This window comes from Saimiri boliviensis, chromosome 2 (assembly GCF_048565385.1).
Source record: "Saimiri boliviensis isolate mSaiBol1 chromosome 2, mSaiBol1.pri, whole genome shotgun sequence".
NCBI classification, from domain to species: Eukaryota; Metazoa; Chordata; class Mammalia; order Primates; family Cebidae; genus Saimiri; species Saimiri boliviensis.
Genome location: NC_133450.1, coordinates 28226002 through 28296639, shown reverse-complemented (window position 1 = coordinate 28296639; position 70638 = coordinate 28226002). Strand labels below are relative to the sequence as shown.

General features: G+C 48.9%; 1 protein-coding gene and 1 non-coding gene across 8 annotated transcripts; one reads left to right on the top strand and one right to left on the bottom strand.

The window, feature by feature from the left end:
- Positions 1-21891: 21891 nt before the first annotated feature.
- JDP2 (Jun dimerization protein 2) lies at positions 21892-67609 on the top strand. Of its 7 annotated transcripts, none has more exons than XM_074392962.1 (5): positions 22868-23193; positions 32225-32413; positions 32792-33015; positions 58106-58210; positions 66449-67609. In XM_074392962.1, exons 2-5 carry the CDS (start codon positions 32362-32364, stop codon positions 66632-66634), a joined length of 567 nt encoding a protein of 188 aa, XP_074249063.1. In that variant the 5' UTR covers positions 22868-23193; positions 32225-32361; the 3' UTR covers positions 66635-67609. The 7 variants fall into 7 exon arrangements, with proteins under 7 accessions (XP_074249064.1, XP_039325157.1, XP_074249063.1 ...); XM_039469224.2 differs by lacking the exon at positions 22868-23193 and adding an exon at positions 58895-58962 and having other exon boundaries at positions 27860-32413; positions 66449-66558; XM_074392963.1 differs by lacking the exons at positions 22868-23193; positions 32225-32413 and adding an exon at positions 21892-21939.
- On the bottom strand, positions 37405-37570 carry LOC120364169 (small Cajal body-specific RNA 1). Its single transcript, XR_005579511.1, has one exon.
- Positions 67610-70638: the final 3029 nt, after the last annotated feature.

The following is a 70638-nucleotide window of genomic DNA, read 5'->3' as shown; positions in this document are numbered from 1 at the left end:
TGAAAAGTCAAAGGTCAAGGGTGAGGGTCTTCTTGCTGTTTGAACTCTCTCCAGAGTCCTGAGGTGGCACATGCATCACATGGCTGAGTGTGCTACTCAGGCCTCTCTTTCTTTTCTCTCTCTCTCCTTTTTAAGATAGGGTCTCACTATGTTGCCCAGGCTGGTCTTGAAATCCTCACCGGAAGCAGTTCTCCTGCCTCAGCTTCCCAAGTAGCTGGGTTTACAGGTGCTTGCCACTGTGCCTGGCTTTTTCCTTCCCTTATAAAGCCACCAGTCCCATTCCCATGATAACCTACCGACCTATTAACCCGTTAATCCATTAAGCCATGAATAAATTAATCCATTCAAGAGGGCAGACCCCTCATTACCCAATCACCTCTTAAAGGCCCCACCTTGCCAGTGCAGTGACTCATGCCTATATTCCCAGCACTTTGGGAGGCCGAGGCAGGTGGATCACGAGATCAGGAGTTCAAGACCAGCCTGACCAATATGGTGAAACCCTGTCTCTACTGAAAATACAAAAATTACCCAGGCATGGTGGCGTGCATCTGTAGTCCCAGCTACTTGGGAGACTGAGGCAGGAGAATCACTTGAACCTGGGAGGCGAAGGTTGCAGTGAGCCAAGACTGAACCATTGCACTCCAGCCTGGGCAACAGAGTAAGACTCCATCTCAAAATAAATTAAAAAAAAAAAAAAAAGAAAAGAAAAGAAAAGGCCCCACTTCTCAATACTGCCACATTGGGGAGTTTTGAAGGAGGCAGACATGCAAACCATAGCATGCTCTGAATGCACAATTGAAGTATGAGAAGCGTTGCTTAAGTCTAGACTGTGACTAGGGACCAGATACTCAGTTCTTTTTCCTTTTAAAATAGATTTAGGAAGTACGAGTGCAGTTTTATTACACTGATATATTGCACAGTGGTGAAGTCTGGGTTTTTGGTGTAATCATCACCCAAACAGTGTACGTTGTACCCATTAGGTAATTGCTCATCTCTCACCCTCCTTCCACCCTCCCATCTTGCCAAGTCTCTCCAGTGTCTATTATTTTACTTTCTGTATCAATTTGTACACATTATTTAGCTCCCACATACACCTGAGAACATGTGGTATTTAACTTTGGTTTCTGGGTTATTTCACTTAAGATAATGGCCTCTAGTTTCATCCATGTTGCTGCAAAAGACGTGATTTTATTCTTTTTTATGGTTGAGTAGTACTCCATAGAATACCATGTAGAGATACATTTTCTTTGTCCACTCATCCATTGATGGACACTTAGGGTGATTCCATGTCTTGGCTATTGTGAATAGTGCTGTAGTGAACATCTGAGTGCAGGTGTCTTTTTAATACAATGGTTTTTTTTTCCCCTTTGTGTAGATACCCACACACAGTAGTGGGATTGCTGAACCAAACGGCAGTTCTATTTCTAGTTCTTTGAGAAATCTCCATACTGTTTTCCACAGAGGTGGTACTAATTCACACTACCACCAACAGTGTAAAAGCATCCCCCTTTCTCTGCATCTTTGCCAACATCTGTTCATTTTTCTTTTTTTTTTTTTTTTGACTTTTTAAAATAATGAATAATGTCCATTCTGATTGGTGTGAGATGGTGTCTCATTGTATGTTTAATTTGCATTTTTCTGATGATTAGTGATGAGCATTTCTTCGTATGTTGTTGGCTGCTTGCAGATACTCAGTTTTTTATAATTTCAGGAAAACTGCCCATTTGAACAGGCCCAAAGTGGACCCTTCTCGTACTGAGATCCATGCTGCAGCAGATGGTGCTCAGGAAAAATCGAATGGATAGACTGATTCACTCATTCGATTAACGTTAGGATGAACCCTAGGAAATGGCCATTTTGTAGGTCAAAAACAGCTGAATATTGTCAGTTTGACATGGTCCAGCTCTTTCTATTTGTTAGGCTCCCAATATGTGTCAGGCACAAAGCTAGGTACTGGGGGTACAGCAAGGGGCAAAACCAGCCTAGGCTCCCGCTCTCAAAGAGCTCACAGTTTGCCATGAGAGACAGTCAATAATTTTTTTTTTTTTAAAGCTACACAAAAAATTCCTAACTGTGGTTAACAGCCGCAGAGTGGAGATCCCTGGTGTATGGAGTGTCCATGAGTTGACAAATGTCAGGACAGGCAGTGGTCAGAAAAGGTCTCCTTGAGGAAGTGCCTCCAGAACAGAAATCTGAAGAGTGAGGAGTTAATCAGCCTAAAGAGGGTAGGGGTGAAGAGTGAGGACTCAGAGGAAGAGAAATCTAGGCAGAGGGTGCAAAGGCCTCCCACAAACAGTTAAGGAAGGCAGGGACCCCATCTGGCTGCAGGGCCTGGCCTGTGGGATCTGGGGTCTCTTCTCTCCTTTCTTGGAGGTAGCTGAGTTTGTCCGCGGCAGCGACCCCATGACTCTGCAGGCCCTTTTACTTCTCCTGCAACCTCTGCATTTGAAGAGGCTGCTGGTGCCTTGACTTCTCCCTGGGTAGGGATTAGCAGACCATGGTTTATTTATTTATTTGTTTGCGAGAGGGGGTTTCATTCTGTCTCCAGGCTGGAATGCAGTGGTGCAATCTCCGCTCACTGCAACCGCCGCCTCCTGGGTTATAGCAATTATCCTAGCAGACCATGATTTAACGGCCCTACCAAGTGGTGGGGTTGGGTCCCGGGGGCGGGGGGGGGGGTGGGTCTCAAATCTAGATCTCCCCCAAATTGACTGGGATTCTTCTAGCTCAACATCCCCTGTGACCGGCAGCTACACTGGTTTTATAAGAGCCAACCCACTTTAGCTAGAGCAGCAGTCAATAGCTTTGCGGTACAGGAGGCCATACATCATTCATATTCCAACTGGCCACGGCCATGCCTGAGACATCCTGCTGAGAAAGCAAGTCCTTTGTCAGCTACCTTCTCTTCCCTTGACCCATTTTCCTCGGCAGTGCTTCTGTCTTGGGAGTCCTGGATCAGGGAGTGACTGACTGGGCAGGGTCCTCCCTTTGCCCGTCTCTGCCCTCTTTGGGGCCTCCTCTCGTTCTTTCTACTCTGAGTGTTCGGTGCTCTCAACTTTTCTCAGCCTCCTCCACTGGGAAAAAGAAACACCAACAACTTATAATTGCATCCCAGCATTGGCTATTTAATCTGCTCCTCTTTCAGGCCCCTCTCTCCACCGTTGTCTACTTCTGTGGCGGGACATAGCTCTACTGATGAACACCCCGGCCCAGGTCCCGACTGTCAGAACAAACGCTGGTCCTTGGCTGGGCGTCCACAATAGTCTTCTTGGCTGGTCCTACCTTGACGCCTTGGGATACTGTATCAGACTCCTTGTACTAACAGCCGTACAAGTTACGTGTTATGGCCCCATTTTATAGACATGAGAACTGAGTCTCCTAGTCAGTGTTACACAGGAAGGACTCAAACCCAGACCTGCTGGACTTTAAACCTGAACTGTAGTCTTCTGGGTAAAGGGGTTTCACTCCATGTCCCTGGATCATTCCCCACCTGCTTCCTACTCCCACCCCTGTCTATCATCCCTCCAGGGAGTCTGAAGTTCCCCTATTAAGAGATTTCTTCCTTGAGGCTGAAAGTATTTTAATTTTCAAGAGTCTCCATTAGAATGCAAAAGCCCCCGGGCAATAGAATCCCCTAAACTTTCATTTTCTAACACCAGAGTGGGGAGAGTTTAGTAGGCCAGTTCTGTGGGAGGAGATTGATGGGACAGGACAGACTGGGGCAGAATGAAGGTGTTTGATTCACTGAGGACCCCTTCTCCCTGGTGCTTTGATGAGCCCAAGTTTAGCCTCCTACCTGATTCCCCAGGGCCCCACGGCTGATCATTCCAGCGAGCTATTTTGAGAGAGCAATTATCCTGAGAGTGCCTTCAGCTCCGTCAAGTACAGTTTAATAAGGCTCCCTGGGAGCTCTGAGCTTCAAGTGCTGTGCGAAGTGGCTAAATGGGCAGGGCCACGTGCTTCTTATACCTGCAGGACCCCAGCTTCTGTGGCTCTGAGAGGCAGGCATTTGGCAAGATAGGCCCAAGTAGTGGGGTGTGTGTGTGTGTGGCAGGGAGGCGCGGTTCAGATTCTACCAGCAGAACTGACCCCTGGTTGTCATGGCAACCCCTCCTTGTGCCAATCTCATGTTGATCTGAGTGTTTCTGAAGACAAGCTGTAACTTCCTGGCTGACAGTATTGATTTAGATTGGGTTGAGAGACCCTCTAAATTAAGGGAGCACCCCATTTCTGGCTTTGACACTGTAGGCTTCCAGGATGCAAACCCAGGAATCAATATTTTTATTTCTGACTCAACGCAAAAGTCTCTTTGCTGACCTGCAGTAATAAACTTGCCCCTTCAATATTTCCCCAGCATCAGTGATACCTGACTCAGGGCCAGAAGGCAAGTGACAAAATTCCCCCGTAGGTAGGAATTTATTCCATGGATTTCCCTTCACTGTGTCTCTTCCACCTGCCTTGATGCTGAATGCACATGGATGACTCTCTTTTCCTGCATAATTTCCATGATCTAGGATGCAGGAATCCTAAAAACAACCCACCAGGCATTGTAATAAACACTCGACACGCCTCATCTGTCCTCACTACAGTCACAGAAGGTACACACAAAGACTCATTTCACACACGAGGGCACTGATGTTCATGGAAATGAAGTGGCTTGCCCAGGGTCACTGAGCTGGGCTGTGGTAGAATCTGGACTTGAGCCCAGCTTGTCTATTGTTGAGCCTGGGTTGGAACCATTAGCATCCTGCCCTTCTGGCTGACCTCTGCAAGCAGAGCCACTCATACGTGGTGAGATGGATACACTTAGCCAGAGGAAATTTAAACAAGTCTCCAGGTAGTGGGGTCTTCCCCTACACTGCCACTTCTGCATTGAATGACCTGGCAAGAAAACCAATTTGATTAAATGTGAAGAGGCACCCCTTCCATAATTTAAGTATTTGGAATATATTTTTACATTTTAACCAATTAATTAATTTGGATGCAGGGTCTTGCTCTGTTGCTCAGGCTGGAGTGCAGTTGCGTGACTGTGGTTCACTACAGCCTCAACCTACCTGACTCAAGTGATCCTCCTGACTCAGCCTCCTAACTATATGGGACTACAGGCACATGCTACCACACCCAGATAATTTTTAAAAAGTTATTTGTAGAGATGAGGTCTCCCTGTGTTTCTCAAGCTGGTCTTGATCTCCTCGGCTCAAGTGCTTCTCCCGCCTTGGCCTCCCGAAGTACTGGGATTTTAGGTGTGGGCCACCACACCTGGTCTAAGTATGGGAATGAATACCAACATGACACCTAAAAAGTTCAAAATAAGGTAGTGATTTCCAGTCTTTTTAGACTTGCAATGCTCTGTTGCTTTTGCTGTTATTGCTGCTTGCTTTTTCTTCTGTTTTTGTAACATCTTTTCTGTAAAAGGACAGTTATCTATAATAGGAAATTCAATTTAAAAAGTGTTTGCTTTAAAGTTGTCAATGAAACCCCTTAAGATAACTGGAGATGCCTAAAGATGACTCCCAATCACAGAGATAACATCACTGCCAAAAATAAGTGGAGTGGGTTACCAGGTGCTATAGACTGAATGTTTGTGTTCCCCCAAATTCACGTGTTGAAATCCTAACCCACAGTGTGATGGTATCAGGAAGTGGGGCCTTTGGCAGGTGATTGGCTCATGAGGGCTCTGTTCTCATGAATGGTATTAATGCCCTTTTAAAAGAGACTCTGGCCACGGGCACGGTGGCTCACACCTGTAATCCTAACACTTTGGGAGGCTGAGGTGGGCAGATCACTTGAGGTCAGAAGTTTGATACCAGCCTGGCCAATATGGTGAAACCCTGCCTCTACTAAAAATACAAAAATTAGCCAGGTGTGGTGGTGGGCACAGGTGGTGGGCCTGTAATCCCAGATACTTGGAGGCTGAGGCATGAGAATCACTTGAACCCAGAGGTGGAGGTTGCAGTAAGCCAAGACTGTGCCACTGCATTCCAGCCTGGACAACAGAGCGAGACTCAGTCTTTTTTTAAAAAAAAAAAAAAAAAGAACGACACTGACCTGGCCTCTGCCCCCACCGTTGCACCATGGAACATCTAGAATATTAATTCTTGTCTCTCTTCTTATTGATTAGAGCAGAGATAAGAGGGCCAGACGTTTGGAAAGGGAACACAGATGGCATTCCTTCCTTCCTTCCTCCCAACACACTCACTGAACATGTGCCAGGCACTGTGTAGGGGAGATGGCCAAGTGTGACTCCTGTACCCAGGCGCTAACTGCTCACCAAGGAAAAGGCAGCATATGCACTTTGCTGAAGGGGCACAGAACTCGTGGGCATTGGTATCAGCTTTGCCTCTGTGTTTCTGAGGCTTATTTTTTACATATGTAAAATGAGGAATGGACTGGATGGTTCTGGAGTCCTCTCATCCATGACATTCTATAACTTCCATGACTGTGCCCCTGAAAACATTGTACTATAAAACTCAATGATCAGAAAATGGACAACTCAGTTAAAAAAATGGGCAAAAGGCCTGAACAGACACCTCACCAAAGAAGGTATACAGATGGCAAATAAGCATATAAAAAGATGATCAACATCCTATGTCATCAGGGAAATGAAAATTTAAAAAACAACAATAAGATACCGTTATACACCTATTAGAATGGTCAAAATACATTACACTGACAGCACCAAATACTGGTGAGGACCCGGAGCAACAGGAACTCACCATTCATTGCTGGTGGGAATGCAAGATGATACAGCCACTTACTTTGGAAGACAATTTGGCAAGTTTTTGCAAAACTAAACCTATGATACAGCAGTTGTGCTGCTTGATATTTACCCAAAAGAATTGGAAACTTAGACCCACACAAAATCCTGCACATGGATGCTTACAGCAGCTTTCTTTACAATTACTGAAAACTCACAAGCAATGAAGATGTCCTATAGTAGGTGAGTAAATCAATAAACTGTGGTACTTCCAGACAATGAATTCTGATTTAGTGCTAAGAAATAAATGAGGTATCAAGCCATGAAAAGACATAGAGGACCTGTAGATGCATATTACTACGTAACAGAAGCCAGTCTGAAAAGGCTACAAACCGTAGGATTCCAACTGTGTGACATTCTAGAAAAGGCAGTAAAAGGAGAAATAAAAGGATCAGTGGTTGCCACGGTTAGGAGAAAGAAAGAGATGAACTGGCAGAGAACAGAGGATTGTCTTTTGGCAATGAAACTATTCTGTATGAGGCTACAATGGTGGCTACATGTCATTATACATTTGCTCAAACTCATAGAAGGTAATACAAAGAATGAACCCTAATGGAAGCTGTGAGCTCTGAGTGATGATGATGTGTTCATGTAGATTCATCTGCTGTACAATTGTACCACTGAGGAGGAGGATGTTGGTAATGGGGGAGACAGGGGTATGTGGGAAATCTCTATTTTATACTCAATTTTGCTTTAAAATTGCTCTAAGAAACAATGTCGATTTAAAATAAAACAAACAGGCAACAAAAAACGTTGTATCGTGTACTATCAAGAGCACAGGCTCTGGGGCCAGACTCTCTGGGTTTGAGTCCTGGCTCTGACTTCTAACTAGCTGTCAACAAGTTAACAAAACATTCTGGGCCTCAATTTCCTCATCTGTAAAATAGGGTTAATAAATAGTGCCTGCTTTGCAAGTTTCTGTGAGGATGAAGTGAATTAATACATCTAAAGGATATAGAACAGTGCTAAGTGGTCAACCAGTATTAGCTACTATTTAAAAAGTGAAAATTTTTTAAAGAGGTGATTCTAATTGGTTGGCTATCCCTACCTTTTAGAAAGAGCAATCCCTTGCACTCAGGATGGACAGTCAGACGTCAGGCAGACTAATTCTCTTCATTGTGTTTTGGGATGGAAGACGTTTTTCAGAGCCAGAGCAGTCAAGTCTAACCATGTTCTGAGGCTCAGAGAAAATACCTCTTGATGGGCCCATGCCAACAGACCAGGCAGGAAAAGCAGTGATATACTCATGTCTTATTTGACAGAGTGCCTTGGTAGAGACCCTAATTCCCCTTCTTCCCTTAACCAGTCAGGCATTGTGCTGCTTCTGATGTCACTCTGGGGAAGAAAGTTCAGTGCTAGATTAGGCCAAGATGGGCTTTCAGTTTTCAGGGGATTGTATCATCTGGGAGTCACCTTCCCACGGGCATCACTGCCTCTGAGAGATTCGTTGAGAACCCTTGATGAACTCTGATCTGTTGCTTACTTTAAATGCATCCAATATTGATGGAATATTTTCTGAAATAGCTCTAATGCCATAATTGTGGTTGGAATGTATACACATGCATAGCAATACAAGTAGTTTGCACTGTGATTTAGGATTTCTTTTTAAAGGACACATACTTTCCAGGCCCCAAGAACCTAAATTGAGATATACTGTTTTCAGATAAAGAATGAACCAGGTATTAATATAATTAAGAGCAGGTATCACAGTCGACCTTGACCCAAAAGACCAAGAAGTCATCCTTGAACTAAGATTCATCCGACCACAGCCTGTAAAAACTCAAGGAGTGGCTGGGCACAGCAGCTCGCACTTGTAATCCCAACACTTTGGGAGGTCAAGGCGGGCGGATCACCTGAGGTCAGGTGTTCACGACCAGCCTGGTCAACATGGTGAAACACATCTCTACCAAGAAGTACAAAAATTAGCTGGGCGTGGTGGTGTGCGCCTGTAGTCCCAGCAACTCAGGAGACTGAGGTGGGAGAATCCCTTGAACCTGGGAGGTGGATGTTGCTGTGAGCCAAGATCACATTACTGCACTCCAGCCTGGGGAACAGAGTGAGACCCTGTCTCAAAAAAATAAAACAAAATGAAACAAAAAACTCCCAAGGAATGGCTGCCCACAAAAAGCACCTGCAAAGACTTCCTCTGAGAGAAAGTCTAGTGGTATCTCACTTTCCAGTGATAATGGTAGCTATGACAGACAACGTCCTACGAACATTAAATGACCTCATTTGAACCTCGCAAAAGTCCTGTTACATAGATCTGAGGTTTTCAGAGGCTAAGAGTCCTGTTTTAGTCCATTTTGTGCTGCCATGGCAGAATACCACAGACTGGGTAATTTATAAAGAACGGAAATTTATTCTCTCACAGTTCTGGAGTCTGGAAGTCTCAGCTCAAGGCATTGGCATCTGATGAGGGTTTTCTTGCCGCGTGCCCACATGGCAGAAGAGAGAGAACCCACTTCCCGTGTCCTTTCTGCAGTAGAATAAAGGAGAGGGCAGAGTTCTGATGACCTAAACAGCTCCCAAAAGATCCCACTTTCTAACACTGCTGCATTGGGGATTACGTTTACAACGCATAAATTTTGGAGGGCACACATTCAAACCATCACAGTCCCACCCAAGTTTTTCAGTTGGCAAGAGGCACAATTTAGACCCAGCTCTTTGGCTTTAAAGCCTGTTTGATTTATTGGTCTTAATGCTTTCTCCCGGTTTTGGATGTGAATGGGTTGCTGGAGCAGCTCTCACTGGTTTCCATCCTGATTTCTCCCTTCCCCACTAGCAAAGCCTAGATTTACTTAGTCTGTGAACCCATACCTTCTCCCAGTGACTCAACTCTACACCGGTCACCATGATCCCACCCCTGACCAGGGATTGGTCTAGAAGTGGGCATGTAACTCAGTTCTGGTAATGAGATGTGAGGAGAAGACTGAAAAAGAGGTTTCCCTGATCTTAAAAACGGAGTAAAAAAATCACAGTCTGTGTTCTTCCACCAAAGGGCAGAGCTTTGAATTTCCACCAGGCTTGTCTTATTTACTTTACTGCTCACAGCAATCTTTCAAAGAGCACCTGGCCGACTTCCTTTGACACTGGGTCTATGGATCTTGCTCATCTCTGGACAGCACCGAGGCTGGATCTGTGGTTTGATGGCACTTGGCTGCAGGCCCACACTGGCCCAAGGCAGAGCCTCCTCCTAGGGAGAAGGTGCAACTCCCTGGCTGGAGGTGCCTGAGCTGCTGATCTAGGGGTAGCACTTGTGGACTCGCCCCCAGTTGCTCTCAGAGAAAGCTGACAGCCAAACCCCCAGGCCACTCAGGTACTTTAATACTTCAGTAACACAATGAGGGGAGAAAGGCAACGGGCATAGGAAACCCTTCTTAAGAGAGCTTTCTCCTTGAGACCATGCTTGGCTTAGTCCCAAAGGAGAAACTTCCAAGAACCAGAAACTAAGTTTTTGTACATGGATCTCAAAGAAGAAGTCCTTCTTTTTGGCTTGGCTTTATTCTTTTGGAAACCCTGTGAAAAACGTAAGGAAGAGATCACCAATCAGTCAAACTACACCAGGAAATGCCTTTATTCAGTCCCTACACTCACATGCAGCCCTGGGGTTAGGCGCCTCCATGTTTGATCTCATTTTAGTCCTTACGGTGACCCTACACAGTAGGAATCACTATCTTCCCTTTACCAAAGTGGGTAATGAGTCTCAGAGAAGAAGCTGTGACCCTAGGATTTAAATCTAGCACTCTTTCCACCACCTCAGGCTGCCTATGTCATATGACTTTTATGAGTCTCAGTTTCCTAGATGAAAATTAAGGGTCCTGGTCAACAGGGTGAAAGGAAAAAAAAAAAAAGAATATTAGGGTGTTGTAATTGGCCAATGTTCATTCAAACTCCATGATTCTACAAATATTATTCTCTGCCATTAAAAAATGGAATCGAAGCATAGAAATAATCTTTGTTTAGAGTCACAGAAGAAGTCAGGGGTAGGCGAGCCCTGCTTGCCCCATTTTTGCCTAGTGTTCCATTATTGGAACACTAAGCTTATGGGAGTTATTTATATCCTACTGCTCAAGGTCATTGCCAAGCTCTGATTTTTCACACACGAAAAATTGCAACGGCCAGCATAAATGGGTTAAAACCGGGTCTCTGGGCTCTCTTCTCATCATTTGAGCAGTGGACAGTTGGAGAGGCTCCTGGTATTAGAGAATTACGGATTCATACAACACATCCTTCAGTGCCTTTGTTTATTTAGCATCCAGGCAGTCTTACTGCCAGCAGCTTGTCCCTTGAAAAATGTTTCAGCCTCGCCTCCTGGGCAAGCAGCAGCCTGAGACTGCAAGCCAGGCTGGGATTTAGAAGCCACAGCTGGACATCTTGCTGGGGGAGGGCCAAGCCATAGCATCCAAGAGCTGCCTTCCTGAGTCCTTACTATGTGGTAAGCACTGTTCCAATGGGCAGCAACTCATTATGCCTTCATGACACTCCTGTGGATTGGGTATTATCATACACACTCCATTTTAATGATGACGGAATTGAGCATGGAGAGGTTAAGTAACTTGCCCAAGGCCACACAGCTAGTAAGCATTGGAGACAGGACGCACTCAGAGATACGACGCACGCAGAGGCAGTCGAGTTCCAGAGTCCACATTCCTTACCACTGTGTTCTACTGCCTTGCATGATATATTAATCTTTTTTGTTTATTTGTTTTTGTTGTTTTGAGACAGAATTTCACTCTTGTTGCCCAGGCTGGAGTGCAATAGCACAATCTCGTCTCACCACAACCTCCGCCTCCCAGGTTTAAGCGATTCTCCTGCCTCAGCCTCCTGAGTAGCTGGGATTACAGGCATGTGCCACCACGTTCGGTTAATTTTGTATTTTTAGTAGAGACGGGGTTTCTCCATGTTGGTCAGGCTGGTCTCGAACTCCTGACCTCAGGTGATCCACCCACCTCGGCCTCCCAAAGTGTTGGAATTACAGGCGTGAACCACTGCGCCCAGCCAATACATTAATCTTAAAAGGCCAGACATATAAAAACCGTGTAAATGGTCCATCTGAGACACCAACAGGGCCAGCGGGTCTGGAAGAATTATGGCTGGGCAGTGAAGTCTGAAGAGATCCTCTCTAGCTCGGAAACTCTGACCTGTGGGAAGAAGGAAAGGTACAAGGAATTTCTTTGCCCCAAAACAAGTTACTAGGAAGATTTTTTATTCTCTTTTTTTCCCCCTAACTTTTTAAAGTTTATTTTTTATAGAGACAGCGTCTTGCTGTGTTCCCTAGGTTGGTCTCCCGACTCCTGGCCTCAAATGATTCTCCCACCTTGACTTCCAAAGTGCTGGGATTACAGGTGTGAGCCACTTTGCCAGGCCATGTAGGAAGGCTTTTTAAAGGGTTACCTGCCCCTGTGCCAGTGGAGTGGGATAGTCCCAGGGCACCAAGCTGATTTGATTAAGAGTTTCTGACACGCCGGGCGCAGTGGCTCAAGCCTGTCATCCCAGCACTTTGGGAGGCCGAGGCGGGTGGTTCACGAGGTCGAGAGATCGAGACCATCCTGGTCAACATGGTGAAACCCCGTCTCTACTAAAAATACAAAAAATTAGCTGGGCATGGTGGCGCGTGCCTGTAATCCCAGCTACTCAGGAGGCTGAGGCAGGAGAATTGCCTGAGCCCAGGAGGCGGAGGTTGCGGTGAGCCGAGATCGCGCCATTGCACTCCAGCCTGGGTAGCAAGAGCGAAACTCCGTCTCAAAAAAAAAAAAAAAAAAGAGTTTCTGACAAATAGAGGAAGGCTGGTTCCAGTGGTTTTTATTTATTTTATTATAATGTTTTATTATAATGTTTTATTTATCTTATTATAATGTTTTAGTTTTTCTTTTCAAGTTTCCAGCGATCACACGGTTTTTCTGCCTGACTCTTAACACCCCTCAATACTCCTTTTTATGCTCATAATTATTTAGTTAATTAGCTAATTATTCATCCACCTAAGGACCAGGCCAGTCTGCCTCATCATTTCAGTATGCTGTGAGCCCTGCATATAGAAATAATCAAATATTTGTTAATGAATGAATGACTGAATGAAGGAATGAATAAAAATCCAACTCTGGTGTGAAATACACTCTCAGTCAGAGCTCTTGGGGAAGGAACGTACAGGGGAGGGCGCAAACATAACAAGCTGGCATTTGAGGAAGTATTTGAAAGGAAAGGCAGGCTTTAAAAAGGAGGAAGGAGAGGATTAGGGAGGTGTATTTAAGAGATAGAGAAATGCTGGCAGGAGGAGGAGGGTGGGGGAATTGTGGGCACAAAACCTGAAAGGGAGCCTGTGAACCCGGCCAGGGCTACCAAAGAAGCCCTTGTCCCCAGGTCTCCTTCCAGAGGCCTTCTGACCCCCTCTGTGCCTACCTCCCACTCCAGCTCACCCCTGAGGCCAGCGCAGAGATGTCTCCTCTTACAGGAGGGCATTCTAATTGCAAACATCCTATCCTTGTTTTTCAGGGACAGCCGATTCCTCCAGTTCCGAGTGGGGATGCCTTTTCTGGTCTATGGGGACCTATTCTGGTCTCTAGGGGTGAGTTTCCAGGAGCCCCAGGGACTGAGCAGGGAGAGCTGCTCTCTGGAAGGTACACTTTAGCTGACTTAGGGTGGTATGCTCAGACCTGCCGGTGTCAAACCCTGGCCCGGATTGCCTGGAGCTGGAAGAGTCTTCCAAGAAGTGAAAATCTCACCCCTCCCCCGCCAAGGCCTACACAACAGACCAGTCATAGGAACCCCGTCGGCTCCTTCCCACACCTCTCTCTACCACACCACCAAATTGTTGAGTGTAAGAGGAAACACCATCTCCCGCAGAAAACCTAAGGGGACTTTTTTTTCCCCGTCAATGAACATTTGCTGAAATAACTGTTTATTGGTGGGTTTTTTTTGTTTTTTTTTTTTTGTTTTGTTTTGTTTTTTTTTTTTGAGGCAGAGTTTCGCTCTTGTTACCCAGGCTGGAGTGCAATGGCGCGATCTCGGCTCACCGCAACCTCCGCCTCCTGGGCTCAGGCAATTCTCCTGCCTCAGCCTCCTGAGTAGCTGGGATTATAGGCACGCGCCACCACGCCCAGCTAGTTTTTTGTATTTTTAGTAGAGACGGGGTTTCACTATGTTGACCAGGATGGTCTCGATCTCTTGACCTCGTGATCCACCCGCCTCAGCCGCCCAAAGTGCTGGGATTACAGGCTTGAGCCACCGCGCCCAGCCTTGGTGGTTGTTTTAAATCACATAACAGAAAAAGAGTCCTGAGAATTATTTCCACCGGAACTTTTGTTCAGTGAGATCTATGTCATCAACGGGGACCTCAATTTCCTCAGTAAAATATGGCCTCTTCCTCGCTTTCTTATTCTACAAGTTCGTGCTGCGTAAGGTGTGATTGATAACTACATCTCTGCTCAACAAGCACCTGGTCAACAAGTATTCTTTGAGTGCCAAGAGCCCAGACTACTTTCAATATTATCAGGGATACAAAAGAAATTATTTCCTTACTTTTTTATTTAAGTAAATGCAATCATATATTTAAGCATCCCATTGAGTGCCAAACATAAGCTCAGCATGTGGTAGGTGCTATAGGAGTTAAAAAAAAATGTTAAGATACTGTCCTTACTGGTAACTTTAAGCATGTTGGAATGATAATGCATATGTGAAATAAGGAGAAAAATCTTAAATGGTATATGATTAGATGTTAGAAGGGAAATGCCACTTAAGGTCAGAAGAGGGAGAAATCACTGTGGGTTTGACTGATCTGAGAAGGTGACATAGCAGGGGGATTTGAGTTGACTGAACCAAAATATTGATGATGATGGTGGTGGTGGTGGTGATGAATATAGCCAAATGTATTGGGCTCATAGCATGTAGCATGGGCTCTAATATAGGCATCATTGTTGTCCTCATTTAACTGTTGAGGAAACTGAGGCCAAAACTTTTTTTTTTTTTTTTGAGATAGCTGCCCAGGTTGGAGTGTAATGGCGCGATCTCGTCTCACTGCAACCTTCGTTTCCTGGGTTCAAGCTATTCTTCTGCCTCAGCCTCACTAGTAGGTGGGATTACAGACACCTGCCACCATGCCCAGGCTTTTTTTTTTTTTTTTTTTTTTTTTGTATTTTTATTTATTTATTTATTTATTTGTATTTTTAGTAGAGACAGGGTTTACCCATGTTGGTCAGGCTGGTCTCAAACTCCTGACCTCAAGTGATCCACACGCCTTGGCTTCCCAAAGTGCTGGGATTACAGGTGTGAGCCACTGCACCCTTATGGAAGAATCTGACCAACCTGTATAGCAACACCTTCTGGGAGTGGGAGGCAGGGACGGAGAAGAAAGAAATAAGTGAAGAAGGGTCTTCGATTTTCCTAGAAGCAGCGTTGTGTGAGTGCTAAGTGAAAACATCTTTGTAGTATAATATCTAATGCCTATATTTTCAGATTAAACCTTCTCTTAAAAACAACTTGAGGCCTCTCTAGATTGTACATTTTTATAGCTATAATGTACTCTTTTAGATCTGAGCAAATACCACAAACTCATCTCGGATCTTATCTCTGACAACCTGGTTTGACTTTCATGATAGTTGGGAAGCCTGTGGTAAAGGAGAGGGGATTGGAGGAGACTTGCGATTTTGTGACTGTGCCTTTCTTTCTTTGATCTTCTGGGATACTTCTTGTCTCCTAACTTCTTTATCTCTCAAGACTGAGGTCTAGACTAGCTTTGTTTATTTATTTAAAGGACAGGGTCTTACTCTGTAGCCCAGGCTGGAGTGCAGTGGTGCAATTATAGCTCACTTCAGCCTCAAACTCCTGGGCTCAGATGATCCTCCTGTCTCAGCTTCCCAAGTAGTTGCAACTATAGGTGTGTGCCACCACATCTGGCTTTATTATTATTATTATTATTATTATTTTTTTTTTGAGACGGAGTTTCACTCTTGTTACCCAGGCTGGAGTGCAATGGCGCGATCTCGGCTCACCGCAACCTCCACCTCCTGGGTTCAAGCAATTCTCCTGCCTCAGCCTCCTGAGTAGCTGGGATTACAGGTATGTGCCACCATGCCCAGCTGATTTTTTGTATTTTTAGTAGAGACGGGGTTTCACCATGTTGACCAGGATGGTCTCGATCTCTTGACCTCGTGATCCACCCGCCTCGGCCTCCCAAAGTGCTGGGATTACAGGCGTGAGCCACCGCGCCCGGCTATTATTATTTTTTTTTTGAGACAGGGTCTCACTCTGTCATCCAGGCTGGAGTGCCACAATCTTGGTTGATTCCACCTCCTGGGTTCAAGTGATTCACCTACCTTAGCCTCCCCAGAAGCTGGGATTACAGGCATGCACCACCACATCCAGCTAATTTTTGTATTTTTTTGGTAGGGCTGAGGTTTCACCATGTTGGCCAGGCTGGTCTCAAATTCCTGACCTCAGGTGATCCACCTGCCTAGGCCTCCCAAAGTGCTGGGATTACAAGCGTGAGCCACTGTTCCCAGCCATGCTGGGCTATTTTTATTTTTGTAAAAATGGAATCTCGCTATTATGCCCAGGCTTGCCTTAATATCCTGGCCTCATTGATTCTTCCACCTTCCACTTCTCTCGAAGTGCTAGGGTTACAGGCATGACTCACCGTGCCTGGCCTTGCTCATTCATTCATTTATTAACTCAACACTTATTTGTTAATCACCTATGATTTAAAATTTAATATGACTAAAACATCATCTTTCATCTAAAAAGTCTGAACAGGATTTATGATCCTGGTGTCCACTTCAGGAACCCCCTATATAAGGATGATCTACACAATGACATCCTCAACCTGGGCCTTTTATCCTCTCGCCATGTGTCTTCAGGACATATTTTAAAACATAATATTCTGGAAGCAGAATGCATGTGCCTCAGGTTTTCCCTAAATCACTGATGTCCTCATCTGCCCATTTTTTGATGAATATTATTCATCTTCTTGGGCCTCTAGTCTGTCATCCTTTATGGGCAGGGATGATCTCTTCCTTTGTGCTTGGCCTCCTCAAATAGTGTGGCACGTGGTGCATGGCTCATAGCAAACTTCAAACAAGATTGTCTGACTGAGTCATTTAAATGACTAACTGAATCCTGAGCGGTGAGAAGTCAGCTCAGTACAGTTCTGTATTTAGTCTCACAGAGGTTGAGTGGCATATGATAGATGAGGCAAGAATAGTAACCCGATAATGTTCCATGGTGTCAGTTCAGCACTCCTTTATAAGCTTGACTTTGGGTCATTTTATTCATGTATTCTTCAGCATTCTTTTAGTGGCCATGGTCAGAAAACCTGACTCAAACCACCTTAGCCAGAAAGAGAAAGGCGCTATATTAACTCCAACACTGTGAAGTTCAAAGACCAATTCAGCGTGTTTTCATGGCATATTAGAGCTTCAGGGACTCAAATGATAATCTCATGTCTATATTTTTTTCCATGTCTTGGCTCTCTTCTCCTCTCTGTGATGGCTTCCTTCTCAGGCTTTTGTCACATGACAGAAAAAAAATGGCCATTAACAGCCACAAACGACCTTCATACACTGGTGTTTTAAAGGAAAGGAACCCCTCTCTTCCTTGGCATTTAGATGTCAAATCTCAAATAACACTCTGATTGGCCCTGTTTGAGTCATGTGCTCATCCCTGAACCAATCACTGTGGCTTTGGATACGGACTAGTCTAATTGGCCAATTCAGGTAACACACCTCACTTCTGGGTGGGGGCAATAAGCCCCTTCCAGGGCCACAGGGAGGAGGGAGAGAAGTGAAGTGGTTCTTCAAAGAAAGGAATGCTGACATACATCCACTACATTCCCCCTCTCCTTAACTCCACCTGCCCCAGCATTTTTTTTTTTTTAATTGCGTTTTAGGTTTTGGGGTAGATGTGAAGAACATGCAAGACTGTTGCATAGGTACACACGTGGCAGTGTGATTTGCTGCCTTCCTCCCCTTCACCTATATCTGGCATTTCTCCCCATGCTATCTCTCCCCAACTCCCCACCCCCCACTGTCCCTCCCCTATTTCCCCACAACGGACCCCAGTGTGTGGTGCTCCCCTCCCTGTGTTCATCTGTTCTCATTGTTCAACACCCCACCTATGAGTGAGAACATGCACTGTTTGATTTTCTGCTCTTGTGTCAGTTTGCTGAGAATGATGGTTTCCAGGTTCATCCACGTCCCTACAAAGGACACGAACTCATCGTTTTTGATGGTTGCATAATATTCCATGGTGTATATGTGCCACATTTTCCCTCTCCAATCTATCATCGATGGGCATTTGGGTTGGTTCCAGGTCTTTGCCATTGTAAACTGTGCTGCAATGAACATTCGTGTGCATGTGTCCTTATAGCAGAATGATTTATAATCCTTTGGATATATACCCAGTAATGGGATTGCTGCCCCAGCATTTTTTTTTTTTTAAGAGATGGGGTCTCACTATGTTGCCCAGGCTGCTCTTAAACTCCTGAGCTCCAGCAATCTTCCTGTCCTCCTGCTTCAGCTTCCCAAAGAGCTGAGATTACAGGCATAAGCCACCACCACACCTGGCTTTTTTTTTTTTTTTTTTTTCTTTTTTTTTTTGAGACAGGATCTCACTCTGTTGCCTAGGCTGGAGTGCTGTGGAGTGGTCACAGCCCACTGTAACTTCAGACTCCTGGGCTCAAGTCGTCTTCCTGCCTTAGCTTCCCAAATAGCTGGGACTATGGGCACATGTCACCATGCTCCCCACCTTTCTTTTTTAATAAGTTTTTTTTTTGTAGAGATGGGGTGTTGCTATGTTTCCTAGGCTGGCTTTCTACTTTGGCCAGCCAAAGTGCTAGATACAAGTGTGAGCCACTGCACCCAGCTTGCCCCAGCATTTTAACCAGAGAAGTTACCATTTCTTCATCCTCCAAAAACCTTATCGTGTTAGGAGATTGAGGAGAAGATGCTAGGCTTTTCCAAGAGATGGCTACATTTCTACAGATGCTGATTTATTCTTCAACCTTTAGACGTATCACATTCTCATTGGTGGTTATGGGAAGAGAAGCCTTCACATTCCTAGCTCACAAGTTTTCTTCTCAAATGTTTTACTCTTGAATATTTATATAGACACACACACATCTATATGTATGTATATTCACATATATATTTTTCAAAATGTTAAATCAGACAGCCCCTTGCCTCCCTTCCCAAGTCACTACCACTCCAGGGAAGAGCTTGTTTCTCCTGGTGGGTGTTTGATTGATCAAGGGAAGAACAACAGGAAGAAATCACCATAAACAGGTTTATGTAATTTGCAGACTACAATAACAGCTAGTTTCAACTTCTTGTTTGATTTCATGATACCAGCCTGCCTTTCATCTGAAGAATTCTGCATGGCATAAGTTTTTGTTTTAAGCAGAGCAAAACGTTTGTTTTTGAAAACGCTTCGATAACTCCATGGATCACCATGGTCACCTGAAAGACAGATGTTGAGATTGGTTTTATCGATACTAGGACTTGCAAAGTCAAATGCCCCCAAGGGCCAGGCAGGCTGGGTGGAGACTGTGTCAAACTGGATGTTTAAGTCCCATTTCAAAGGGCAGCTTGTAGTGGGCTTTGGCCTATTGCTGCCATAAGGAAATGCATGTGGTGGCAGAGACTGTGTACTATTTTCTGGTTCCTTTCTCCTCCGTGGTCCATGGGAGGACTGAGCTTCCTTGCATCTTTGAAATTAAGAATGGCCATGGGACCTGCTTTGGCCAATGAAACATAAAGTGATGTATGTCACTCCAGGAGGAAGGATTTCACTGCTAGTACTCGGCCTCTCTACTTCTTTTTCTCTGCCATGGTGACCATGAAGGCACTTGGTGATATGAAGATATCAATACTGAGGCATCACCTATAAGACAGCTGCCCTGGAGAATCACCTCAATTTACAGTTGTCTTGTGTGGGTGAGAAGTAGCCTTTCTTTTGTAAAGCCAATGAGTTTGGGGGTACAGCAAAACCTAGCTTATCCTATTACATATGCCCAATGTTGCCTGACTGATACTTTTAAAAGAAAGTTTGAAATCTAGATTTTTTTTGTATGAAATCTTTGATATATTTAAAAAAAAGAATTCTTTTCTACAGTTATTTTTTGAGATGGGGATCTTGTTATGTTGCCTGAGCTAGACTTGAACTCCTGGGCTCAAATGATCCTTCTGCTTAGCTGGGACTACAGGTGAGCACCACCATGCCTGTCTTTTTTTAAAAAATGAATTTAAAGTGGAAGCCAGAAAGGCCGGATTTTCAGCCTGCCAGCTACTCGTTTGCGATGTTGATCTACACAATTTGAGTAGGGAATGGAGAAGCAATCCTGTGTGAACTCCGACAGTGCTTCCAGCCTGTGTGACATCACTAGCTCTTACTCTTGGTCCTGCTATTCATTAGTTTGTAAATTATTTTTCCTAATTAGATGGGAAGTAGGAACAGGTGAGATCATGTCTTAAACTTTGTGTACTTTGAAGGTGCACAATAGATTTTCAGTAAATACTAGGATAAAGACTAGTTGATTGGCTGATTACTCAGAACTATCACTTTCTCCTTTGATTTTGGAGGACCAGGTGTGGGGAATTCATTATTTTACTTCACCATTTCACTTTTCCCCTCTTTGCAAAGAGCATGGGATTCATCAATGTCCGTTAAACTTTAAAATGAAATAGTCCAAATAAGTTAGAGATGCAAAACCTGCTGTATTAATTAGGACTTTTCTAATTGCAAGTAACAGGAAACCCAAACTCTGCCTTGGGTAAGACATAATTTACTGATTCCTATAGCTAAAACCTGCAGAGGTCAGGATGATGTCAGGCGTGACTGCATTCAGGAACTCAGGCAATGCCATTGGAACTTGATCTGTCTTTCTCTCCATGGCTTGGCTCTACTCTTGTTCCCATTAGCTTCACTCTCCGTAGATCCCTTTCATGTGGTGGCTTCTGGCAGTTTCAGGTCCAGCTTCGGGCAGCTTCTCTTTCCAGCAGATGCACAACATTCCCAGTCTCATGAGATTCACCTGGGATACCTGATGATCGCTCAATCTGCCCATTGGCCAGGGCTGGGTGTGTTCATCAGGACTTTCCTAGTTGTGACAGGAAACTTAAATTCAAACTGCCTTAGGCTGAGTCACTTGTCCGTCCCTGTCTAGCCAGGGTTAGATCAGCTCCATGAAGCCCCCAATGTCTGCATAAAGGACCCAGTTTATGGCTTCTCCCTCTAGCCACTCCTAGAGGCAGTGATTAAGTATAGAGGTTTAGTAGGGAGTATGTGGCTGGAAGGGAGGCCTTGAGTCTGTGGTCTTACAGCATCCTATATGAAACTGAAAAACATCCATATCATACAAATAACAGAGAAGACCCACTGAATATAATAGGGAGGTAGAGGGGACTAAAGACCTCCCAAGTCACCCTTGGTGCCACCCCTGTAACATATTTAATTCGCGGGGGAAGCAAAGGCCCAGTAGGACCTTTGCCACCGTCCAAAACAGGCCCTAGGGAGGGCCGAACCACACACCCTAATTATTAGTCCCTGCCCAGAGATCAGTTTAGTTTATCCAAAGCCCCAGCCGAAGACACACAAGTAGCATTGCCTCTGTTCCATGTTTTGTCCCATGTAAATGTCCAGATGCAAGTCTTGTGGGAGAAACATGATGAGTCAGTTTCACAGTCCCTGGCTTTGATGTCTATGCTGTAGTAAAGGTGTCGCTGGCCTTTCTGGGGTGGAGAATGATGTTCTTTCACAGACTATCAAATTACTGCTCATTTTCCAATGTATATTCTCTCAGGGCCTTGCTTGCTTCTTACCTGCCCACACCAGTGTTGCCAGGGAGATTGCTGGTGGCAAAGGTGAAAATGGTCAGGCAATGTCATTGGAACTTGGTCTGTCTCTCCTTCCATTAGCCCAGTTCTTTTACCCAGAAAAATTTCAGTGCACTGGAGAAATAAGGAGAATAAGATCTCATGCACTCACTCACATAGAAGAGACATGCATGCTTGAGTTTGCTCATTTGCACCCATCTGTCTCCAGTCTTGTTTCCTTCATTCTGAGCATCTGCACTCCAAGAAGGCATGAACTTTTTCTTTCACTTCCTTTCTTCTATGGGTGATGATCTGACATCACTCTGAGGAGGCTGAAAGTCGCTGAGTATAAAAATCGTCACTCCTATCCGGCTTAGGCAGAAGGTAGGGGGCTCGATGGGTACCCAGGAGCTCTGGAGGTGGGAGATGCCACCTAGGGAACCCCGTTCTACCTGAGGGCTCTGTGTCGCTGCCTTTGGAAGGCACCATGGATATCACTTTTCCTAAGGAGTCTCCACCATTTCCTCTCTAGGAGGATGGGAGGTGGGAGTGGGGTTGGCTATGGAAGTTGTAATGGGGAAGAAGGTCACCTGGGGTCTACTGAGGGCTAGGTCTGCTCACTGCTGTGTCCAGAGGGCACAGGAGAAGCCCGCTGGAGCAGGGCAGAAGGGTCCAACTGTGCCAAGGGTCTAACTGTGCTAGCCGCAGAGCAAGCTGCGGTCTCAGGCTGCAGCCCTAGCGGAGGGCAGGCTGGTGCGGCGAGCCGCCTAGGGGCCTAAGGGCGCTGGCGGGGGCCGGCGAGTAGGAGTAGGGGTCCTCAAATGCCTTCATCTCAGCCCATCCTTCTCCACCGAAACATAAAGCAGGTTGACGAGATCGCCTCCTCGCCCTCTCAGTCCTGAAGTGTCCAAGGATGAAATTATGCCGAAATGCTCCCTGTCTCTCTGCCGGGAAGCGCCGGGACTGAGGAACAGGGTCCACAAAGGCTGTGCGTGAAGGGGCTTCTGACTTGTCCCTCGGCCCCTGCGTCGCTTCGCTCTCCCAGGGCTGCGGCTGCTGCCTGGCGGGCGCACGCCGGGCGGCGGTGCGCGGGGGGTGCGCTTACATAACCGCTCGCCGCGTCCTGCTTTCTCGCGCGCTCCTGCACCGTGGGGTGGCGGAGCCGGGGGACTGGATGGAACCCCGGCCGCCCCCGCGGGGAGAGGAGCGCGAGCGGCCGCGGGAGGAGGGCGCCCGAGGCGGCGGGGGAGGTTAAGGTCAGTGGGTGTGAAGCGCCGGCTCCACACCCCCTCCTCCCCGGTCCCCTCCTTCCCTTCCTCTCCGTCCCCCTCTGACGTCTGGAGCTGGCAGCTCGGCCGGTTCCGCATTCCCGACCCCTCCCCGCCGCCCAGGGGCCGCTATATAGCCGGGGCTGATGCAACCCGTCCCGCCGCCCGCCACAGCCTGCGGGAGGGACGCTCGGCGGCCGCGACGGGGGGCGCTGGCGGCGGGGCTGGCGCCGCGGCGGCTCCCGGGCCGGGACGGGCCTGGGCACCGGGCGGAGCTCCGCGGCCGGGCGGTAGCGGCGCGGAGCGGGCACGGCGCCTGCAGCCGGGCCCCGGCCCCGGGGGCGCCGCCTCCGCCGGCAGCTTCTGCACGGTGGGTGCGAGGGCGCGCGTTGGGGCGCCGGGAGGGGCGGGGCGGGGCGCGGCGCGGGCACCTGGGACGGCCGCCCCCGCGCGGGCGGAGCGCGAGGAGCCCCAGCCCAGCCCCGCCGGGAGGCTCCCGCACGCAGCCCTGGGACCCCGAGCTTTCCCCGCGCGGGGCGCTGCAGCCGGGCCCCTCCCGCGAGGCGCCCGGTAGCCGGAGGCTTCCTTTTGGTTCCCGCCCCGGGACGGGAGGCTCCGTCCGCTCCCCGGGCAGCCGGGCGCTCCCTCCTTCTCCCTCCCGCGCTCTCCTCCCCCGTCCGTTTGCAAGGAGGTGCTCTCCTCGGGCGGCGGGGAAGGCGGGGTGAGTGGGGAGAAAACTGCCGGCGAAGACGGGCCGTGCGGGTGGAGATGGAGGGTGTAGGGCTAGGGAGGTGCGGGGCTGGGGTGGGGGTTCGATTGTGGAGGGATGACAAGGACCGGCTGGCAGGGAGGAAGCGCGACTCCCGGAGGACCAGGTCCCGGAGGCGGGTATTGAGAAGGGCTCGGGATTTCCATCCAATGAAGGCAGCTTCTCTCATGGCCATTGCTCTGGGGCTCTGGGCTGGGAGGGAATCTAAGGGTGACTGGGGTCCCCTTTGGGCTCTCCTAGCTCCCATGCCAGGTTATATAAGGAGGCAAGCAGGCTCCTGTAGGTAACCAGCCTCTCCCTTGCCCAGCCCAGCTTAAAAGGCTCTCCTCTGCTCCTCCCCTCAAAGGAGGTTGTCGAGAGGTAGGGGGGCAGTGGGTGGCTGGGAGGGAGGTGTGGGGGTGGGCTTTCTACCTGGATCCCTGGACCCTGGGGTGGCAGAGCCAGGCTTTGCCTGGGTCACTGGGAGGAGCAGGGAAGATGGAGAGGTTGGGGAAGATGGGAGGTCCTGGCTCTTTTGCAGGGATGGAGAGGCTAGCGGAAGGAGAAATCAACTGACCCCTTAGGTCATCTCCAGTTGCAAGATTGCTTGGCCTTTGCCCAGGGTGCTCCCCTCCCTATTGGCATCCAGGGCTTGGGGCTGTGGCCTGACCACATGTGCTGAGGGCAAATGTGCTCGGGTCTGTATCTCAGAAAGGGCTTGCAGCCTGCTTAGGCGTGTGTATCCAGACTTAAACCTTGGCGAACTCTCCCCAGGGTCTTAATTTGAGGAGCATCAGGAACTGGGAAGCTTTGAACCGTGTTTGGGTACCTTTGAGTCCAAATGTCCTTTAAGTCCTTGCTAGGAACTGCATTCACGTATCATCTCCCTTCCCCCCAACCTCCCTTCCCTGAGGGTTTTTAAAAAACACTTCCCATTGCTTTTACCTTTCCAGCAAATCTAGCTGCAGCTTGGATGGATGGCTTATCTTCCTTTGCAGGTTTCTAGGGGAGCGTTTAACCAGGTATCAGGTGTGAGCCTGGCTCTGATTTTATATAAACCTGAGGATCGAGGAAGAGAAGCAAGATCTAGTCTCATGCCTCTGGGTGGTTAAGGTTTTTGCCTTGTTTAGAGCAGGGAGGATGGATTTCTCAAAGATTCTTCTGTTCCCTACTACTTTGGCTTTGGTTCAGAGCTGCAGGCAGCTCCAGAATCTTCCTGAAGAGCTGGGTGCTGTGTGATCTGAAGGGCTGCAGGAAGTCCTCCGTGTGTAGCCCTCAGGCTTTTCTCCTAGGTTGGCTGCAGCCACCTCCAAGGAGATGTGTTGCAAAGTGGTGACAATGCCCCCCAGGAAGGGTTTGGATAAGGGTCTCCCCACTCACCTACTGCCTAACTTCTGCAGCTACCAGGGAATGCTCCTCATGACTCCCTGGGTCTGTTGTCATCTCCCTACCTGTTTGCAGGGTGTATGGGCATCTTTTCCAACCTGCAGAATCCTTGGCAGGAATAGGCTCTCCGGGCCTCGTTTGTCGTGGGCTACTGGTGTTGCAATGGCCTGTCTCTCTCCAGTGTGTTTCCAGCTCCACTCTGGAAAGAAAGGGGCCAAGGCTGACTCTAGGCCGGCCTGCTCTGTATTCATTCAGCCCCAGCTCAACTTGAGCAATCAGAGCCAGGGTTGAGGGCAAGCTACATTCTTTTCTGCCTTTCTGCTGCAGGATGCAGTTTGCTTTTTTTCCATACGAATGAATTATGTTTGAAACCGAAATGGGAGGAAGAGAAAAATGGAGTGAGTGTGTATGGGTATGTGTGTGTGCATGCCTATATAGGCAGGGGGAGAGCAGCAGGCACATTATTTTTCCATTTTCCTTTAATTAAGGCTCTGTGGAGGTGTGTTTGAAAACAGAGGGTCTCCTATGCCTTTGAGGAGGGTGAGAACACTGTTTTGGCTGCGTCCTGGGCCATATGCAGCATATGGTGGCCAATGAAACCGGGTCTGGCTCATTCTGTTGCTTGTCTTGGCAGTCGGTTCCGTGGCTTGTATTACCAGCTCTGGAACTTAGGGGCTGCCAAGCTCCATGTGCCTCTGTGTGTGTGTGTGTGTGTGTGTGTGCATTTATGTGCACACATGTTCGTGTGTGTGTGCGCGTGTGTGTGTGTGGTTTGGCCTCTCGGAACTCAGCAGAGACAAATGCCTTACCGACCCAGTCTTGGAATTTTCAGCCTGTGTTCCTTTACTTCTTGCTGGCTGTGGGAGGCCTGGCCAGAGCCCACCATTCTTTGTTGTTGTTTTTTAGTCCATTTTCTTGCTGTAGCCCACGGGATTTAGTTGGGGAGCTCCAATTGCAAAGCTTCAGCCGGCCAATGGCATTTGTTTTTAAAAGACCAGGGTGGTTATCACAACTTATGCGTGTGTCTGTGTTAGGTGTTATACTCTTAACCCCTGCCAGCCACCAAGGACCAGAGCTGGCATGAAGCAGGAAGGGGAAATAGAAAGCTTGTCCAGTGGCTGAATGTTCCCAGCTGCTTCTTGCTGCCTGGGCTAAGGATTCCTGGCAGAGATAATTTCATGTGTATTTATTGAGCACCTACATTAGGCAGAGGACAAAGCTCTGTTTATAGGCAAGGCCTTGGAAGCATTTCTCTGGTCTCTAGGGAAGAGAAGGAGTTCCCTGGGGGATGGTTCCAGGTTCCTCTATGGCTGGGATGGCTATGTAGGATCATGGCTACCAGAGTTCAGTGGCTTCTCCTGAACCCAGCTACCCCTCATTGTCTTCTTCTGAAGCAGTGCAGGGATGGACAGATTGAAGGATACAGAAGATGCTAGCTCTCTGCCTCGGAACAGGAATGGAAATCTAGCTCTTGATGGCACCTGGTTGCCAGTGTCTATGCAGCCATGATCTGGCCTGCAAGGTGAAGGAGACCGAGGAAACTGAGCCCAAGGGCAGGTGCTGGGCCCCGTTTCTACACCTTTGTACCCAACCCTGACCTGGCACACTTTGTTTCTATTCTTCAGTTAACTGCCAGGATGCAAGATGGCCCTGCCCCCTTGGGGTTTAGAGCTGGGAAGTGGGAGAGCAGAGAGTCCTCTGGGGAGAATCGTTTCATGGCTGCAGGAAAGAGAGACTAGTCCAGAAGAGACCTTGAGGGGTCATCTGGCACTAGTGCCCCTCCAGGAAGGAAGGCCCTGGTGGCCACGCTGATTTCACACTCACTGCGTGCAGGCACTGCTCCAGGTACTTTCCAAGTATTAACTAATTTAATCCTCTTGACAGCCATACAGGGCAAATAACATTGTTATTCTTACTTTACAGCTGAGGAAAGGGAGGCACGGAGAGATTAGGGAACTTGCCCAAGGGTACACAGCTAGGAAGGGGCAGAACTAGGATTCACACTCAGATCGTCTGGCTCCCGAACCGCCACTCTTACCCCACCTTCCTCGTGGTCTGCAGAGCTGGGACCATCTGAAGAGGGCCTTTTGCTGCTTGACTTCACTCTCAGTCTTGGGGCCTTCCCCATTGTCTTGCCTCTCGCCTTCTGGATCCCTCAACTTTTGGAAGCTGCTTGACCTACATCATTGGGATTCCAAGAGAGAGGTTATCCTGGGTGACTCCTTAGCTCCAAGAAGAGGCTGGGTGGTTGATTCTCCAAGATTCATGGTAACAGGCGCTATGCGCCATGATCACTGGCCTGCCACCTTTCTGCCCTTCTCTGTGGACTCCTGGCCTCGGCATCCTGTTCTCTCCTGGGAATGCAAGAGCCCACTTCTCTTGTTGAGTCTCAGTTGCCATTGCCCATGCCCTGCCCTCGACTTCCAACCCCTCCTTTCTCATGGGGCTTGCCCCTGTAAACTCCCCTCTTCCTTGACTTGTCACTGTCACCTCCACGTTCTCTTGGTGCCAAGCCTTGGCCCTTAGGCCGTCTGCACCCATGTGCATACCCATTCCTATTCCTGATGGCGGCCCAAGCCAGCTGCTGGCCTGGAGGGGAGCTGACCTTCTCGAAGAGGCCCAGGGCTTTTATAGCCTCCTTTACAGTTTTGTTTCTACGGACAGGAAGTTCATGGTGCAGACGCTAAGTTTCCCTTAACCTGTCTCTTTTTATCTACCTGTCTTTGCCATTCTGGATGAAAATGCTGAATATTGGGCACTTTCTAACAAGAACAGCCCTAGTAAATTTGACGCATAAAACAAGACTGTTATTTGTTTATAGACACTCCCCTTAAAAAAGATTTAAGGTATTAGGTTGGTGCAAAAGTAATCTCAGTGTTTGCCATTGACCAGAATGGCAAAAACCACGATTACTTTTGCACCAACCTAATCTCTTACAGATTTATAAACAAAAAATGAGAGAAGAAAACAAGAGGAGAAGCTTAATAAGTTACCTTTAGCTTTTCTTTTGGCTGAAATGTCTCTTCATGTTAATATCTCCCAGGAGGGTCTATTTTCTAGACTTGAAATGTTTTATGGCTTTTCTTCTTCGGCTTGAATAACGCAGTGCCCTAACTGTGTGCCCGCAGGCCACTGAGGAAGAGTAGAGAGTACAGCTACCAGACTTTTTTTTTTTTCAAGTTCTTTCCTCTTGGATACATCTGGTCCCCATTTTCTTCTAGCTGGCTTTCAGGGAGCTGCCTCATAATCTTAGGATCAGCAACAGCTTAGGGTTCACTGCGACCTTCTGAACCTCACCTGTCTGATTCATGCCTTGCTAGTCAATCTGCATCTTGGATTTGTGCTGCACCCAGCTTTCCTTCATTGGCTGGCTTCCAACTTATTCCTGGTCAGTGTCCCGCATTGCCAAAGTCTTCCTGGATGCCAGGCCTGTATATTGAGGCACAGGCCCCATTTCCCAATGTTGGTGTTCTGCTACCAAATAGAGCTTGCTCCTTACTTACGCCTCCTAGTTACTCCTGGAGACACCGAGGGTGTTTATGTGCCTTTCAGACCTCCTGGGCCCTCAAGGGAAAAAAACTGGTTTGTTCTCCTGAAGCTTTTAGTGCTTACTTCTTCTTTTCCTACTAAATTGTTTCCGTCTGGAACAACAAGTGTGGGAGATGATTTCACCTCTTGTCATCTTTCCTAGTCTTCCTTGAAGTGGGTAAGTTCCTTCTGGCTGTTACTTGTTCCTTGCTGCTGCCACCTCCACTGCCCCCTTCCCCCCTTTTATAGATCCCTAAATCACATCAATTTGTTTTATTTTTCAAATCACTAAAGTTGCCTTTCCACCCTAGATCGTCAGCCAGCTCTTTGCAGTTAATGAGAATCCAATTATGAAAGGCAGCTGCTCAGTTCCTCCATCTCTGCCCCCCCCCCACCAACCCCCAGAGATGTTTAGGATGACTTCTCGCTGGTGAATGTCAGCTGCTGTGGTTGTCTCCTAGGAATGGCATGGCTGAGGGCTTTGTGGTTTGTATCTGAGCAGTTAGGGGCTCTTTTGCAGGGAGAGGAAAGAGAAGGGATCTTTGCTTCTACAAAGGAAAGACTAGTGCCTTGTCTCCCGGGTGAGGCTTGTCATTGGGATGGATTCACAGGGGAGCAGGAATGGCAAATTTATAGGGCCACTGCTCCCAGGGGGTGGCCACCCCTTCAGGGGGGTTCCACAGTAGCAGAAAATTCATTAGATTTTGGGATCATTTGTTAGTGTCTCATTTATACCATCTGTATGAGAATAAACAGAAGCTGCAGGCAGAGCCTATCATTCCTGGAACAGAACGGGGTCTGGCTTCCATCTCCCAGAGATGGAAGGCTTAGGCAGGGAAATACACAGAAGCCTCTGGAGTGTTCTTCTTGGGGTCTACTGTGGGAATGAATGACTTGGAGGTGAAATCACCAACCTGATAATGAGCATCTAAGCTTCCAGAGATGGATTCCTACTGCATTTGCCGAATTTTGCTCTGCCGTGAATTTGCTGTCATTTGTTCATTCTTTATTCACTTATTTCTTACTTCAACAAGTATTATTGATGACCTTTTCTGCACCAGAAATGCTAAGCACTGGGGTCACCAGGGCAACAACCAGCCATGACTGCTGCTTACCACCTGGAATCACGACACTGCTGGCCACGTGGCCACGCGGTTTGTTCCAGGCACAGTTGTGCTTCGAGGAATAGGTCTTCCTGCTGGCGCCTTCCCTGTTCTCCCTAGAGGAGGGGCGGGGGAGACATGCAGCTCATCCACAGGGCCCTGAAGCAGCCTCCCAGCATGGCAGGCTGCAGCTCTCTCTGCATTGCAGATTCCATTCCAGAGGGTGGAGAGAGGGCTCTCTTGCTGCCACTGGGCTCCAGTCCAGCTCAGAGTTGGGGGATCTGAAGACACTGAACACCCACATATGAGAGGTCCCAGGGGCTATTTCTATGTCTGGGCTCCCATACAGGCTACCATGGAGTTATTCAGGGAACTTCTTAAACCTGGATCTCCAGGGCAGGTGGAGGGTCCTCTGTGTAAGACAATGACCCTCTACTATGGGCTGGTGTCTGAAAGCCCACCATGAGAAAGTCATTCCTTCTGCTGAAGGCATCATTACCTCCTGGACCCCAGGAAGGGAAACAATAAGAGCAGGGTGAGACAGCTTTGGCCTAAAACTCTGGGACCAGGAGTTGAGCCCTGGCTCTGATCCTCTTCAGCTGTGTGACCTTGGAGAGGCCATTTAGCCTCTCTGAGCTTTAGTTTCCTCCTGTCAAAATGAGGATGTGGTTTAGATGAGCACAGGGCCTCCTTCAGCTCTAAGACTGTAACTCAATTTGATTGAGTCTCAGATCCTTTTCTGATGGTCCAGGGGACACTGGGTGAAGGAGGGAGAGAAAGGATGTAAGCGGGAAGGGTGCTAAGAGGATTGCGTATGGGAGGTACAGTAGGCAGAGCACAGACGGAGGGGCACAGGAGCATAGATAGGCAGAGCCCTCCACATGAAAATGTTGGGGCAAGCCAGGAAGCTATGGGCAGATGGCTTTATGGCAGACGCAGCAGGTGTGTTGCGGATGAAATGGCAGGCTCACTTCCCATTCCCAGGCACCTTGCTTTAGACACCCTGCTGTAGACAAAGTGATGACCAGTGGAAGCCTTTGTGCTTGACGGTGCAAATTACTCACGTGTTTCCTCTTAGAGAAGTAGAACTTATTGGGAAATAGACTCTGGACTTGGACAGGGAACCAAATTTCACCTTCAAAAGTGAAATGGAGATGGAGAATATGGCTTGCGCTCATGGCCAGAACAGATTCACGACTGCCCCTCTCTGGAATGATCTACACCTGCGAAGCTGAATAGGGGCAGATGGTTCTGGGTCACCCTCCAAGGCCACTCCTGCAGGAGACAGCCTAAGAACCATGTGGCCATCTGAGTACATTAACTGCCCGACAGAGAAGCATTGTCTGATGGATATCAGATCTTCCCTCTTCTGCCAAATGCATCTCTCTCTATGGGAAGAGACAGGTAAAGATGGAAGGATAGGCCAAAGATTTTCCCTCAGGAGTTCTAAGCCAGTGAGGATTTTGATTTTATGGCCCTGGGCAGAAAGGTGAGAAGAGGAAGAAATGATTTCCTTTACAGGACTAGAATCCAAGAGAAGTTTTGTACTAATGTGCTACTTACTTATTATTATTATTTTTGAGACAGAGTTTTGCTCTTGTCACCCAGGCTGGAGTGCAATGGTGCAATCTTAGCTCACTGCAACCTCTGCCTCCTGGGCAGGAGAATCCAAGCGATTCTCCTGCCTCAGCCTCTCGAGTAGCTAGGATTACAGGCATGCACCACCATACCTGGCTAATTTTTGTGTTTTTTAGTAAAGAAGGGGTTTCACCATGTTGGCCAGGCTGGTCTCGAACTCCTGACCTCAAGTGATGTGCCCACCTTGGCCTCCCAAAGTACTGGGATTATAGGCCTGAGCAACTGAGCCTGGCTTTAACATGCTACTTAAAAGGCTGCTTCAAAGCTAAGACTGTGCATGTCTGACCTCCATATTCCTAGTGTCTGCTGGCTCATAGTACGTGGTCAGTAACTGGATGGATGGGTGGGGAGAAGGAGCCCTTTAAGGAACTGACTTTATTGGCAGACCAGCTTTCTTTACTGCCATCTGTGTCTTGAAGTGACCATTTCTTTACCCATGAGCTTCCCCCAATAAAGGGAGGAAGCATTCCCTTGGTGTTGACCTGCCTAATTTACATCCTTCTTCCATGTCTGAATGTCTTCCCATGTGTACCTTTTGGGTCTGGCAGAACCAGAATTTGTGTTTGCTCTGAGAATGAAGAGACCATGGAGGTGGCCGGGCGTGGTGGCTCACACCTGTAATCCCAGCATGTTGGGAGGCAGATCACTTGAGGTCAGGAGTTCGAAACCAGCCTGGCCAACATGGTGAAACCTCATATCTGCTAAAAATACCAAAATTATCTGGGCGTGGTGACAGGTGCCTATAATCCCATCTACTCGAGAGGCTGAGGTAGGAGAACTGCTTGAACCTGGGAGACGGAGTTTACAGTGAGCGGAGATTGTGCCACTGCACTCCAGCCTGGGGAAAAAAACCAAAGAGACCAGGGAGGAATTTTCTGGTACTGGGTTCCACAGGGAAAGGACATGCTAATTAATGCCCCCGGCTTTGCCTCAGTCTCTTTCTCGTAGGTATCTCACACACTCACCTTTAACTTTGATTGGTTTCATCTCCTATTCAGGGTGTCTTAACAAGTATGCAGAATAGGATGTGTGATTGGAGGGGAGGCACCATGCCAGACCAAAAATAGCTTCCTCTGAAACAGGTGCAAAGGTGCTTGAGGTTCCGCTGTTATAATTCCCTCTCTTCAGAGACTGCATGCTGCCGTTTACATCCCAGCTCCACCAATTTGAACTGTGTACAACCTCGAGTGAGTTATCGTTTTAAGCTTGGCTACTTCCTCTGTGTGATGACCTCTGATCCAGCCTAATAGGGCTGGCGGCAGGATTACCGTGGGGCTGGTACATAGCACATGCTGAATACATGTTGCCGACGACTGGGTTAAACATTGCCTGCAAAATAAAGGCAGACACTCCTGGCAGTGCCAAGGGTGACCTTGTTGTGAGTGCATTGAGCAACTTTTCCTCTATAACAGGAAGGACTTCACGGCAGGAAAAGCAGCTGGGTGGGAAAGGGATTCAGGAGAACACTGGTGAAAAAAGCGACAGTCATGGCAAGATGAGGGGCGGGAGTCCCCCTGGAGCCTCTAACCTGGCTGACTGGCCTGCTCTTTTCCTGCCCACTCCAGGTTGGCCTGCCGCTCCTCCTGCTATGATGCCTGGGCAGATCCCGGACCCTTCGGTGACTGCAGGCTCCCTGCCAGGGCTTGGCCCCCTGACTGGACTCCCCAGCTCAGCCCTGACTGCAGAGGAGCTGAAATACGCTGACATCCGCAACCTCGGGGCCATGATCGCACCCTTGCACTTCCTGGAGATGAAACTGGGCAAGAGGCCCCAGCCCGTGAAAAGTGAGGTGAGCGAGTCTCGTTACCCCTGGCAGATTCCAGGTCTGGCCCTAAACCCACCATGGGACCTTAACCTTAATGGTCAAAGTGTGGTCTGAGGACCAGTAGCGTCCATACCATCCTGGGGCTTATCAGAAAAACAGAATCTCAGGCCTCACCCCGGGCCTTCTGAATCAGAATCTGCATCTCAACAAGATCCCCCAGGGATTCATGGACATATTAACGCTTGAGAAGCACTGGGCCAAGGGAGGATGTTCAACCTGTCTCTGGTTCTCCAAGGGGCAGGGGAAGAGTGATAATAATAGTAATAAATAGCAATATCTCGGCCATCTCTCTGCGGTGGTGGGAGGATGGGGGGAAATGGGAATGTGGACATGTTTTAAAAAGTAGACAAGAGAATGTCAATATTAGGTTATCTTTTAAAATTGTTATCATTACTTAGATCATGGCCTCCACCCCTCTTGGCCCTTTCTGCAGCTGAACCAGGGAAATTGGAGGAAGAGTATAGTATGACCTCGCTTCCCAAGCAGTTGCCAGAGCTGAGCATGGCCTCAGTCAGCCAGCAGCATCTGCCTTAGATGGCATTTGCCAGGGACCCACATGTGGAGCACCCACACGTGGCATTTGCAAAGGACCCCTCCTCGGGTCCCTTGCACCTGCAGCTCTCATGAGCCCTTTTCTCGGGGCACTGGTGAGCAGCGGAAGTCCCGGCATGGCCAAGGATCCGTGCTGGGCATGTTCCTGGTCACTTGCCCAGGTCTGGCCGTTTGTCCGAAGGCCTGCTCCAGCAAGGTTCCAGCAGGGCCGCTTCTTCAGAGGCCTGCTGGAGTAGCTGCCCCCTGGAAAGGAGAAGGAGCCAGTGGTGGGAGGTGGGGAAGAGGCTGGGACTGGGAGGGTATGGAAAACAGCTGAGCATCTGGGAATGGCGGCTGTGCCTGGAGGGAGGGTTCACAGGCGAAGGTGAGCCTGGGCAGACTGGGAGGGCTGAAGTGCTGGCCGTGCTGGAGAGAGAGCCTTCTGCCTGGAGGAGGGTGTCTGGGTATCCGCAGGGGAGCGCTGGGATAGTAGCAGCCATTTCTCCGCTCCCCTTCTCCTGACAGGTGCCAAAAAACTGCAGAGGACTATTGGGGACTTGGCCATGGTGGCAGACTGGCCGTTTGCGGGCTGGACCTGGCTCTCAGGTGTATTTTGTTTGGCCAGCTCCGTGTTTTTTAAAAAATGCAAACCCACATTTCACTTAAAAAATTTTGATCAAAAAATGGGAAGATCCCTTCACCCACTGCCCTGTTCCAGCGTGGTAATGGCTAAGTGGGGTGGACAGAGGCACGTCACTGCTTCCTCACTCCAGTGGGGCACAGGCCTCTGCACCTCCCTGTTACTCTTGATCCTGCTTATATTGTTGGTTTTGCTTCTGCTACTACCATCTGCCTTCATTTTCGTCTACTGCCTGGTCCCTGTAGCCATTTGTGCTCAAGACGAGTGAATGAGGTCCGTCATAGGTGCCTACTGAAGACTGGATTAGAAGACGCGAGTTGACTGTGATTCTATTCTTGTGAATTGATCTTGTAAACCAAAGGGTTGTCGGAGCCCTTCCCGGCTTATTTAGTATTCTGTCTTCATGATGGAGGGTCCTTGCCTTTTGGCCCTCTGCTCCTCACCTTCCCAGGTCTGTGACTTGAAAGCATCTGTTTCTGGGTCATTCCACAGTGAAATTGCCATTTAGCGCCAGTAGCTGAGCAGTTTCATGGGGGCACTAAGGCTGTGTGTGGGTTGATGAGGAGCCAGGTGTCTTGGGCAGAGGTGGCCGAGCTGGGACTCACCTGGGGGGCTGAGTTACTGCCTCTCTCCTCTGCAAAAGGCACTGGAGGAACTCTTTCCCTTTTTTTGGAAAAGCCACTTTTATTTGGGTTGGGTATTTTTACATTTTACAGCCACCCCCAAATTAGTGGCATCTGCCCTGTACCCAACAGTGATGCGCTGTCCTCACACGTACCCACAGACGTGCACCATCCAGGCCACGAAAATAACAAGCCATTTTTAGGGCATATTTGCATGTCCTCTTCCTCGCTGTCAGACTGCAGTGCTATGGGGGCGAAGAGGCAGATGGAGCTGCGAGATTGTACCGATGGAGAGGGATACCAGCCCTGCACTGCGAACCGACCTCCAAATGCTTCCTAGGTCAGACCCCAGGGGCGGGGAGAGCTAATTCTTGGAGTAACTAAAACCTAAAGAGGGTGGGGAACTTGCAGCTGAAGAATCTATGGTCCAAAGATTTATTTGCATATGGCAAACCGCCTTGAGTGGCTTTTCTTACCGGCATTTTGGACTAGCAAAAGTTTCTTGAATAATAATCAGATACTAGCTCATTAAATATTTAATATGTACCAGGCCCTGCGCAAAGTGTTTAACATGCATGACTTCATTCATTCCTTATTCAGTCCTGGAGTCAAGGTTATCCCCATATTGGAGAAGAATTTGAGGTTTAGGGAAGGGATTCCATCACTCAGGCCCACACTGCTGTGCTGTGATAGCGCTGGAGCCTGGTGTGGTGGACGATGCGGCCATTACAGCCAGGTCTCATTTGTGCAGAGCTAAGTCCTAGGCACAGTACTAGCCTCTCTTTGTGAAGTACCTTGTTTACCCTGCACAAGTACCCTCTGAAGTAATTAGTGTTGTTGCGGTCATACCCACATTACAGATGAGATCAACAAGGCTGAGGGAGGTTTGAGGTCACTAGCTGGGAAATGAGCTCAGGCAGTCTGCCTTGAGCCCGAGCTTTAACCACGTGCTGTGCGGCCTCCCATACCTCTACACCCCTTCCCAGCTTCTAACCAGAGCTCGGTTGCGCTGGGGAGGCTGGATGAACCTGGCCCCAGAATATTTAATCATCTCGATGACATTGCCCAATGAGTGCTGAACCCTGCAGTTCTGCAGCCTCATTGTCTCCTAGCCGAGAGAGAGAGACAGAGAGAGAGAGAGACAGAGAGAGAGAGAGAGTGTGAGCGAGCGTGCACACCAGCTGAGCCGCTGTGTAGGCAGCTCTGTCAGAACTGGCTCTCGGACTGTTCGCCTTGCAGGGGTTAGCAGTCACCTGGGCCGTGTCCAAATGCACGGAGCAATTCAGTAAAAGAAAATGGGAGGAATTAAGTTCAACGGCAGGTTTTGTGAATTCTAAAGTGCTTTGTGCTGATGTCATTATTATTATATGGTCGACTCATGACGTTCAATTGTTTTGGTGCCAACTGCTTGCCTGCAGTCTGTGTGTTCAAGCCATGTTCCTTAAGCACCTGCTATGTGCTGAGCACTGCACCAGGCACTGGGAGCCCAGCTGCAGACCAAGCCTTACATCTCTCGGCACTGGATATTGCAGTGAGGGCATCACGATATATAAGGTCAGGTAGTGGCCAGGACCATGAAGAAAAATTAAGCAGACTAAGGGCGTGGCGGTGGCAAGACTGCTCACTTTGATGGTTGGCCAGGGACTCTGGGAATGTTATTTCCTGGGTTATGGGATTTTTAGAGCTGTTGCTTCTTTCTCGCCTCTTTCTCCTTTCTTTTCTTGTATTCCCTTTCAGAACAGCTTTGCTCTCTGGCTTTCCCCGGAGATTTCTTTCCTTGACTTTTCCTCTGTAGCCCCTCTCAGCTGGATTCCTCCACCAACCAGTCCCGATTGGCCTGCAGATCTTGGCCCTTCCCAGGTCATCTCCCAGTTAGCTGTGGTTATGGTGGCCACACCCTGTCTCTGGGTCTGGAATGCATTTTCAGTTGGGAGGGGAGCGAGGCCCGAAGCCCCACCCTTGCGTACACGCATACACACCAAACACTTACTGATCAACCTGCTACCGGACCCCTCACCTTCTGGCTACCTCTCAGTGCTCCAGAAGGGACTCAGGAGTTCAAGGAAGGCTAAACTGGACGACCTTTCAGGAAAGAGGCTGCAAACTGTCATTCCGGGGGCGGGAGTCGGCCTACAGATGAATCTTGTTCACAGGGTGGTTTTCTTTTCCTTTCTTTTTTAACAAAATCACAGTGTGGTTTTCTTTTTCTTTTTTAAAAAATTGAATGAATTGCTATATTTAAAAGCCAGGAAGTGTGGACTCTCTGACTTCTTTAAAAAAACCAGAATATCTAGCCACTTCAGGCCACACCCTTATATGCAGCAAGAGGTTGGAGCTGGGGAGCAGATGCCTGCTGTAGTGTGTACAGTCTTGGGTTCACTGCAGTCCCCTCGCTGATGTCCTGTCTGCAGCCCACTTCACACTGCCTGTATTGCTGGCCTGATTTCGAGTCTGTGTCCCATGTTTAGGTGCCACAGACCTTTGCTTGTTGGCTTGAACATTATTAGCTGTGTCAACTCAGCAAGTTGCTCAAACTTTTTTTTTTTTTCTTCACTATCCAGTTGTGCCTCTGAGTTATAACTCAGAATGCATCCTTATACACTGGGCTTAAAAGACTCATCATTTTTGTTTTACTATTGCACTTCTTGAACCCAGCTATCACAACACATCACAAGCCTTTGACACAAGGCTAGGATGTAGATAGCTCGGTTAGTATCAAGTGCTGGTCGCTTAAGCTTTCTATCCCTTGATTGCTGTATCTCCCAATTCTCATCTCCAGCTAATCGTTTCATTAGGTTTTTCTATGTCTGAATTTGACTTCAGGCAGAAAAAAAAGAAAATACAACAAAAATCAAACCAACCATTCCCAAACTTGGCTGGTCATCAAAACACCTTGGGAAACTTTTTAACATAGATTTCCAGACCCCACCCTGGGCTGATGGAATCAGAATCTCGGAGGATAGAGTCTTGGGAATCAGTACAGCTAATAGGCCTAGAGATGACTCAGCTACTTTTGGGAACGTGACTAAACGGTTTCTTCCGATCCTTGTCAGGGAGCTTTCTGAGGGTGTCACCCTAAGAAATTGGTGTGTATCACTGTGGACTGCTCTTTCTAACTTAGGGCAGTTCCCTGTGTATATTCCACCTGAGGGCTGGATCTGTGTCCTCATCCGTTTCAGAGCTGGAGAGGAGACTTGACTGTCTGTGGATTTCACATTGGCGATTTCCCATCTTCTCCAGGGCCCCTGGAGAACATTGAGAGGGTTTTCCCCTTTGGATGAAGTGTGAATAGGAATCCATGGACCATAGAGCAGCCTTGGAAGCCATGTTCACTCAGCCCCAGGTGGTCTTCCCAGACTTTGTTCATAACAGAGACCAAGACGTGCATCCATGTTTAGCCTGAGCAGAAAAAGTTGCCCCAAACCAGCTGATGTGCTGGGTAAATGTTGGCCTAAGCACGCCTGTGTTTTTAGTGATTTGAAACGTAAAGGCAGCCCACTGACATTTTTTAGCAAGCTTTGCATAATTGGTTTTTAATTGTGGCTCTCTGGAATAGCATTGGCCTTCTTCCCCCTGACTCAGATGCTTTTTTTGTCTCATACTTGTTTGGCAGAGAGGTCCAATCTGTCCTCTCTTGGAACAGAATCTCCCAACTCATCTTTGAAATCTGTAATTTCCACTTTAGTTCCATTACTTTGTTAGCACATTTTTGAAAGCTGTTAGCTTAAAAAAAATTAAATTTGAGGGAGAATGAGTGATAGTTAAAGGCAGCTAGGAGTGTGTTTAACATTGGCCCTGTGGTGTTGAGTCTTACTTGATACTATATCCAGAGCGTTCACAAGGGTTCTGAAGCTTTTCTTTAAAATCAGAGGTTGGTCACACCCACTGTTATCCTAACACAAGGTCCCTTGGAGAGGTGGTGGTGAGGACGTGGCTGGATCTCTATGTCCTTAGCAGCAATCACACACCTCTGAAAAGCTCAGGAAGTCTTATGGCTTCTTAGGTTTTCTATTAATGTCTTAAAGTGAGGATAATAATACCTCCCTATTAGTGTTGTTATGATTTTTTTTTTTTTTTTTTTGAGACAGATTTTCACTCTGTTGCCCAGGCTGGAGTGTAGTGGCATGATATTGATTCACTGCAGCCTTGATCTCCTGAGCTCAAGAAATCCTGCTGCCTCAGCCTCCCCAAGTAGCTGGGGCGACAGGCACGTGTCGCCATGCCTGGTGACAAAAAAATTTTTTGTATTTTTTGTAGAGATAGGGGTTTTGCCATGTTGCCCAGGCTGTTTGTGGACGCCTGGGCTCAAGCAATCCTCCCACCTCAGCCTCTCAAAGTACGGAGATTACAGGTGTGAGCCTTGCTGTTGCTATGATAAGTAAATGAACTAATGCCGCGAAAGGTTTCACATGATGCCTGGCACTTAACAAGACACAGATCTAAGGTAGGCTTGTGGCTCGCTTTTCAAATGTGTTGATCATGCAAGGTAGTTTTTATAATTGAATCAAAAACCTGTTTCTTGGGCTTTTATTGACTCGAGGGTGTTTTGCCCTCAGAAATGGTGGGTGGTCTGAGTGGTTTGGAGGTGCCTAGGTGTTGTGGGAGCAGGGTACCATCCAGGCCTCCTAACCAGAGAAGCTGCTTCTGGGGCGTGGGAAGAGCTCCGGGCTTGGGTGCAAGTTCTGGGTTCCAAGTCTGGCTCTCTTGCTCATTCCCAGCGTGACCTTGGGAAAGTCAGCTCGTTTCCTCATCTGTAACAGGAGGAAACCCAAACTAACCTTTCCAATGTGGTGCAGTTTCCTACACATATTCCACGCAGCGACTGGATCCGGGTCTTCGTCATAGAGTTTCACCCTGAAGATGAAGTGAGGTGCTGTGTGAAAGATGACCTTGACTGCAGTTCAGTGTGTCCATAAATTGCCCTTGTTAGAGGCTGAGTCCATGTGTAGTGAAGCACCTGTTCTGACAGCACTGACCTTTCTAAAGTGTAAGCCTGGGCTTCAGGGAAGCAAGCACGCTTTCCTGTTTCTGGTTGTTTATACAGTTTAGATGCAGCTGGAGTTTTAGTTTTCATCACAAACCATAAATGAGAAGGCTCTTCAAGCCTCTGTTTTCCCCTAAGCTGCCTTCTGTGACCCCTTATCTTGTTTCCCGTGGTGTTAAAGTCATTGTTGGATTCCCATCAACCATCGATTTTTTAGCAGCCCTAAGAAGGGCTGTCAACTCTACTGTCAATGCTACCATTTTACTTTGATGTTCCCAGATCTGCTGGCAACATAGACTCAGAGTTGGGACACTGAGCCCTCTCGTGGGTGCGGCTTATCTGGCTGAATAATTGGGAAGCCATTTAAATGTCTCTTTCTTCTACTGTGCCTAAAAGGTTCTACTGGCCTGAGGTTGGAGCATGGAGATCTAGAGGAACTGATGGGTGGATTCAGGAGGGACGTGAAAGTGCTGGGAGGGAGGGGCCTGCCCCTCCTCTGGGTTTAGCCACCCCTCAAGATTGTGTACAACCTTCCATATGCTGGGGCTCACTGACTGTGCTCTGTTCTGTGGCCGCAGGGTCCCTCTTTGCTGACCGTAGTGCACGCGTATGCTCTGACAAACTCCTCCGTGGTTTGCCCCGTTAGCCCTCCCTACCCGCTGCCAGCTCCCCAGGCCCCGTGAATAAAAACTCTTGCCTTTTTGGAGGCAATGTAGCAAAGCAGGACTGCTACACTGGAATAGTTTGGCTTTGGAGAGTTCACTAGATGTTTGAAATTCAATTTCGTCCCTTGTAAAAATAGGGGGAATAGACCCCTACCTAGTATCATAGACATAAATTATCTCAAAATGGATCAAATACTTTAAGAGTGAAAACTGGAAAACTCTTAGAAGAAAACTGCCATAAATCTTTGTGACCTTGGATTAGGCAGTCGTTTCTTAGATATTGCACCAAAAGTAAAAGCAACGAAATAAAAAATAAATTGTACATCATCAGAATTTTAAACTTTGGTACTTCAAAGGACACAAAGTAAAAAGACAATCCACAGAAGGAGAGAAAATTTTTGCAAATCATAGATCTAATAAGGGACTTGTATCTGGAGTATATAAAGAATGATTACAGGCCGGGCGCGGTGGCTCAAGCCTGTAATCTCAGCACTTTGGGAGGCTGAGGCGGGTGGATCACGAGGTCGAGAGATCGAGACCATCCTGGTCAACATGGTGAAACCCCGTCTCTACTAAAAATACAAAAAATTAGCTGGGCATGGTGGCGCGTGCCTGTAATCCCAGCTACTCAGGAGGCTGAGGCAGGAGAATTGCCTGAACCCAGGAGGCGGAGGTTGTGGTGAGCCGAGATCGCGCCATTGCACTCCAGCCTGGGTAACAAGAGCGAAACTCCGTCTCAAAAAAAAAAAAAAAAAAAAAAAAAGAATAATTACAGCTCAATAATAAGACAAATAACCCAGTAGGAAATTGGGCAAAGGGTTTCAATATGCATTTCTCCAAAGAAAGAATATAAATGATGAATAAGCACATGAAAAAATGCTCAACATCATAGCCATCAAGGAAATACAAGTCAAAACCACAACGAGATAGTACTTTGTACCCACTAGGACGACTTTAATGAAAAAAGAGAGATAATAACAAGTATGGGTGAGAATGTGGAGAAGCTTCCATCATGAATTGATCGTGGGAATGTAAAATGATGTAGCCACTTTGGAAAACAGTCTGGCAGTTTCTCAAAGGGCTAAACAGAGTTCCCATGTGATCCATCAATTTCACTCACACATATATACCCGACAGAAAGGAAAACATGTCTACACAAAAACATACGTGAGTGTTTATAGCAGCATTATTCACAATAGCTCCAAAGTGGAAGCAGCTCCAATGCCCCTCAATTGGTGTATGAATAAATGAAATGTGGTCTATCTGTACAATGGATTATTATTTAGCCATAAAAAGGAATGAAGAACTGATACATACTGTAATATGGATGAACCTTGAAAACATTATGCTGGGTAAAAGAAGCCAACCGCAACAGACCACATATTGTGTGGTTCCATTTAGATTAATTGTCCAGAATAGGCAAATCCTTAGAGATGGGAAGCAGAGCCAGTACCGTGGTTGCCTAGGGGTGGGGAGATGGGAGGAGTGGGGAGTGATGGCCAAGGGATATGGAGTTTCTTTTGGCGGTGATGAAAATGTTCTAAAATTGATTGTAGCGATAGTTGCACAACTCTGGATATGATACAAGCTAGTAAATTGTATACTTTAATGGACAAATTGTATGTTATATGTGAATTTTATCTCAATACAGCTCTTTTAAAAATGGAGAATAATAATATCTGCCTTACAGGTTTGTGGGGAGGCTGGAAAGGGATAATGTATGCAAATCTCCCAGTGTGTAGCAACGTTCCAGAATTAGTAGTTAGGGTTATTAAAACCCCCTTTTAGGCCAGCAGCAGTGAAGAAACCTTTTTTCCTTTTCATTGCTAGTAACTATCCAGAAGCAGGGAGAGCAATCTGACAGGATTTCATCTAGAACTAGGGAGGATATATGATATAGAACAGCAGTTTCCAACTCTGGCTACTGATTAGAATTCCCCCAAAAAGTCTTTCAAAAATATTGATCCTAATTCAGTTGGTCCGAGTGGGGCTGGTAGGTGTTTAAACTGTAGACATTAGCTGAAAATCCTGGTCATCCAGGTAAGAAACGAGCCCAGGTCTTTGAAGGAGCTAGGGCATCTGTGTTCAGGACAGAAGTCATATGCGAACAATGCACTTTAGAGTTTGCAAATTTCTTTTGGAGGGATCATCTCCAATCTGTTCCAGCCACTCTATGAGGTAGTTATTAGTAGCATGAGTTGTTAGAGAACTGAGGCTCAGCAGATTAAGTCACTTGCCAGGGTCTCATTTTCAAAGCATAATTTTATCTATTTAAAAAAAAGGCAAGATTCACACACTTGCTCACACCTATTAGTTATCAGATCTAACACCTTGGAGAGCATGGTCAAGGTGACATCTGGTGCCAGGTTAATCTATTTTGCACAGACTTCAGAACAAAGCCCTTCCTGCTACTTCTCATTAGCTGATAAGCATTCTGAGAGTGGAAAGCAAGCTGATGAGGCACTATCTATCTTTTTTTTTTTTTTAAACAGTCTTGCTCTATCGCCCTGGCTGGAGTGCAGTGGTGTGATCTCGGCTCACTGCAACCTCAGCCTCCAGGGTTCAAGCGATTCTCCCGCCTCAGCCTTCCGAAGAGCTGGGATTAGAGGTGTGTGCCACCATACCTGGCTAATTTTTGTATTTTTGGTAGAGATGGGGTTTTGCCATGTTGCCCAGGCTGGTCCCAAACTCCTGAGCCCAAAGTGATCTGCCTACTTTGGCCTCCCAAAGTGCTGGGATTACACCACCATGCCCAGCCTATCTGTCTATCTGTCTGTCTCTCTTTCTTTCTCTTTTTCTCTCTTTCCCTCCCTCCCTCCCTCCTACTTACCATCTGTAACTAACTACTGATCTGAATGTGCAAGAAAAACAGAAGACAGGAATAATTTGGATACCAGATTATCAGAAACCTGCAACTATCCCAGATAACCTCTGAATTAAAGGTTTTGCACCAGCCAAAACACATCCTTTTGTTCTTGTTGAATAACTATAATAAGGATATGATGCAATTGTAAGCCCTTAAGTAAGCCATTAAGTAAAACATACGCCGCCTTGACCTATTGAGTATTTTGTGGTATCATTTGAGCAAGATGCTTCTGCTGCTGAAACTGATGGATGCTACTCAAAGTGGGGTCTGCAGGGGCACCAGCATCTGGGAGCTTGTTAGAAGTACAGATTCTTGGGTCTTACCCTAAACATACTGAAGCACACTTTCTAAAGGGTGGGGCCCAGAAATCCATGATGCAATAAGCTCCCCAGAGGATTCTGATGCTCCCTGCTCATGCAGATGACCTGATCACCCCTTCCAGCTCTGACTGGCAATGATTCTGAGAATAGTTAAAGGATCCAAAACCACATTTTTTCTCAACACTTATCTCAAGTTTCCTAGATGTATCCATCTGCCATTGGATACTCATTAACGTGTATTGTCCCCCAGTCTGTGTAAGGCAGGGGTTGTTCTCTGAGTCAGCAAACACCTTAGTTATTTCCACGGCTGGAGATGCTCAGCATTGCTGTGTCCACGCCCTAAGGGACTTCCCAATTAATTAAGCTGCGGAGCTTGTCAATAGGCTGGCTCCTTTATTGTTTTAGAAGGGAGAATCAGAGAAGCTATTCCTCATTTGCAGCAGTTCTGGTCTGATAATTGATGATCCACTCCACAGCCCTCTCGATGGGGAGCTCTGTGAGCCACCCCATCTGCCTCAGTGTGGCAAAGCCCTTCCATACCTCCTCTCTGCACTTAAATTGCATCCGTCTCTTTAAATAAATCACTCGTGGTAAACCCCCGCTTCCATCTTCCAGGCTGGATATCCCTGGTTGTGAACTGTTTGGCCCTTTAACCTCGGTGGGGTTTGTATTAGTAGGTGTTCAGTACCCTTGATGGAGAGGTTGCCTTTGCTGGGAGATTTGTCTGTTATCTGTGCCTTGTGCTTGAAAGAAATGGGCTGAAATGCATGTTTTAGCCACACACCCTGCATACAGATTAAATGGAACTGCCTTGGTAGAGAATAATTAAGCCAAGGACCTTGTTTTTCACCTTCATGATGAAAGACGAATGACTTCCAAAGGCTTTAATAGGATGGCACTTGAAATGTTCTCCTACTTTGGCCAGCTCGGGACTTTCAGAACAGCCTTGTTCATAAATATTCTGTGCAACGACTGCATTTTCATTTAATTGTAGATAGAGTCATTTTCCAGGAGCTCTTGTCTCCATTTTTGACCCAGTGTAATCAAGGCATATTACACCATTTGTTGTTGGTAAAGAGTCAGTTTCAGCTGTATTATTAACTCTTTGAGAAGAAGACAGATTTTTCCCTGCCAGATGCATTCTGCTTCTCACCAGTCTTTTGGGGGTGGCGAGAGTCTTGTGGGGGCCACCATTTCTCTCCTTTTCTCATCTTTTGAAGTGACTGTCAATTGCACAAGAAAACAGATTGATTGCCTAGTGGGAAACTAGACCCCACTAAATCATAAATATGAAACGAGCCTGAAATAGACATATTTCAGCAAAAGACATCCTTCCCCAAATAGCTCTTCTCCAGCAAAAGGATTTCCTAGCAATCATCATCTCTTTTTCTCTTCGGTGTTAGGTTTTTTGCCTGTGCCAAGGTGATTTTTCCTATGTCTCCTGGACTTTTCTCACTTTTATAGTAACAGTGTTTGCTCTTTCCTTAGCAGGACCGGCTGCAAATGGGTGTCACCCTGCGTAGCTGGCTTTCTCAGGCTTTGTTCCAAGCACAATGCTGTCTTTTCTTAGCGGTGGAAATGGGGCTGTTCTCCGCTGCTTTTTGAGAGAATAGCCGTTTCCTATTCTGTTCATAAAAACCGGCCTCACACCTCGGCAGCCTATTGTTTTTGGGGTTCTCTTAATGCAGAAGGTTTTTACTATGGACAAGGGGAGTTGGGAGGGCTGTGGTCAGAGACATGCTTCATCTTGCTGAGATACGAGGAGACCGAGGAGTCAGTTTGGAAGGATCCACCTGTGGGCTCTGAAGCCCCACAAGGATTGTAGGGTGTCAGGCTTTCAGTTCATGCAGAAGGCGTCCCCAGCCTCTTCCCAGAAAGCAGTAGGCTTCCAGTTGGTCCTATCACTGTCTGGCCCAGGACCTGGGCACCCTCATTCCCCTTCTCTGACCTTGAATTCCTGGCCTGAGGATGCAGGCAGGATCTAGAGTCTCTAGGTCTTCTCAGCTGCAGAATCTCAGGCTGGAGCTGAGTTTGCAACCCTGCTCCCCACATGGTTTCCTGCCGATGCTGTGCACACAGAGCAAGAGCTTATCCACCCGTGCCCCCAGCCATGGGAGCCGAGTGACTCATCTTGGCCGGTGGAGCCATTGCCTCTGCCAGCTCTTGTTCAGAGCCTTCACCTGGTGGTTGGCTGAGCTGATTGAGTGAGCACAGCGTCCAGTGTGTGGGTTTGTTCACAGGTGAATGCGCTTGATTGTATCCTGGTATTGGGGACAGCTGGAGTGAAGTGGAAAGAGCCCTGGACTTGGCGTCAGGTGTCCTGGGTTCTTGCCCAGGTCACCAGCTCTGTAGATCAGGCCTTCTTCCTCCCTAACCCTGCAAAGTGCTGAGCACCCACAAAGTCAACAAGATGCAGACTTTGCCCTCATAGAACCCCCAGTTTAGTGAAGGAGTCAGAAACAGAGGATAGAATAGAATATAGTAGGGGCCAGGATACACTCAGAGAAGAAGGACACCTCCTCAGCCTACGGCTTCTTGTGGGAGGTGATGATCCAGCTGCATGTACAGGAGACATGAGAACTAAGCTAAGAGGACAGCGGGGTAAAGGCCAGGGAAGTGTATGGGATATGGCGGCTCAGTGTTTCAGGAGCATAGAGCAGAACCCTGGGATCGATAGGAGGTAGGACTGCCGTAGGTTGGGTCAAGTCCTAGCAACCTCATTTGACATAGGAGCTTGGGCTTCATCTGGAGGGTAAGGTGGACAGTAACTGGGTCAGATTTGCATTTTAGAAAGACCCTTCTGATGGCCTGGGGGGGAGGATGGTCGTGCAGGATCTGGAGGCCTCCTAAGGGGCTGGGGCAGTGGACCAGGAGAGACAGTGGGCCTGGAAAGTGACAGTGGTGATGGATGGGGGAGCAAATCTGAAGATTTAAAATCTAGAATTGGCCAGGCATGGTGGCTCACGCCTGTAATCCCAACACTTTGGGAGGCTGAGGCAGGCGGATCACCTGAGGTCAGGAGTTCAAGACCAGCCTGACCAACATGGAGAAAGTCTGTCTCTACTAAAAATACAAAAAATTAGCCAGGTATGGTGGTGCCTGCCTGTAATTCCAGCTACTCAGGAGGCCGAGGCAGGAGAATTGTTTGAACCTGGGAGGCAGACGTTGCAGTGAGCCAAGATCATGCCATTGCATTCCAGCCTGGGCAACTAGAGCGAAACTCTGTCTCAAAAACAAACAAACAAAAATCTAGAATTGAATGGTTGGTGTGATCAAAATTGGAGATAACAAGAGGGACGGGAGTGTGGGGAGGCAGGTAGTGAGCCCTCGGGGACATCCACATTGAGCATCCAGCCCAGCTGGCACTTGGATAGTTGGGTCTGCAAATCTAGGTTTGGTTGGCATTAGTGTATGGGTGGTGGCTGAAACCACATAAGTGAAAATGGATGGTGATCCGTGGGCTGTGCATATGGAGTGAGGAAGAGTAGCAGGCCACGGATGGGAGCTGGAAAACAGCCCGGAAGGGATGGGAAGAGGCAGGAGACTGAAGACTGGAAAGGCAAGGTCAGAGGACGGGCAGGTACAGGGCATGGAAAATTCAGGAAAGAGAGATGATGCCCAGTCAGGCAGTGTCCCAGGAGGACAGACTGCGCCGTGTCCTCTGGGCTGGTCTGCAAAGACCCAGTCCCTGTCCGCAAGGGTCGGCTTTGGAGCAAGCCGTTTTCTTCTTTGGGACTCAGTTTCCTCATCTGTAAAATCTAGGGATTGGCCTTGGTGCTTCCAAGAGCCCCTGGCACTAAGAGTCTGTAAAAGCAGAAACTTCTTTTTTCTTTTTTTCGAGACAGTCTCACTCTGTTTCTCGGGCTGGAGTGCAGTGACACGATCGTGGCTCACTGTGGTCTCAACATCCTGGGCTGCCGGTACACACCACTGTGCTCAGCCAAGAAACTGCTTAAAAGGAGTTAGAGGGCACCCTTAACCCCTTCTCCCCTCAGGCAGGCCCATGATGCCCTTGAAGTCTGGATGAATAAAAGCCCAGGGAAGTCAGAGGTGGAAAGGACCTTGCGGAGATTTTAGCCCAGCCCACCGTGTGGAAGGTGGCCTGATGGAGTGGAGTCCATCCCTATCTTTTCCCAGCTTGGCGGCCTCAGGCAACCTCGCTGAACCTCAGTTTTCTCACTTATAAAATGAGGCCCCTAAGACCCAACTTGCAGATGTGTTTGAAGGTTAGTGAGAAGTGGGAGCTACTTGCGTTCATTAAAGATGAGCCCCAGGACGTGAGAGGTGACCTGATTGACTCAGGGTCACAGAGTAGGGCACTGTGGTGACCAGAGCCCAGGCTTCTGAGGACAAGCCCTCTAGGGTGGCTGCTTGCCAGAGGTCATCAGTCAGCAGCCGTGGGCCAGCGCTGCCCACAGATGTGTTTTGTTTGGCTTATGCAGTATTCCTTTCAAAATGGAATTCGTTGCTGACATTCAAAATTAGGAGATTTTACTTTAAAAATTTATATTTTCTTGAAAACTTGGAAGAATTAGCAGCACTTGAGCCTGCATCCCACTGGGGCTAGTTGGGGTGTCCCCTCCTGTGGCAGGAGGGGTGGGCATTGCCCCGTCCAGCCCTCCTCCCTCACTGATGGTGAGTTACTTGCTTGACCCCTGGAGGTGATGTGAGTTTGCAACCCCAGCCTCAGACTGATCATTTATCTTGAATTTTCTCCTAAAGCCCTGCCTGCTGTTCACTGAAACAGCCCAGTATTTCACAGCTGAGGCCCAGACCTTTGGCCATTGAGTAAGAAGGCCTGGCAGGAGACAGGAGGGCAGAGAGTTTCCAGCAGCTCAGCCCCATGGGGCATGCTGGGAGGGCCTGGCCCCTGCTGGCTGCAGGGGGGTCAGCAAGGGTGTTGGCTGAGGGCCCCTGGGGTTTCCTCATTCCTCCCTCCTGGGGTAGGAGGAGGCAGAGGAGGCTGTGGGTCTCTGTCCCTGAACTACCCTACTTTGTTGATGGGGGGTGGGGGAGTGGGGCGGGACCGCAGCCCCTGGCTCCCTGAGCCCTGTTTATGTGGGGGAATGTCTGGTATGTTTGGTATTTGGGTGTTTACTTCCCAGGGTGCTCATGGGTCCCTGGTATTGAAATGTGGCTCCTCCATGCAGGGGGGGCCCTGCTGGGCCTGGCCGGCTGTGCGAGGCCCGAGGCTAGATTTGGAGGCTGCAGAGCTGTTACTCCAGGCCTGCTCACTGACAACTCAGCATGCTCTGAGCGCCCCTGGCCCACCCTGCTTCCCACATCTCCGCAGGTCTCCTTTTTGTGCTGCATTCGACCCGGAGGCAGGCCAAGCTTGCTGTGGCTGCAATAGCACCGCCTCCGCCTTGCCTGGGATGGAAGGCAGGGAAGCTGGCATCACGGAACTCTTCCTGTGTTCCCGGCTCTGGGCTGGAACTCGGTCCTCATCACTACTGTGTGCTGCAGGGCTCAGTACCTTCCTGTACAAGTGAGAAATGGAGGCTCAGAGAGGCCAAGTAACTTGCCCAGGAGCACACAGCTAGTCTACAGCAGAGCTTCTGGGGGAACCCAAGTCTTAAAGACCAGCCCCCAACCCCACCAACCAGAGCTCACACTGTCAACTCTGATGCCACAAGTCTCAGATGAGCCTGGTTCTCTCTGCCCAGGCAACAGGTTCTTAGGATGAGATGGAGCCCTTCAGACCTGTGCTGCTCCGGTTAGTGCTAGGGCTTTTTGGTTTTTCTTTTCTTTTTTTTTTTTTTTTTTTTTTTTTGAGACGGAGTTTCGCTCTTGTTGCCCAGGCTGGAGTGCAATGGCACGATCTCGGCTCACCGCAACCTCCGCCTCCTGGGTTCAGGCAATTCTCCTGCCTCAGCCTCCTGAGTAGTTGGGATTATAGGCACGCGCCACCATGCCCAGCTAATTTTTTGTATTTTTAGTAGAGACGGGGTTTCACCATGTTGACCAGGTTGGTCTCGATCTCTCGACCTTGTGATCCACCCGCCTCGGCCTCCCAAAGTGCTGGGATTACAGGCTTGAGCCACCGCACCCGGCCTGGTTTTTCTTTTTTCTCTGTTTTCGCTTGTCACTTCCTTTATTGCTTTGTCCATGTGAGAGTTTCTGTATTTTCAGTGCTTTGGATTGGGAATGTTGTTTCTCTTTCCCATTCTGTGTCTTTGTGGGTCCTGCAATCTATATTTCCGAAAATGCTTAAGAAAAGTTAGAATTCAGAATCACATCTGGGCTGCTGTTTGCCACTGCAGAAACGCTGTGCCGCCTGCAGACAGGGCCTGAGAAACACAGGAATGGGTGAGGGTTAGGCCTGAGAGGAGCTGGTGAGATGCCCTCCTTTAAACCGTGGAGCTTGAATGTTACACCTTCATGTAAATTGTGCAATAGCGTTTTTTTAAAAACATGTTAACAACTTCTAACTCTAAGGGCAATGATCACACATAGACCACCTCCCCCTTGAAGAGCAGGACGTGCTCGGGGGCCCTGCGGCCCAAAGACCTCGATTGGAATCCTGAGCTGTCACTGAGCGTCTCTGCAGCTTTGATATTCTTAATTTCCTCGTCCGCAAAAGTGGGGAAGCTGATAGAGCTGTGCTGGGTGACTTACTGAGACAGCGAATTAAACGTAGTTAATTTAGGTAATAAACACTCATTCTCAGCCATCCTCAGCTCTGGTGGCTGGGTGATAGGGGTGGAGGTGATAGACTGACATATTTATATAGTTTAACTATGAGTTGATTAACTAAGGTTCTCATGGGAAACTGACAGTGGGCAGGCAAACGTGCGTGGGAAAAGGTCAATACTGTTAGGGAACGCACCTTGGAAATACACAGGGAGATGGTAACAGGACGGGGCTTGGTTTTAGTTTGAGGTAGTCAGCAAAGACGTCAAAAAGTCACAGAAGGGGCCGGGCGCGGTGGCTCAAGCCTGTAATCCCAGCACTTTGGGAGGCCGAGGCGGGTGGATCACGAGGTCAAGAGATCGAGACCATCCTGGTCAACATAGTGAAACACTGTTTCTACTAAAAATACAAAAAAAAAAAAAAAAAAAAAAGTCACAGAAGGAACAGCAAGTGCAAACCGGGGGACAGGGAAGAGCTTGTCATTGTGAGGGAGAGGGAGGAGGCCCCGTTGTTGGAGTTGAGGGATAGAGGAGAGCCATGTAGTGGGAGGTTAGAGAGGCAGGAGGAGCCAGGTATTCTCAGTTCTGTGGGCCACATGTGACGGAAGCTGTTGTAGGGTTGCAAGCAGAGGAGCTGACTGACTGGGTTTTAGCCAGGGAGAGCCCTTAGGAGATACTGCAGTCGTCCAGGGCAGAGGTGATGAGGGCTTGGAGCAGGCTGGAGGCAGCAGGGATGGAGAATGTGGTGGACACATTAGGGATGTGTTTTGCAGGTGGAATTATTACAACCTGCTGAATAGACTGTGTGAGTCCTTAATTGGCTCCAGGGCAAACTTCTCTAGGCATACAAATCTGCGTGCATACGCACTGCATGCAGACCCTGATCCAGTAGGTCCAGGCAGCCTTCGAGTCTCTGCATTTCTAGCAGGCACTCAGGTGAGGCTGATTGTGCTGTCAGCCAACCCCACTCCACAGTGCCTGACTCCGGGCAGATATCCAGGAAGTACTCGCAGTGGGGATCTCTCAACTGTTGCTGTCATTGACTCCTGCCTGCAGGCCCTGACCGGGGCCAGGAGGGAGTGAATCACAGAGATAGGTGCATCACAGAGATAGGTGCATACAAGGGATAGTCTTGTTTGCCTGTCAGATCCATTCTCGTCCTACCCTGCTCTGTGGCCCAGTGGCCCATCTCGATGGATTGCATTACCCAGAAAGTCCTTCCACGCTGGCTTCTGGTTGAACTTGGCCATTAGGAGGCACCAGCCTTGAAAAAGAATTTGGGATATTCATTCCCCTGATCCCTCCCTGCTGGGCATCTGTTGGGCAGTGGCTGTGTTCCTCTACCAAAGAGCACAGCTCCTGTCTGGTGACCATCTCCCATGGCTAAGTGACAGCTCTCTCTGGGTTTCAGTCATCACCCTTGATCCTAACCCCTTTAAGCCAGAGGTCTTAGTGACTCCACTGTTGCTGGTCCCGGGTTCCCTAAGCTCCACCCACCACTCTAAATAGTTCCCTCATTAATGTCCTTTAAATAATCACCTGTGGCTGGGCACGGTGGCTCATGCCTGTAATCCCAGCACTTTGGGAGGCTGAGGCAGACGGATCACAAGGTCAGGAGATTGAGGCTAAGATGGTGAGACCCCGTTTCTACTAAAAATACAGCCGGGCGCGGTGGCTCAAGCCTGTAATCCCAGCACTTTGGGAGGCCGAGGCGGGTGGATCACGAGGTCGAGAGATCGAGACCATCCTGGTCAACATGGTGAAACCCCGTCTCTACTAAAAATACAAAAAATTAGCTGGGCATGGTGGCGCGTGCCTGTAATCCCAGCTACTCAGGAGGCTGAGGCAGGAGAATTGCCTGAACCCAGGAGGCGGAGGTTGCGGTGAGCCGAGATCGCGCCATTGCACTCCAGCCTGGGTAACAAGAGCGGAACTCCATCTCAAAAAAAAAAAAACAAAAAACAAAACAAAAATTAGCTGGGTGTGGTGGTAAGCACCCAACTACTCGGGAGGCTGAGGGAGGAGAATCTCTTGAACCTGGGAGGCAGAGATTACAGTGAGCCAAGATTGCGCCATGGCACTCCAACCTAGCAACAAACAGAGCGAGACTCCGTCTCAAAAATAAATAAATTAATTAAAAAATAAACACCTGTTTCCTGCTGGGACCCCCTAGTCCAGGAGCTTTGATACTGACCGATGGGACTACCTCTGCCTTTCATACCAACTGAGGGGACCACCCTTGGTCGGTATTGAGGGTGGTCCCCTCGGTCGGTATCAAAGGCAGAGATAGTCCCCTCTTTGATTGGCTGCTGCTTAAGGGCCCTTCTGCATCCAGGCTCTGCTGCTTTCTCAGCGGTTTTAGGAGCATTGCTCCTGGGTAGGATTTCTCCTCTGGATCACTGGGGACCATCTTCGGCTCCTCCATTAGCCCCTGGCATCACCTGACTTCCAAGGGCAGAAGCTCGGTGTGCCAGGCATCTTTCAGTGGCACGTGGCAGAAACCTTCTCCCTTCAAGCCAAAGGAAGAATTTTCAGGACAGATGCATAGTCCCAGTGATAAGGAGCATAGTCAGGCCTCGCCAGGGTAGAATCAAGAGGACCAAGACAGCGTCTTTCTCTGTGTGTCTTCTGTCTGTCTACTGCCTGTTCCTCTGCCTGTGCCGTTGGCTTCCATCCACATCTCTGTGTGTTTCTCTCCCTGTGGTGCTGTCTCTCTCTGTCTCTGTCTCCCCTTCTTCATCTCCGTGTTCTGTGTGTTTCTCTGTCCCACTGTCTCTGTGTCTGTCTGTCTCTGCCTGTTTGTCAGGAGCGCTCTGTCTCAGGGCCTGGTGGGGTGAGCTAGCCTGGGTGAAGTGCACGGGGCTGGGCTATTTAGGGAGATGCCCCCTCTCTGGTGCTGACCCTGCACTTGCTTAAACATGTGCCTTGGGCACCTTGCCTGCCTTCCCTGCTCCAGGCCCGGCTTTTCTCCCCGTCTGCTTTCCCTCTCTTGGCCCGTTTCTTTGTCTCTCGGACTCTCTCTTAGAGCTGAGTGGTTGTTTCTCTCTTGTCATGTGGTCTGTGATCTCTGTTCACTTTAAACTTCACAGCCCAATCTTCCTGCCTCCCCAGTCCCATGGCTGAAGTTGGTTGCTTGGCTCTCCAGGACCCCTTAGTCCAGCACTCAGCATCTCCCAGTGCAACCGAAAATTCCAGGAGAGTGAGTACAGCTCGGGACAGCCGTTCATGCCTTGTCCAGTCAGTTGTGGCAGGGGCTTGAGAACAGGCTGTCTGAGGAGCGGTCTGAGTGAGGAGGGGCTGCTTGCACGAGGGCCTTCTTGGTCCTGAGTCCCCAGGTCTCTCCATCCAATGTGAAGTGCGGCCGCAGCAGCACCCCTCACTGCCAGGACCCGGACGGCCTTGCCCTTGGGCCTCCCTGGGAAACTGCAGGAAAACAGAGCCGACACTAAGCTTGAGAACAAGGAAAAGCATGCTCCGTTCCCACCTCCAGCCTGCATCTCATGGTTCTTTAAATGTAGTGAGCATCAACCTGCCTCCTCCTCAACCATCCTGGTTCTTCCAGCTGTATCTGCAGAAACAAATCATCTCAACCAGTTCGGGGTTCCGGTTTCAGATGTCAGAGCCGTGTGTGCTGCAAACACTCTCTGCCATCTTTCACCCACTCATGGCCAAATGCTTCAGAGAATTCAAGAAGTACCAGGAAGGAGGAGGCAGCAGCCCTGACTCTGGGGATAAAAGAGCCCCAATGAGGGCTGGGGAGAGTCTCCAAGTGGTCCCCGCCTGGGGGTGTAGATGGTGCTGCCCGCATTAGCTGTGGGCATGAGGGCAGAGGAGCTCTGCCGAATGCCTATCCTGTTTCTGATAGGGCCTCAACAGCTGTTGTCTACATCTCTGGGCAACTCTTAAATCGCAGCCGGATGATTTAGGGGCAGTGCAGCCGTTTTAATGGGGAAGGTGTGAAGATGGGGCTTCGGGGTCACATCTTGTCTCATTGGGAGATATCAGCCAAGGTGGGGGGCATGGGTACAGGAAAGGCCTGGGGATGGGCTTGGAGGCTGGAACTGGGGGCTCTAAGCCTCAGCACACACCCTAAATTTTTTATGGGCCTGCTTAGGATTCAAGCAGACTTGCCATTGCTATCAGGGGCCTGTGCCCCCAAATCTAGACTCTGCCTTCAGCCAGTGTGCTTCTGGGGAAGGCAGGCCCCAGTCTCCAAGTTTTGCTGGTCTACTGCAAATAGAGAGAAGCGGCCATCCCGGCAGAGAAAGTTCCCGTGAGCTCTGGGGAAAAGGCCATGTGTAAACACGGGCCGTGAGTCACTTTGTAATGAAAGAACCCAAGCCTGTAGCATCTCTCTCTGGAATCCTTACTTTCATTCATTCATTCATTCATTCCTTCATTCCTTCATCCGAGTGGCATTTGTTGAGCCCCTCCTGAGTGCCATGTGCTGTACCAGGTGCTGGGAATGCTCAGGTCTCGTCCTCCAGGCTAGCAGGGAAAACAGGCACGTACGGAAACCGAGGCCTGTGGTAGGATGCGATGGAGACTCCTGTGGTGCTGTAGCAGCACCAAAAAAGCAGCGGATTCTGTTTCATTTTAACTTTTATTTTAGGTTTAGGGGTACATGTGCAGATTTGTTATATAGGTAAATTCGTGTCACAGAGGTTTGTTGTACTGATTATTTCATCACCCAGATTCTAAGCCTAGTACCCAATAGTTGTTTTTCCTGATCTCTCTCTCACCCTCCACCCTCAAGTAGGCCCCACTGTGTGTTCTTCCCCTCTTTATATCCATGTGTTCTCATCATTTAGCTCCCACTTAGCAGTGCGGTATTTGGTTTTCTGTTCCTGTGTTAGTTTGCTAAGGATAATAACCTGAGCTCCTGTTCCTTCAAAGGACACGATCCCATTCCTTTTTATGGCTGCATGGTATTCCGTGGTGTATATGTACCACATTTTCTTCATCCAGTCTGTCATCGAGCATTCAGATTGATTCCATGTCTTTGCTATCGTGAATAAAGCTGCAATGAATATACGCATGCATGTGTCTTTATAGTACAACGATTTATATTCCTTTGGGTATATACTTAGGCATAAGATTGCTGGGTTGAATGGTAGTTCTGTTTTTAGATAAAAGCAGCTGATTCTATCCAGGGAGTCAAAGGACCTTTCCTGGAGGAGGTGACGTTTACTCTTGAGGTTGAGTAAGAGTTTACCAAGTGGAAAAGGAAGGATATCTGAGAGGGCATGGCTGGCTTGGAGAAGGGTGAGACATTTGGAGTAGAAGGTGATGCAGGAGGGGGTGAATGTGGCTGGAGAGGGGAGGAGGAGCGGCCCCTGATCTGGGCCTCAGCCTGGCCCAGTTGATCTCTTAAACTTTCTTCCAGCTCTGAGTCTCTTTGCATTTGCTGCTGAAGCTCTCTCTGCCGCCTGCTTCTGACTTTCTGTGGAATAAAACCCTGTGCGGGGTGAGGGTAGGGAGTAAAGCCTTGGAGGACAGAGGTTGGTTGCTCAGGGAAGGACACAAGGCCTGGCAGTGCCCAGGCTGCACAGATCACCTTGACAGTTTGTGGGCAAACCCTCCTGGCCGAGGGGAGATTGCATGGCCAGCCACTTCCTCCTGTTCCTTCCCTCTGCCTGTCGTCACGGTTACCTTGGCCTTGTTGGGGGTGAGGTTAAGGCTGGGCGGAATCAATTTCGGCCAGGTTTCTATTTTCCCAGATGCAGGTCAGCCAGAGGAGCTGTCACTTCTGGTTCAGTTTCAAAGGAGGCCAAGGGACTGGGAGGTGCTTGGGTGTGGCGGTGTTGATGAGGCAGCTCCGCAGCTGACTCCCAGGTGGGGTGGGAATGGGGCAGGGAGAAGCTCAGAGGTAGTGGGGAATCAGAAAGGGGACTGCCCTGCCAAGGCCTGTGCTGACGGCCGTGGTGCTGGTCTCGGGCCCGGGCCCTCTGTCCTGAGCTCCCAGAGCATGCTGGGAGTGTTCAGAAAGAGGCTGTTTTTTTTTTCCTGGACTATAGCCCTTTGGGCTGAGACCTTGTTCCAGGCCTTGGGCTGCAAGAGTCACCCCCCGCACCCTCCCCCCTGGCTGGAGAAGTGAGAGAGTTGGCAAGCCCAGGGCAATCCAATGGCTTCTCTAATGGCCTCTGACTCTGGGCTGTCCCCAGCCCAGCTGGTCCTGGATGTCCTTCAGATTTTCCTGGTAGGTAACAGACAGCAAGAGGTAGCACATCAAAGTGCTCCTGATGGACTGGGGCTTCAAGGGCCAGTGGCCAGGAGCAGGATGCTTGAAACCAGAGCAATCTGAGTTTGAATCCTGACTCTCCTATTTTCTAGTTGTATGGCCTTGGGCACATTGAACTATTGCGCCTCAGTTTCACCAGCTGTAAAATGGGACAGTGATAGTAACTCCCTCATAAGACTTTGATGGTGAGGATTAAATGACATGTATTTAAAGCATTTAGCAAAGGAGGTAACAAATGGCACCCTTGTTGTTATTACTCATGGAGCAATAGCATCAGCAACTTTGATTCAGTGTCTGTGCTAGTGGGTCTTGAGTCTCCTTCTCTCCTTTTGAGGGGTCCTATTACGTGAATGGTGAATTTCTTAACATGTCAGGAGGGAGAAGCAAGCCCGGAGACTCCGGAGGCCCCTCGCTTGTGCCCCAGCATCCTTCCACTCTCCCACAGGTGGGCATCCTGGGGGAAAGGATTAAAGCCGATGAGGAGGCTGGGGAGACTGTTAGTGACAAGAGGAAATGGATCCCAGCATTTGGAAGGAGCAAGAAAGGAATGGTGGGTATGGAGCAGCAGGGAAGATCTTAAATCTCAACAGAGGGTTAGAGGGGAGGGCAAAGATAGTCAAGGAGGTCGAAAGGGGCGGGAGTGGAATGCGGCAGCTGTGTTCATGCCCAAGGCATTTTTAAAGGAAGTGCCTGGGAGCCACTAGCCTGGAAAATTGTACCCAGAGGGCTTGGGCTGGGCAAAAGAAAAGGCCGTCACCGCCCATTGGGTGCCACTTCTGTGTGAGTAGACTTGCCAGGCTCCCGGCCTCCTGCGCTCCTCATCTGGCTCTAACCCTTTTCTCTGCCTTTGCGTATTCTTCCCCCAGGAGGCCCACCTGTGGGAGAGCTGAGGGTGCCTGGGGGCAGAAGCGAGGGGCCTCCTGCCTCTCCGGGCTTGCTTCTCTCTCAGGACATCTGAACCCAGATATCTGTCTTAGTTCATTTTGTGTTGCTATAGAATGCCAACTTGGTAGTTTGTAAAGAAAATACATGTATTTCTCGCAGTTCTGGAAGTTGCGAAGTCCGTTGTCAGGGTGCTGGTGTCTTGTGAAGGCCCTTCTTGCTGCATAAGCCTAGGGCAGAAGGTGGCAAAGGAAGCGAGCACAAGAGAGCAAGAAAGGGCCAAATTTCCTTCTGCAACAGACCCCTTTTTCTTATAACAACGTTAATCCATTCATTAATATTGTTACTCACCACCTGTTACAGGTGCCACCTCTCAACACTGTTGTGTTGGGGATTAAGTTTCTAACACTAACACTTGAAGTTTGGGAAACCGTAGCAGAATTCCTGCCCTTTTGGGCTGCTGACTCCTCCTGGGATGTTCTGACGGGATCCTCGGATTGGCTGGGAGATGTTTCTAATTCTGCAGCCAGTGGGCTGGCAGAAGCGTTCCCTTGTTCACTGCCGAGACGTGGGTTAGCAAGGCCAAATCGTCCCTCTGTCTGTGTGTCAGGAGAGAAGCCGTACTCCAGGCCTGTCTCAATGTCTAATCAGTGGCTCTGTGCCCTCACAGCTAGATGAGGAAGAGGAGCGAAGGAAAAGGCGCCGGGAGAAGAACAAAGTCGCAGCAGCACGATGCCGGAACAAGAAGAAGGAGCGCACGGAGTTCCTGCAGCGGGTGAGCCGGCTGGGCGGGTGGGGAGGCCTGCCGTTCCTCGTTCCTCGGAGTGAGCTTGTGTACTCTGGGCCAGGAGAGGCGGTCAGATGTCTCTGTAGTCAGTGAACATCTGCTAGCAGCTGCCAAAGCAGCGTTGGCCCCTCTGCTCTTTCCCACCTCCTGTGTCCTTCCCACCTCTGAACCAAGATAGCCACGGGCAGCCTTCAGCAGTTCCTGCCCACACAACCCTTGGAACCCCAAGAAAGAAGGAGGCGCCGAGTTTCCCTCCACTGAAGCTAGACCCTTGGTTGCTGATTGATCCGGATGGCCCAGGACTGCCACTGTCTATTTTGGGTCCCTCGTGGCTACCAAAGTCGTCTAGGGTGGGTGCCAATGAAGCTAGGTGGTAACATCCTGCATGTGGGCCGCGGACACAGCCTCTGGCCTGGCTACATCTACACAGGGAAAAGCTCCTTCCCTTAGCTGCAGGTGGCTTATCCAGCCCTGCATGCCATCTGGCCAGCCCCCCAGCCACACCGAAGGTGGCCTCCAAGCTCTTTGCTGCTGCCTCTGGGAATCAGGGGTCAGCTCTGCGTGCAGAGGTCAGCCAGGGGTTGCTCTTCCTCCTGGCCCTACCTGCCCTTTCATTTGGAATGTGCCAAGCAGGATGTTTGTTGTCTTTCTCCCCTGTGCCCTGCCTCTTAGAGCTTCCCCGCGTCTCAGAAACGGTGGCTGGCAGTGAGGGAACGCGACCAGAAAGCTAATCGGTCCAGGCCAGTAGACTCTTATCTTTTCACCCCTGATTATTGGTTCATTGCTGCACAATAATAACATAATGGGGCAGGTCCTATTCTAAAAGTACACAGTAATTAACAACAGTTGCCACTATTTGTAAAGTTGGGTGCTGTGCTAAATGCTGTATGTACGTTATCTCGTTTTATTGGGATAATAACCATATGAAGTGGGTCCCTGCATTATTCTCTTTCTGCAGATGAGGAAACTAAGGAAGAGCGGGCCTAAGTAACTTGCCCACATCTCTGTTATATTGGCTTTAATTCATTCATTCATTTGTTTGCTCTCTTGTTCATTAATTGATTCAACAGGTATTTTTAAGCATGTACTAAATGTGCATCTCTGTGCTGGGTACACTGGGGGCACATAGGAAGGAGCAGGTACAGTCCTCCTGTGGGAGCTGGAGAGACAAGGCTAGGACTAGCCTAGACTAGCCGAGTGTTCTTGGACACTGGAGAGTCTATGGATCTCACGCTTGCAGCAAGCAGAGAGCTATTCTGTAGTTGAGTGTAGACAGCATGGGGGGCCGCATATCTACCTCCAGGGCAGGGAATGGTTATCATAGATGGGGGTTAGCTTCCTGGATCTGGGAGCTTCTTGGAAGAGATGGTGCTATAACACTGGCTGGAAATCTTCAGGAATTTTCTAAGACATGGGCCTTTGAGATGGATGGAGTGTCGCATACCTCATTTCTAGCACTGAGTGCCTGCTGTGAGCAGAGCTGGATGAGAAACTGCAGGGACTGGAGAAGCTTCGTGTGAGATCCCTGCCTCCAGGAGCTTGTTGGCCAGTTACCAGGCGAGATAGGCCCAAGGGGACAGCATGTTAGTGACACATGAGTGCCACAAAGAGTAGGTGCCCGATGAATGGCGCTCACTGCCCTTCACATTCCAGGAATACTTGCTGAGCACCCACTGTGTGCCAGGCATTTCTCGTGTTTTATTGAATCCTTGTAACAGTCCAGTGAGATACTATCATGTATCCCGATTTTAGAGACTGACCTGTAGCTCGGAGGGGTCAAGTTACTTGGCCAAGGTCACACTGCCAGTGAGTGGTGGGTTTGGATTAATTCATCCTTTGCCGATCTGCCCGTCCGTTTAGTAGGTGTTTAGTGAGTGCCTGCGGCACCGAGGGCAGGTGGGGGTGTTGGCAGTGGGATGGCAGGCAGGAAGCGAGAAACAGGGCCATGCTGAGTGGACAAGTCCGGTGAGCTGTGAGAACGCACGGCAGGGGCCCTATCCTGGTCTGGGCTAAGGAAATGCTGCTTCCATTCGGACATAAAAGAGGAGCGAGAGGAGTGAGATGAAGGCCATAGGGGGTTACCAGGAATGGAAGGGCTCAAACAAAGGCAAGAGGTGCTGTTTGCAGATGTGTTTAAGGCATTGAAAAGGATACCGGCTGGAGTTTAGAGTACCACATGGTGGGGGGTGGGGGTGGGTGGAGAGGCAGGCAGGGCCCTAATCCCTCATAATAGGGTGATGCTAGATGCTGGGTTGCCTGAGGCATGCCCAGTCTGTGCCTGTTGTCCTGGCCTCAGGATTAGTAGCCCCATATTTCACTCTCACAAGTGCTGCCTTAGGATGATGAATTGTACGGTCATGGAGAGCCACTGAAGGGTTGTAGGAGGGGAGGCATGCCTTCAAAAGACCCCTCTGGCTGCAGCAGGGGGCACAGATTGGGGTAGAAGGATCAGTTTTTGGAAGTATCATATTGTTCCAGTAAAAGGGAAGCATGCAGCCTTGGGGTCTCGGGGGAGATTTAGACAGCATTGTCGGGGCCCAAGCCCGGTCCTCCCCTCACCCCTGTGTTCTTCGGCTCCTCCCCAGCCTTGGAAGCAGAGGATGGGTGTGAAGTTTAGGGCATGAGTGTAGGCGGCTGTGTTGACAGTCAGTGCCTGCAGACCCGGGGGATTCCTCTTGTATTTTTTTTCAATAGGTAAACTATTTACAAGGCTCAGAGATACCTATATTCATTGTTAATAAATATTAATTATTGGCCGGGCGCGGTGGCTCAAGCCTGTAATCCCAGCACTTTGGGAGGCCGAGGTGGGTGGATCACGAGGTCGAGAGATCGAGACCAACCTGGTCAACATGGTGAAACCCCGTCTCTACTAAAAATACAAAAAATTAGCTGGGCATGGTGGCGCGTGCCTGTAATCCCAGCTACTCAGGAGGCTGAGGCAGGAGAATTGCCTGAACCCAGGAGGCGGAGGTTGCGGTGAGCCGAGATCGCGCCATTGCACTCCAGCCTGGGTAAAAAGAGTGAAACTCCATCTCAAAAAAAAAAAAATAATAAAAATAAATAAATAAATATTAATTATTTATTAAGTAAGGGGATATATACAATTGGGACATATACCTGCAGGTGGCCTTTCATAGCCGAGGGTTCTGCATCTGTGATTCGACCAACAGCAGATGAAAAATATTCAGAAAAAGGAGCATCCGTACTGAACACATGCAGGCTTTTTTCCTTATCATTCCCCAAAGAGTGTAGCATAACAGCAATTTACATAATATTTACATTGTATTCGTCGTTATAAATAACCTAGAAAACGATTTGAAGTATATGGGAGAAGTGTATTGGTGATCTCCAAATAACGGGCCTTTTATATAAGGAACTGGAGCATCCTCAGATTTTGGTATCCTCAGGGAGTCCTGGGACCAATCGCCCAAGGCTACTGAGAGAAAACTGTATATATATTATAGGTAAAAAGCCACCATCCCACCCTTGACCCCTGGACACCCAGATCCACACCTGGAAGATTCTTACTGCATCTAGGAATTTGCCTGCCTAGACTAGCCGAGTTCCTGAACCCGGGGAAGGAGCCGGCCTTGGGAGGGGTCAGGCCCACACCCTGCAGGCCCTGGGGCTACCTCAGCACCTCCTTTGTCTGCAGTCAGGAGCAGTGGCCCTGAGGCTTCTGCCTTGTATAAAGCTGACAGCTCCTGTCACGCTGCTGTCCTAAAAGTTCTCTAGAGATTGGTAGCAATAATGCTATCTCACAGTCCTGTGGTGCCCTCTGGTCTTCATGGCCACTCTCTCCTTGATGGTCACAGTGGCTCTGGGAGGAGGAAAGGCAGTCCCATCCATTGATGAAGTTCACGGTCACACAGTGGCTGAATTAGGACTAGAACCCGGGGCTTCCTCTGTACCCCAAACAGTATTCAGGTTGCCCAGACTTAAGAGAAAATCGGAAACTTGTTAATGGAAGCATAGCTAGCAAGTTTTAATCCAGACAGGTCTTTCAGGCTCAAAGGGCCATATCAGGCTGCTTCCCAGCTCTTACAAAAAGTTAGTAGAATTCCATTTTATGTGCCTTAGAATGGGTTTTTAAAAATATAGACTCAGACGATCTTTTGTTGTTTTTGAAACAGAATCTTACTTTGTCACACAGGCTGGAGTGCGGTAGCGCAATCATAGCTCACTGCAGCCTTGTACTCCCAGGCTCAAGTGATCCTCCCACCTCAGCCTCCTGAGTAGCTGGGACTACAGGCATGCCACCATGCCTGGCTAATTTTTTATTTTTTGTAGGGACAGGGACTCCCTGTGTTGCCTAGGCTAGTCTTGAACTCCTGGACACAAGTGATCCTCCCACGTCAGCCTTCCAAAGTGCTAGGATTACAGTCTTGAGCCACCATGTCCAGCCAATTAAAACAATCTTAATGTTAAAGTCCCCTGTGCCTATCATATTTTCTGGGAAGAAATTGAGGCCCAGAGAGAAGTGACGTGGCCAAGGTCACACAGCTAGGATTAAAAGCCAGGACACCCAGCCCCTCACCTTGTATTCTTGCTACTGCCTTTGCCAACCACAGTGTAGGAGGCAGAACTTGACTTGCACTAATTTTATTCTAAAACAACAAATAGTTTCGTTTTCTCTAGGGCAATAAATATCCAACAGAAGGCAAAACAATAAACAAAAATGCAGCCAGAGGTATATGCTTCATAATTAATGTGAGAAAGATCCTAGCTCAGTTCCTTCATTAATTAGAAAAACAAATTAGGTAATTGCCGTTACAAAGTCACAAACCACTTCTACAATTATGGTTTTTAAAAAAAGATTCTTCTGAACTCAACTTATACTTACACAATAAATAAATGTGTAGAGCCAACCAGTAACACTTTGAGTATGGAAGGCAGTAAAACTAAGAAGCAGTTAGTTACATGCTGGCTGGGCACGGGGGCTCATGACTGTAATCTCAGCACTTTGGAAGGCTGAAGCAGGCAGATCGCTTGAGGACAGGAGTTCAAGACCAGCCTGGCCAACGTGGTGAAACCCCGTCTCTACTAAATAAACAAAAATTAGCCAGGCGTGGTGGCACATGGCTGTAATTCTAGCTACTTGGGAGGCTGAGACACGAGAATTGCTTGAACCTGGGAGGCAGAGGTTGCAGTGAGCCAAGATCGTGCCACTACACTCCAGCTTGGGTGACAAAGTGAGACTCTGTCTCAAAAAAAAAAAAAAAAAAAAAAAAAGGCAGCTACATTCTGACAGTCAGACAATCAGATTTCGGGATAGTCCATGATGTACCCTAACATTTAAAAGCCACAGAATATTATGTTCTTTGCACGATAACTGCATGAGTAAAGCAAGTTGCCCTACACTGCATGGATCTTTTTGTGTGATACAGATGTTCCCACATAGTTGGTTTGACACGTGGTAATTTCTCAGAGGCGGATATGTGTGTGCAGTGCTATTGAATTCTGCCTGTCAGATGCTTCCCCTTGCATGTCCAGTTTTAACTTCACACTCACTGTACCCAAAACAAACTTCTTCCTTTTCCTTTCCACCACTTTCCAGAACAGCTCCCCTCCCAGGCTCCGGTCCTCAGACCCTCCGTCGGGTTCATAGTCAGCTCTCTGCCCTATCTCCTTCCTGCTCCAAATCCAGGCAGTCACCAAGATCTGCTGATTTTTCTTTGAGACGTTTTCCTGCTCCTTCTCTCCCCTCTTTATGCTATTCTCTTGCTCATGTGTTACAGGCGAAATTCCGTAGGCCTCTCTAACTGTTTGGTTTACAAAGTGCTTTTCCCTGTGAGTCCATCTAATCCTCACGATCCTCCCCTGTCTACAGAGGGGATAACTGAGACTCAGAGAAGTTAAGAAACTTATTTCTGGCTGGGCACGGTGGCTCACGCCTGTAATCCTAACACTTTGGGAGACCAAGGTAGGTGGATCACCTGAGGTCAGGAGTTCAAGACCAGCCTGGCCATCATGGTCAAACCCCATCTTAAAAAAAAAAAAAGAAAGAAAGAAAGAAAAGAAACTTATTTCTAGACTCAGATTCTCAACCCGTAAGCTTTCCAGAGCTACAGGCTGGCTATAAACCCACCTTTGCAGCTTTATACCCTACTCTGTCCTGAAGTGAGCTATGGTGACGGTGGAATTGTTTCACCTTCTAAACTCATCCTAAGCTTTCCCATGTCTGGGTCCCTGTTCACACAGGTTTCCCTACCCGAAAGCCCCTCCTTCCCCTTCTCAACCCAGCCAGAGTCAACCCATCTTTCACGCCCCAGGAGAGACCTGCTCTTTAAGCCCCTCTCTGCAATCTTCTGGACCCTGGGGGGCTAATGGCCACACACTAAGCTCTGCCTTGCCGCATGCATTCCATCTTCTCCTTACAGTGGAAACGCCGTAAGAGCCACGTGAGGACTCATAGTCCTTGCATTCCCAGGGCATTCACTGTACACAGCAGGGCCTCAGCAAACACTCACGGATGGGTGGATTCCCGACACGCCTTGAGGCAGGGGCTCAGGAGAGTTTGAAGATGGAGCTAAGCCCTAGGACTGGGGAGACCGTGATGTTCAGAGGGTTTGTGAGACGTTCCCAATGTCACCAGAGAGTGACCAGTGGGCAGGGGGCTGGCACTGGCACCTAACTGCCCCAGCCTGCGTGCTCACAGGGTTTCATGCGGGGTCCCTCCTGGCGCTCCGAGATGCGCCTCTCCTGGAATTCTCAGGGCAGAGGACCGGGCCAACTTCCTAATCACGTCCCAGCCTGTGGAACCAAAAACCACCAGAGCTGATTTCTAATACTTTCCCCCAGCATTTTGGTTTCCCTTGAGTGAGGCTGTTTTCTCACAGCATCTGGTCACGAGGCTCTGCCCGTCTCAGCAGTTCTGAGCTCCCAGGCGCTCATGCTGCCGCCTTGGAGATCAGCACAGGAGCATTTTGGTCAGACCAGCTGTGGGAGGAAGATGCTACCCCTGGAGGGAAGGCATTGGGCCCACCGAGGGCTCCTGGGACCCCCTGGGGAGGCCGCTCCACCTGTGCCCTGCCAGGAGGATGGCAGCGTATGGGCCCACAGGCCCTCTGGTCACAGGCCCTCCGGTGTCACACACGCAGTTGCAACCACTGCGTGCTATTTGACTGATGCAGGTTGCTCAATCTCTGCACTATCGACATTTTGGACTAAATAGTTATGGGGCTGGCCTGTGTGTTGAAGGGTGTTTACCTGCCAGATGCTGGTAGCACGGCTCCCCCTGAGTTGAGACAATCAAAAATGTCTGCAGACATTGCCAAATGTCTCCCAGGAGGCAAAAATCACTCCTAGTTGAGAACCACTGGTCTGAAACTTTGCTGGCCCTCGAATAAATGTCAGCTCTAAGTTTTTAGACATAATTCAAGAAAAATTATTCAGGTGCTGCCTGCTTTCCTGTTCGACCCTCCAATCCTTGACTTCATATCTCCCATCTACACTATGGACATGTAACCCTCACCCCCTCCTGCATCAAATCGCCAACATTTCTTCCTTCCCCGGAACCTCTCCCGCTGAGCCGGAAGTTCCCTGGAAATCTCACTTGAGGTCTGTTGGAAATCTCATTTGGGATCCAGCAGGATGACCTCTCCGTGGGCAAAGCCTCCAGATCACAGGGATAAGGAAGAGGCTATTTAAGTAATTACAGACTAATAGCTAGGAAGCACATGTTTTAGGAGGAATGACGTGACCACACTGCACTCACGGATCCCACAGGCCAAGGTATCTCTCGCATGTGTCTGCACACATCAAAGCACATTGCCGCTACACTGCCATCTGTGTCCTCCCATGGGTCCCCCACCCCATGCTAGCTCCACAGACCTGCTCTAGGTCCACCTGGCCCCCTTTCTTTGCCCACCCTTTCTTTCTTGTGCAAAGGCCCTGAGGCAGCAGAGTATTTGGCATACTGGAGCAACAGCAACATCACTGAAGCTGGGGTGGACTGAGGGAGGGGAGACAGATGGGACATGAGCCTGGCTAGCCCCAGAATATAACCTGGACTCATCCCACTGTGAGGCAGGCCAGTGTCACCAGTGTGGCGGGCACTGTCTGCAGAAAGTCAGTTAGCCAGGGGCTCCGTAGCAGGGTCTGTGCTTCCTCTTACAGGAACGTGGCAGGCAGAAAGGCCAGTGCCAGTCCGGAGTGCCCAGGCAGAGCATCCCCCGAGAGTCGGTCCCGGTGAAACTGACAGCGTGCTTCTGTGTTTGCCTACAGGAATCGGAGCGGCTGGAACTCATGAACGCAGAGCTGAAGACTCAGATCGAGGAGCTGAAGCAGGAGCGGCAGCAGCTCATCCTGATGCTGAACCGGCACCGCCCCACCTGCATCGTCCGGACCGACAGCGTCAAGACTCCCGAGTCAGAAGGCAACCCGCTGCTCGAGCAGCTCGAGAAGAAGTGACCATGGGCTGGGAGGAGGTGGAGGAGGAGGAAGAGGAGGAGGAGGAAAAGTGACGAAGAGCGAGGAGGAGGGGGCGCCCAGAGAGCCCTTCCTTTGGTGCATGAAAAACTGTGCAATGAGATTCGGCACAGCCAACATCAGCCGAGCTTTTTTGTGAAACTCAGATCAGCCACCCAGGGGGAAAAGCGGGCTGAGGAAACTCACTGAGACCAAAGTTGACCCTAGGGTAGGGTGGTCCTGCCTGGGGCCCCACTTGAAGGTGGCAGGACAGAGGCACCGAGGCCAGGGAGATGCCCAACAAGGCAACCCTGGGCCCTTCTTCAGCCTCTTCACCAGGGCACCCACCCGAGGAACCTCCCAACAGCCAGGAAAAGCCATGAGTTGCCACCAAAATGCGGCTGAGGATGGAACTCCGAATGAAACTGCAACCCACATGCCCCCGGCCCTGCCCCTCACCCTGATGCGAAGCTGGAGAGGGGCATGCTGCGGGGCCCTGATGCCCCCACCCACCTCGGTCCAGCGCGGCCCTGCCCAGGAGGCGGCAGCCGGGCGCACCCTCGCCAGCCCTGCTGGAGTTTGCTGTGGGCACTGAGGCGCGGGCGCCCTTCCAAAGCACATACTCACCGAATGTTTACAGACTGGCTGTCCTGGCAGGGCTTTCAACTGCACATGTTTTTTATACTTTCCTTTTTTTTTTTTTTTTTTTTTTTAAATATTTTTTACAAGAAAAGATTTTATACAAGCAATATATATATGGATTTCTATAATCACTCGATGTGATACAGTATAAATATGCTATGGTTTGTTTGTTATGAACAGATAGCCACCAGTTACGGCCGTTGTGTGTAACTCCTAAGTACTGTAGTCTCTGGGTGTCGGGGGTGGCCGGGGCGGGGGCGGGGTGCATTTCCATCCTTGTAAACCCTTCATAGTACTCAGTCCTGTATCGCTCAGTAAACATTGCTCTTACATACACAGCTGCCTTGCGTGGTGTCTGCCTGGGGAAGGGGAGCAAGGCACGCTCGGGGTCCGAGACCGTTTGGAGCCTCTGCTGCAGGCCCTTTGCATTTTCACAACGGCCCTCCCGCTTCACAGATGAGGAAGCTAAGGCTCAGAGATATTAAGCCACCTGCAGTTACCATTTTGAGAGCAGTCAGCGTGTTCACTCACTCCACAGATGTTTTCTGAGAGCCTGTCACGTGCGTGTCAGGCCCTGAGAACTCACTAGAGGATGATCAACAGACCGAAGTCTTGGCCTCGTGGGGCCTTCAGTAAGGAGCGAATGCTGTACTTGCTTCCTACACTGTCTCATTTCACCTTCACAGCAGCCCTGCCGGGGAGCAGCACTTGTTCCCAGTTCGCAGAGGGAGAATCAGAGGCCCAGGGAGAGTTTACTGGCAGCCACCGTTTGTTGAAGACTTATTTTGTGACACACAGACATAGTCTCATTCCCTTCTCACAACGGCACAAAATAGTCACAATTCCTCCCATTTTACAGATGATTTAACCGAGGCTCAGAGAAGGTAAGTGACTTAACCGAGGTCACCCAGCTAGCAAAGGATGGAGCTGGTGTTTGAACTCTACCTCCAAAGCCCTGTGAGTCTCCTCTTGTCATCAACAGACTATGAGTGTCCTCATGGTTGAATAGGAAGCTTATGAGGCCATAGTTATAGACTTAGTTTCTGGGAAGGTTGGATAGAGTCCCAGGCTGTCTCATGATCACAGAGCGAACCTGCTACCCTGGTTAATGTGTGCCTGATCTGGGGAAGGGTGTGGATGGCTTCTTCGTCACGTCACCTCCAAAGCTGAATCCCTGCCCCCCAGAGCCAGGGCAGCTCAGTGGCGTTCACTCAGTACCTGCTGTTTACCTGGCACTCGGTAGCTCACAAGGTATGTCATGCACCAGGAAGGTGGGAGAGGTGTTCTTAGCTCCCTTGTATACTGAAGCTTGCAAAGGCTACAGTTTACCCAACTAAACTTGACTCCTGCATTCTAATCATGTGTCCTTTCTCCTCCATCACTGAACCTAGGATAACTAGTTGCTGGTGATGACTTCGTGTCAAGAACAGCAGTGAACCTGGATTGCTTCCCAAATGGTGGACAAGGCCTTCTGGGATGGGCGGAAGTGGAGAATGGTGATGAACACACCTGTTTCCCTCCACCCAACACACTTGGCGTGGACTCCCCTGCACGCTGCCCTGGAAACAGGGCCTGGTCGGCTCACTGTCAGCTGTGCCAGCCCACAGGAACCCCTCACACTATAATCCTTTGATTTTTTTTCAAGCCATGAGAAAAATGAAAAAGAGGACTTACAAGAGCCCTTCCAGTGACCTCGTAGATGTCCTTGCAGGACTGCTGCCTGCCACTGGCTGTGACTGCCCTGGCCCTGTGCTCGGGCACCGGGAGCTGGCATCTCCAAAATAGAGCCTCCTGAGCCTATGCAGATGGGCTGTCTTCCAAAGTCAACACACCAGTGACTGTGCTGTGCAGAGCCTTCCTCACCAGGACCCCTAGCTGCGCCTGTGGCCAGAAGTCACAATTACAGCCTTTGTCACAAGAGCCAGCGTTTGAGTTTCTTCTGGACACCTTCCACTGTGCATGTGTGACCTCGGCTGTTCTGTGCAACCTGGCTGGGAGGTACGTGCTAGCATCCCCACATTACAGATGAGAAAACTGGGGCCCACAGAGGAGGTGACCCGTCCAAGGTCACAGGTGTTAGGTGGCAGAGCCAGGGTGTTATTACCAGTCTGACTTCAGGGGCATACAACCTGGGGCTGAGCCTCCCTAGAGGAAATGCTCTATGTTTGCGGTGTGACCTTGATTCCCAGGGAACTTGTGCAGGAAGCCAGGAGAGATGGCACAGACCCACCTGTGCTCACAGCACATATTAAGAATTCCCAACCCTCAGGCACACCATCTCCAAGGGTGTGTACAGAAGGCACACTTTCAAGGCAAGCGGGTTCATGATGTGATCTTCTACTGACTAGCTGTGAGCCTCATTTTTCTTATCTGTGAAGTGGGAACAGTAATAATCCAAGTCTTTTTATGGAGTTATCGGGATCAAAAAAGGAACGGCTATACAAAGTGTTTTGTGAAATAACAGCTCCCTAAAATGGTAATTATTTTGTCCTCTGTTCGTGTGGATAGTTGTTGATATTTACATAGTTCAGGTTATTTAAATATGTTTTGTTCTCTAAAAATGGGCTGCCAAGTTTGTATTCTGACCCCGCACACAGTCCCTATGGTGTAATGAATGCCTGCGACCCCAGACCTCTGGATCTGTTCAGCTCCTGGCTGGTCACAACCAGCCGTGCTGGATGCATCATTTCCTTCCTGGGCCTCAGTGTGCCCTCCTGCCAGGTGGCCATAGATAAGACCTGTGCCACCTCCGCCCAGGGTTCCGATGAGAATCAGTCAAGTTGGTGAATGCAACCATGGCCTGAGAAAGACAAGACCCTTTAGCCATCAGATGGGCAGAAACAAATAGTGTTGGTAAGAATGTGGGTTAGAGGAAACTTACATATGCTGCTAGTGAGAAACTGTGCAAAGCAATTTGGAAATAGCCAGTAACACTAAAGCTAAACACATCCTTCAACCTAGCGGTTTTCCTCCCTAGTCTTGGGAGGGGCTCTAGCACAGGGGCAAAAGGAAATGTACAAGAATGTTCACTGATGCTTTGTTTGTATTTAAAAAATGTTGAAAACAATCTAAATGCCGATCAGCCTAAGAACGCATAAGTATACAAATTGTGGTCATTTCTTAAATAGTCATTAACAGGTAAAAAGAATGAACCAGAGCTGTATGTATCAATGTGGATAAATCTCAGAAAGCTACTGTTGAGATGGAGAGTAGGGGAGGCAACTGCAGAAGAATACCACTCACGCCATGTTTCTAACTAAACGTGTACGTTGATACTTTAATGCTTATGGGTGCACACAGATATGGTTAATAGAGGCATAAAAGCCTGCACAAGGATGCTGTCAATATCACAATCAGTTATAGGG

What these genes read in the sequence shown, in the direction of transcription:
- JDP2 (XM_074392962.1), top strand. Translation starts at nt 32,362, where the DNA reads ATGCTGCCGTTTACATCCCAGCTCCACCAATTTGAACTGTGTACAACC. An exon ending in TGAACTGTGTACAACCTCGA is followed by an intron (nt 32,414 to 32,791) that starts GTGAGTTATCGT and finishes TGCCCACTCCAG; the next exon opens with GTTGGCCTGCCGCTCCTCCT. An exon ending in CCCAGCCCGTGAAAAGTGAG is followed by an intron (nt 33,016 to 58,105) that starts GTGAGCGAGTCT and finishes GTGCCCTCACAG; the next exon opens with CTAGATGAGGAAGAGGAGCG.